This window comes from Homo sapiens, chromosome 12 (assembly GCF_000001405.40).
Source record: "Homo sapiens chromosome 12, GRCh38.p14 Primary Assembly".
Lineage (NCBI taxonomy): Eukaryota > Metazoa > Chordata > Mammalia > Primates > Hominidae > Homo > Homo sapiens.
The window spans coordinates 35,299,290-35,371,378 of NC_000012.12; the positions used below are offsets into that span (position 1 = coordinate 35,299,290).

Consider the following 72,089-nt stretch of genomic DNA (forward strand, 5'->3'; position numbering starts at 1 on the left):
GTATAAAAACTAGACAGAATCATTCTCAGAAACTACTTTCTGATGTGTGCGTTCATTTCACAGAGTATAACCTTTCTTTTGATGGAGGAGTTTGGAGACACTGTGTTTCTAAAGTCTGCAAGTGGATATTTGGACCTCTTTGAGGCCTTCGTTGGAAACGGGATTTCCTCATATAATGTTACACAGAAGAATTCTCAGTAACTTATTTGTGGTGTGTTTATTCAAATCACAGAGGTGAACCTTACTTCAGAAAGAGCAGATTTGAAACCCTCTTTTTGTGGAGTTTCCATGTGGAGATTTCAATCGCTTTGAGACCAAAGGTAGAAAAGGAAACATCTTCGTATAAAAACTAGACAGAATCATTCACAGAAACTACTTTGTGATGTGTGTGTTCAACTCAAGGAGTTTAACCTTTCTTTTGATGGAGCAGTTTGGAAAAACTCTGTCTGTAAACTCTGCAAGCAGATATTTGGACCTCTTTGGGGCCTTCGTTGGAAACGGGATTTCTTCATAGAATGCTAGAAAGAAGAAGTCTCAGTAACTTCTTTCTGCTGTGTTTATTTAACTCATAGAGTTGAACTTTCCTTTAGAAGAGCAGATGTTAAACACCCTTTTTGTGGAATTTGCAGCTGGAGATTTCAAGCGCTTTGTGGCGTACTGTAGAAAAGGAAACATCTTCTTATAAAATCTAGACAGAATCATTCACAGAAACTTCTTTTTGATGTGTGTTCAGCTCACAGAGTTTAACCTTTCTTTTGATGGAGCAGTTTGGAAACACACTGTTTGTAATGTCTGCAAGTGGATATTTGGACCTCTTTGAGGCCTTCGTTGGAAACGGGATTTCTTCATGTAATGTTCGACAGAAGAATTCTCAGTAACTTATTTGTGGTGTGTGTATTCAACTCACAGAGTTGAACCTTCCTTTAGAAAGAGCAGATTTGAAACACCCTATTTGTGCAGTTTCCAGTTGGAGATTTCAATCGCTTTGAGACCAAATGTAGAAAAGGAAACATCTTCGTATAAAAACTAGACAGAATCATTCTCAGAAACTACTTTGTGATGTGTGCGTTCAACTCAAGGAGTTTAAGCTTTCTTTTCATAGAGTAGTTTGGAAACACTCTGTCTGTAAAGTCTGCAAGCAGATATTTGGACCTCTTTGAGGCCTTCGTTGGAAACGGGATTTCTTCATAGAACGCTAGAAAGAAGAATACTGAGTAAGTTCTTTGTGTTGCCTCTATTCAACTCACAGAGGTGAACTGTCCTTTAGACAGAGCAGATGTGAAACCCTCTTTTTGTGATATTTGCAGGTGGAGATTTCAAGCGCTTTTAGGCCAAATGTAGAAAAGGAAATATCTTCGTATAAAAACTAGACAGAATCATTCTCAGAAACTACTTTGTGATGTGTGCGTTCAATTCACAGAGTATAACCTTTCTTTTGATGGAGGAGTTTGGAGACACTGTCTTTGTAAAGTCTGCAAGTGGATATTTGGACCTATTTGAGGCCTTCGTTGGAAACGGGATTTCCTCATATAATGTTACACAGAAGAATTCTCAGTAACTTATTTGTGGTGTGTGTATTCAACTCACAGAGATGAACCTTCCTTCAGAAAGAGCAGATTTGAAACACTCTTTTTGTGGAGTTTCCATGTGGAGATTTCAATCGCTTTGAGACCAAAGGTAGAAAAGGAAACATCTTCGTATAACAACTAGACAGAATCATTCACAGAAACTACTTTGTGATGTGTGTGTTCAACTCAAGGAGTTTAACCTTTCTTTTGATGGAGCAGTTTGGAAACACTCTGTCTGTAAAGTCTGCAAGCAGATATTTGGACCTCTTTGAGGCCTTCGTTGGAAACGGGATTTCTTCATATAATGTTTGATAGGAGAAGTCTCAGTAACTTCTTTGTGCTGTGTGTATTCAACTCATAGAGTTGAACTTTCCTTTAGAAGAGCAGATGTTAAACACCCTTTTTGTGGAATTTGCAGCTGGAGATTTCAAGCGCTTTGAGGCCTACGGTAGAAAAGGAAACATCTTCTTATAAAATCTAGACAGAATCATTCACAGAAACTTCTTTTTGATGTGTGTGTTCAGCTCACAGAGTTTAACCTTTCTTTTGATGGAGCAGTTTGGAAACACTCTGTTTGTAACGTCTGCAAGTGGATATTTGGACCTCTTTGAGGCCTTCGTTGGAAACGGGATTTCTTCAAGTAATGTTCGACAGAAGAATTCTCAGTAACTTATTTGTGGTGTGTGTATTCAACTCACAGAGTTGACCCTTCCTTTAGACAGAGCAGATTTGAAACAGCCTATTTGTGCAGTTTCCAGTTGGAGATTTCAATCGCTTTGAGACCAAATGTAGAAAAGGAAACATCTTCGTATAAAAACTAGACAGAATCATTCTCAGAAACTACTTTGTGATGTGTGCGTTCAACTCAAGGAGTTTAAGCTTTCTTTTCATAGAGTAGTTTGGAAACACTCTGTCTGTAAAGTCTGCAAGCAGATATTTGACCTCTTTGAGGCCTTCGTTGGAAACGGGATTTCTTCATAGAACGCTAGAAAGAAGAATACTGAGTAAGTTCTTTGTGTTGCCTCTATTCAACTCACAGAGGTGAACTGTCCTTTAGACAGAGCAGATGTGAAACCCTCTTTTTGTGATATTTGCAGGTGGAGATTTCAAGCGCTTTTAGGCCAAATGTAGAAAAGGAAATATCTTCGTATAAAAACTAGACAGAATCATTCTCAGAAACTACTTTGTGATGTGTGCGTTCAATTCACAGAGTATAACCTTTCTTTTGATGGAGGAGTTTGGAGACACTGTCTTTGTAAAGTCTGCAAGTGGATATTTGGACCTCTTTGAGGCCTTCGTTGGAAACGGGATTTCCTCATATAATGTTACACAGAAGAATTCTCAGTAACTTATTTGTGGTGTGTGTATTCAACTCACAGAGTTGAACCTTCCTTCAGAAAGAGCAGATTTGAAACACTCTTTTTGTGGAGTTTCCATGTGGAGATTTCAATCGCATTGAGACCAAAGGTAGAAAAGGAAACATCTTCGTATAAAAACTAGACAGAATCATTCACAGAAACTACCTTGTGATGTGTGTGTTCAACTCAAGGAGTTTAACCTTTCTTTTGATGGAGCAGTTTGGAAACACTCTGTCTGTAAAGTCTGCAAGCAGATATTTGGACCTCTTTGAGTCCTTCGTTGGAAACGGGATTTCTTCATATAATGTTTGATAGGAGAAGTCTCAGTAACTTCTTTCTGCTGTGTGTATTCAACTCATAGAGTTGAACTTTCCTTTAGTAGAGCAGATGTTAAACACCCTTTTTGTGGAATTTGCAGCTGGAGATTTCAAGCGCTTTGAGGCCTACTGTAGAAAAGGAAACATCTTCTTACAAAATCTAGACAGAATCATTCACAGAAACTAATTTTTGATGTGTGTGTTCAGCTCACAGAGTTTAACCTTTCTTTTGATGGAGCAGTTTGGAAACACACTGTTTGTAATGTCTGCAAGTGGATATTTGGACCTCTTTGAGGCCTTCGTTGGAAACGGGATTTCTTCATGTAATGTTCGACAGAAGAATTCTCAGTAACTTATTTGTGGTGTGTGTATTCAACTCACAGAGTTGAACCTTCCTTTAGACAGAGCAGATTTGAAACACCCTATTTGTGCAGTTTCCAGTTGGAGATTTCAATCGCTTTCAGACCAAATGTAGAAAAGGAAACATCTTCGTATAAAAACTAGACAGAATCATTCACAGAAACTAATTTGTGATGTGTGTGTTCAACTCAAGGAGTTTAACCTTTCTTTTGATGGAGCAGTTTGGAAGAACTCTGTCTGTAAAGTCTGCAAGCAGATATATGGACCTCTTTGAGGCGTTCGTTGGAAACGGGATTTCTTCATATAATATTTGATAGGAGAAGTCTCAGTAACTTCTTTGTGCTGTGTGCATTCAACTCATAGAGTTGAAATTTCCTTTAGAAGAGCAGATGTTAAACACCCTTTTTGTGGAATTTGCAGCTGGAGATTTCAAGCGCTTTGAGGCCTACTGTAGAAAAGGAAACATCTTCTTATAAAATCTAGACAGAATCATTCACAGAAACTTCTTTTCGATGTGTGTGTTCAGCTCACAGAGTTTAACCTTTCTTTTGATGGAGCAGTTTGGAAACACTCTGTTTGTAATGTCTGCAAGTGGATATTTGGACCTCTTTGAGGCCTTCGTTGGAAACGGGATTTCTTCAAGTAATGTTCGACAGAAGAATTCTCAGTAACATATTTGTGGTGTGTGTATTCAACTCACAGAGTTGAACCTTCCTTTAGACAGAGCAGATTTGAAACACCCTATTTGTGCAGTTTCCAGTTGGAGATTTCAATCGCTTTGAGACCAAATGTAGAAAAGGAAACATACTTCGTATAAAAACTAGACAGAATCATTCTCAGAAACTACTTTGTGATGTGTGCGTTCAACTCAAGGAGTTTAAGCTTTCTTTTCATAGAGTAGTTTGGAAACACTCTGTCTGTAAAGTCTGCAAGCAGATATTTGGACCTCTTTGGGGCCTTCGTTGGAAACGGGATTTCTTCATAGAACGCTAGAAAGAAAGATACTGAGTAAGTTCTTTGTGTTGCCTCTATTCAACTCACAGAGGTGAACTGTCCTTTAGAGAGAGCAGATGTGAAACCCTCTTTTTGTGATATTTGCAGGTGGAGATTTCAAGCGCTTTTAGGCCAAATGTAGAAAAGGAAATATCTTCATATAAAAACTAGACAGAATCATTCACAGAAACTACTTTGTGATGTGTGCGTTCAATTCACAGAGTATAACCTTTCTTTTGATGGAGGAGTTTGGAGACACTGTCTTTGTAAAGTCTGCAAGCAGATATTTGGACCTCTTTCAGGCCATCGTTAGAAACGGGATTTCTTCATATAATGTTTGATAGGAGAATTCTCAGTAACTTATTTGTGGTGTGTGTATTCAACTCACAGAGTTGAACCTTCCTTCAGAAAGAGCAGATTTGAAACACTCTTTTTGTGGAGTTTCCATGTGGAGATTTCAATCGCTTTGAGACCAAAGGTAGAAAAGGAAACATCTTTGTAGAAAAACTAGACAGAATCATTCACAGAAACTACTTTGTGATGTGTGTGTTCAACTCAAGGAGTTTAACCTTTCTTTTGATGGAGCAGTTTGGAAACACTCTGTCTGTAAAGTCTGCAAGTAGATATTTGGACCTCTTTGAGGCCTTCGTTGGAAACGGGATTTCTTCATATAATGTTTGATAGGAGAAATCTCAGTAACTTCTTTGTGCTGTGTGTATTCAACTCATAGAGTTGAAATTTCCTTTAGAAGACCAGATGTTAAACACCCTTTTTGTGGAATTTGCAGCTGGAGATTTCAAGCGCTTTGAGGCCTACGGTAGAAAAGGAAACATCTTCTTATAAAATCTAGACAGAATCATTCACAGAAACTTCTTTTCGATGTGTGTGTTCAGCTCACAGAGTTTAACCTTTCTTTTGATGGAGCAGTTTGGAAACACTCTGTTTGTAATGTCTGCAAGTGGATATTTGGACCTCTTTGAGGCCTTCGTTGGAAACGGGATTTCTTCAAGTAATGTTCGACAGAAGAATTCTCAGTAACTTATTTGTGGTGTGTGTATTCAACTCACAGAGTTGAACCTTCCTTTAGACAGAGCAGATTTGAAACACCCTATTTGTGCAGTTTCCAGTTGGAGATTTCAATCGCTTTGAGACCAAATGTAGAAAAGGAAACATCTTCGTATAAAAACTAGACAGAATCATTCTCAGAAACTACTTTGTGATGTGTGCGTTCAACTCAAGGAGTTTAAGCTTTCTTTTCATAGAGTAGTTTGGAAACACTCTGTCTGTAAAGTCTGCAAGCAGATATTTGGACCTCTTTGGGGCCTTCGTTGGAAACGGGATTTCTTCATAGAACGCTAGAAAGAAGAATACTGAGTAAGTTCTTTGTGTTGCCTCTATTCAACTCACAGAGGTGAACCTGTCCTTTAGACAGAGCAGATGTGAAACCCTCTTTTTGTGATATTTGCAGGTGGAGATTTCAAGCGCTTTTAGGCCAAATGTAGAAAAGGAAATATCTTCGTATAAAAACTAGACAGAATCATTCTCAGAAACTACTTTGTGATGTGTGCGTTCAATTCACATAGTATAACCTTTCTTTTGATGGAAGAGTTTGGAGACACTGTCTTTGTAAAGTCTGCAAGTGGATATTTGGACCTCTTTGAGGCCTTCGTTGGAAACGGGATTTCCTCATATAATGTTACACAGAAGAATTCTCAGTAACTTATTTGTGGTGTGTGTATTCAACTCACAGAGTTGAACCTTCCTTCAGAAAGAGCAGATTTGAAACACTCTTTTTGTGGAGTTTCCATGTGGAGATTTCAATCGCTTTGAGACCAAAGGTAGAAAAGGAAACATCTTCGTATAAAAACTAGACAGAATCATTCACAGAAACTACTTTGTGATGTGTGTGTTCAACTCAAGGAGTTTAACCTTTCTTTTGATGGAGCAGTTTGGAAATACTCTGTCTGTAAAGTCTGCAAGCAGATATTTGGACCTCTTTGAGGCCTTCGTTGGAAACGGGATTTCTTCATATAATGTTTGATAGGAGAAGTCTCAGTAACTTCTTTGTGCTGTGTGTATTCAACGCATAGAGTTGAACTTTCCTTTAGAAGAGCAGATGTTAAACACCCTTTTTGTGGAATTTGCAGCTGGAGATTTCAAGCGCTTTGAGGCCTACGGTAGAAAAGGAAACATCTTCTTATAAAATCTAGACAGAATCATTCACAGAAACTTCTTTTCGATGTGTGTGTTCAGCTCACAGAGTTTAACCTTTCTTTTGATGGAGCAGTTTGGAAACACTCTGTTTGTAAGGTCTGCAAGTGGATATTTGGACCTCTTTGAGGCCTTCGTTGGAAACGGGATTTCTTCAAGTAATGGTCGACAGAAGAATTCTCAGTAACTTATTTGTGGTGTGTGTATTCAACTCACAGAGTTGAACCTTCCTTTAGACAGAGCAGATTTGAAACAGCCTATTTGTGCAGTTTCCAGTTGGAGATTTCAATCGCTTTGAGACCAAATGTAGAAAAGGAAACATCTTCGTATAAAAACTAGACAGAATCATTCTCAGAAACTACTTTGTGATGTGTGCGTTCAACTCAAGGAGTTTAAGCTTTCTTTTCATAGAGTAGTTTGGAAACACTCTGTCTGTAAAGTCTGCAAGCAGATATTTGGACCTCTTTGGGGCCTTCGTTGGAAACGGGATTTCTTCATAGAACGCTAGAAAGAAGAATACTGAGTAAGTTCTTTGTGTTGCCTCTATTCAACTCACAGAGGTGAACTGTCCTTTAGACAGAGCAGATGTGAAACCCTCTTTTTGTGATATTTGCAGGTGGAGATTTCAAGCGCTTTTAGGCCAAATGTAGAAAAGGAAATATCTTCGTATAAAAACTAGACAGAATCATTCTCAGAAACTACTTTGTGATGTGTGCGTTCAATTCACAGAGTATAACCTTTCTTTTGATGGAGGAGTTTGGAGACACTGTCTTTGTAAAGTCTGCAAGTGGATATTTGGACCTCTTTGAGGCCTTCGTTGGAAACGGGATTTCCTCATATAATGTTACACAGAAGAATTCTCAGTAACTTATCTGTGGTGTGTGTATTCAACTCACAGAGATGAACCTTCCTTCAGAAAGAGCAGATTTGAAACACTCTTTTTGTGGAGTTTCCATGTGGAGATTTCAATCGCTTTGAGACCAAAGGTAGAAAAGGAAACATCTTCGTATAACAACTAGACAGAATCATTCACAGAAACTACTTTGTGATGTGTGTGTTCAACTCAAGGAGTTTAACCTTTCTTTTGATGGAGCAGTTTGGAAACACTCTGTCTGTAAAGTCTGCAAGCAGATATTTGGACCTCTTTGAGGCCTTCGTTGGAAACGGGATTTCTTCATATAATGTTTGATAGGAGAAGTCTCAGTAACTTCTTTGTGCTGTGTGTATTCAACTCATAGAGTTGAACTTTCCTTTAGAAGAGCAGATGTTAAACACCCTTTTTGTGGAATTTGCAGCTGGAGATTTCAAGCGCTTTGAGGCCTACGGTAGAAAAGGAAACATCTTCTTATAAAATCTAGACAGAATCATTCACAGAAACTTCTTTTTGATGTGTGTGTTCAGCTCACAGAGTTTAACCTTTCTTTTGATGGAGCAGTTTGGAAACACTCTGTTTGTAATGTCTGCAAGTGGATATTTGGACCTCTTTGAGGCCTTCGTTGGAAACGGGATTTCTTTCAAGTAATGTTCGACAGAAGAATTCTCAGTAACTTCTTTGTGGTGTGTGTATTCAACTCACAGAGTTGAACCTTCCTTTAGACAGAGCAGATTTGAAACAGCCTATTTGTGCAGTTTCCAGTTGGAGATTTCAATCGCTTTGAGACCAAATGTAGAAAAGGAAACATCTTCGTATAAAAACTAGACAGAATCATTCTCAGAAACTACTTTGTGATGTGTGCGTTCAACTCAAGGAGTTTAAGCTTTCTTTTCATAGAGTAGTTTGGAAACACTCTGTCTGTAAAGTCTGCAAGCAGATATTTGGACCTCTTTGGGGCCTTCGTTGGAAACGGGATTTCTTCATAGAACGCTAGAAAGAAGAATACTAAGTTCTTTGTGTTGCCTCTATTCTACTCACAGAGGAGAATTGTCCTTTAGACAGAGCAGATGTGAAACCCTCTTTTTGGGATATTTGCAGGTGGAGATTTCAAGTGCTTTTAGGCCAAATGTAGAAAAGGAAATATCTTCGTATAAAAACTAGACAGAATCATTCTCAGAAACTACTTTGTGATGTGTGCGTTCAATTCACAGAGTATAACCTTTCTTTGATGGAGGAGTTTGGAGACACTGTCTTTGTAAAGTCTGCAAGTGGATATTTGGACCTCTTTGAGGCCTTCGTTGGAAACGGGATTTCCTCATATAATGTTACACAGATGAATTCTCAGTAACTTATTTGTGGTGTGTGTATTCAACTCACAGAGTTGAACCTTCCTTCAGAAAGAGCAGATTTGAAACACTCTTTTTGTGGAGTTTCCATGTGGAGATTTCAATCGCTTTGAGACCAAAGGTAGAAAAGGAAACATCTTCGTATAAAAACTAGACAGAATCATTCACAGAAACTACTTTGTGATGTGTGTGTTCAACTCAAGGAGTTTAACCTTTCTTTTGATGGAGCAGTTTGGATACACTCTGTCTGTAAAGTCTGCAAGCAGATATTTGGACCTCTTTGAGGCCTTCGTTGGAAACGGGATTTCTTCATATAATGTTTGATAGGAGAAGTCTCAGTAACTTCTTTGTGCTGTGTGTATTCAACGCATAGAGTTGAACTTTCCTTTAGAAGAGCAGATGTTAAACACCCTTTTTGTGGAATTTGCAGCTGGAGATTTCAAGCGCTTTGTGGCCTACGGTAGAAAAGGAAATATCTTCTTATAAAATCTAGACAGAATCATTCACAGAAACTTCTTTTTGATGTGTGTGTTCAGCTCACAGAGTTTAACCTTTCTTTTGATGGAGCAGTTTGGAAACACTCTGTTTGTAATGTCTGCAAGTGGATATTTGGACCTCTTTGAGGCCTTCGCTGGAAACGGGATTTCTTCCTGTAATGTTCGACAGAAGAATTCTCAGTAACTTATTTGTGGTGTGTGTATTCAACTCACAGAGTTGAACCTTCCTTTAGACAAAGCAGATTTGAAACACGCTATTTGTGCAGTTTCCAGTTGGAGATTTCAATCGCTTTGAGACCAAATGTAGAAAAGGAAACATCTTCGGTATAAAAACTAGACAGAATCATTCTCAGAAACTACTTTGTGATGTGTGCGTTCAACTCAAGGAGTTTAAGCTTTCTTTTCATAGAGTAGTTTGGAAACACTCTGTCTGTAAAGTCTGCAAGCAGATATTTGGACCTCTTTGGGGCCTTCGTTGGAAACGGGATTTCTTCATAGAACGCTAGAAAGAAGAATACTGAGTAAGTTCTTTGTGTTGCCTCTATTCAACTCACAGAGGTGAACTGTCCTTTAGACAGAGCAGATGTGAAACCCTCTTTTTGTGATATTTGCAGGTGGAGATTTCAAGCGCTTTTAGGCCAAATGTAGAAAAGGAAATATCTTCGTATAAAAACTAGACAGAATCATTCTCAGAAACTAGTTTGTGATGTGTGCGTTCAATTCACAGAGTATAACCTTTCTTTTGATGGAGGAGTTTGGAGACACTGTCTTTATAAAGTCTGCAAGTGGATATTTGGACCTCTTTGAGGCCTTCGTTGGAAACGGGATTTCCTCATATAATGTTACACAGAAGAATTCTCAGTAACTTATTTGTGGTGTGTGTATTCAACTCACAGAGATGAACCTTCCTTCAGAAAGAGCAGATTTGAAACCCTCTTTTTGTGGAGTTTCCATGTGGAGATTTCAATCGCTTTGAGACCAAAGGTAGAAAAGGAAACATCTTCGTATAAAAACTAGACAGAATCATTCACAGAAACTACTTTGTGATGTGTGTGTTCAACTCAAGGTGTTTAACCTTTCTTTTGATGGAGCAGTTTGAAAACACTCTGTCTGTAAAGTCTGCAAGCAGATATTTGGACCTCTTTGAGGCCTTCGTTGGAAACGGGATTTCTTCATATAATGTTTGATAGGAGAAGTCTCAGTAACTTCTTTGTGCTGTGTGTATTCAACTCATAGAGTTGAACTTTCCTTTAGAAGAGCAGATGTTAAACACCCTTTTTGTGGAATTTGCAGCTGGAGATTTCAAGCGCTTTGAGGCCTACGGTAGAAAAGGAAACATCTTCTTATAAAATTCTAGACAGAATCATTCACAGAAACTTCTTTTTGATGTGTGTGTTCAGCTCACAGAGTTTAACCTTTCTTTTGATGGAGCAGTTTGGAAACACTCTGTTTGTAACGTCTGCAAGTGGATATTTGGACCTCTTTGAGGCCTTCGTTGGAAACGGGATTTCTTCAAGTAATGTTCGACAGAAGAATTCTCAGTAACTTATTTGTGGTGTGTGTATTCAACTCACAGAGTTGAACCTTCCTTTAGACAGAGCAGATTTGAAACACCCTATTTGTGCAGTTTCCAGTTGGAGATTTCAATCGCTTTGAGACCAAATGTAGAAAAGGAAACATCTTCGTATAAAAACTAGACAGAATCATTCTCAGAAACTACTTTGTGATGTGTGCGTTCAACTCAAGGAGTTTAAGCTTTCTTTTCATAGAGTAGTTTGGAAACACTCTGTCTGTAAAGTCTGCAAGCAGATATTTGGACCTCATTGGGGCCTTCGTTGGAAACGGGATTTCTTCATAGAACGCTAGAAAGAAGAATACTGAGTAAGTTCTTTGTGTTGCCTCTATTCAACTCACAGAGGTGAACTGTCCTTTAGACAGAGCAGATGTGAAACCCTCTTTTTGTGATATTTGCAGGTGGAGATTTCAAGCGCTTTTAGGCCAAATGTAGAAAAGGAAATATCTTCGTATAAAAACTAGACAGAATCATTCTCAGAAACTACTTTGTGATGTGTGCGTTCAATTCACATAGTATAACCTTTCTTTTGATGGAGGAGTTTGGAGACACTGTCTTTGTAAAGTCTGCAAGTGGATATTTGGACCTCTTTGAGGCCTTCGTTGGAAACGGGATTTCCTCATATAATGTTACACAGAAGAATTCTCAGTAACTTATTTGTGGTGTGTGTATTCAGCTCACAGAGTTGAACCTTCCTTCAGAAAGAGCAGATTTGAAACACTCTTTTTGTGGGGTTTCCATGTGGAGATTTCAATCGCTTTGAGACCAAAGGTAGAAAAGGAAACATCTCCGTATAAAAACTAGACAGAATCATTCACAGAAACTACTTTGTGATGTGTGTGTTCAACTCAAGGAGTTTAACCTTTCTTTTGATGGAGCAGTTTGGAAACACTCTGTCTGTAAAGTCTGCAAGCAGATATTTGGACCTCTTTGAGGCCTTCGTTGGAAACGGGATTTCTTCATATAATGTTTGATAGGAGAAGTCTCAGTAACTTCTTTGTGCTGTGTGTATTCAACGCATAGAGTTGAACTTTCCTTTAGAAGAGCAGATGTTAAACACCCTTTTTGTGGAATTTGCAGCTGGAGATTTCAAGCGCTTTGAGGCCTACGGTAGAAAAGGAAACATCTTCTTATAAAATCTAGACAGAATCATTCACAGAAACTTCTTTTTGATGTGTGTGTTCAGCTCACAGAGTTTAACCTTTCTTTTGATGGAGCAGTTTGGAAACACCCTGTTTGTAATGTCTGCAAGTGGATATTTGGACCTCTTTGAGGCCTTCGTTGGAAACGGGATTTCTTCAAGTAATATTCGACAGAAGAATTCTCAGTAAGTTATTTGTGGTGTGTGTATTCAACTCACAGAGTTGAACCTTCCTTTAGACAGAGCAGATTTGAAACACCCTATTTGTGCAGTTTCCAGTTGGAGATTTCAATCGCTTGGAGGCCAATCATATAAACGGAAATATCTTCGTATAAAAACAAGACAGAATCATTCTCAGAAACTACTTTGTGATGTGTGCGTTCAACTCAAGGAGTTTAAGCTTTCTTTTCATAGAGTAGTTTGGAAACACTCTGTCTGTAAAGTCTGCAAGCAGATATTTGGACCTCTTTGGGGCCTTCGTTGGAAACGGGATTTCTTCATAGAACGCTAGAAAGAAGAATACTGAGTAAGTTCTTTGTGTTGCCTCTATTCAACTCACAGAGGTGAACTGTCCTTTAGACAGAGCAGATGTGAAACCCTCTTTTTGTGATATTTGCAGGTGGAGATTTCAAGCGCTTTTAGGCCAAATGTAGAAAAGGAAATATCTTCGTATAAAAACTAGACAGAATCATTCTCAGAAACTACTTTGTGATGTGTGCGTTCAATTCACAGAGTATAACCTTTCTTTTGATGGAGGAGTTTGGAGACACTGTCTTTGTAAAGTCTGCAAGTGGATATTTGGACCTCTTTGAGGCCTTCGTTGGAAACGGGATTTCCTCATATAATGTTACACAGAAGAATTCTCAGTAACTTATTTGTGGTGTGTGTATTCAACTCACAGAGTTGAACCTTCCTTCAGAAAGAGCAGATTTGAAACACTCTTTTTGTGGAGTTTCCATGTGGAGATTTCAATCGCTTTGAGACCAAAGGTAGAAAAGGAAACATCTTCGTATAAAAACTAGACAGAATCATTCACAGAAACTACTTTGTGATGTGTGTGTTCAACTCAAGGAGTTTAACCTTTCTTTTGATGGAGCAGTTTGGAAAAACTCTGTCTTTAAAGTCTGCAAGCAGATATTTGGACCTCTTTGAGGCCTTCGTTGGAAACGGGATTTCTTCATATAATGTTTGATAGGAGAAGTCTCAGTAACTTCTTTGTGCTGTGTGTATTCAACTCATTGAGTTGAACTTTCCTTTAGAAGAGCAGATGTTAAACACCCTTTTTGTGGAATTTGCAGCTGGAGATTTCAAGCGCTTTGAGGCCTACGGTAGAAAAGGAAACATCTTCTTATAAAATCTAGACAGAATCATTCACAGAAACTTCTTTTTGATGTGTGTGTTCAGCTCACAGAGTTTAACCTTTCTTTTGATGTAGCAGTTTGGAAACACTCTGTTTGTAATGTCTGCAAGTGGATATTTGGACCTCTTTGAGGCCTTCGTTGGAAACGGGATTTCTTCCTGTAATGTTCGACAGAAGAATTCTCAGTAACTTATTTGTGGTGTGTGTATTCAACTCACAGAGTTGAACCTTCCTTTAGACAGAGCAGATTTGAAACACCCTATTTGTGCAGTTTCCAGTTGGAGATTTCAATCGCTTTGAGACCAAATGTAGAAAAGGAAACATCTTCGTATAAAAACTAGACAGAATCATTCTCAGAAACTACTTTGTGATGTGTGCGTTCAACTCAAGGAGTTTAAGCTTTCTTTTCATAGAGTAGTTTGGAAACACTCTGTCTGTAAAGTGTGCAAGCAGATATTTGGACCTCTTTGAGGCCTTCGTTGGAAACGGGATTTCTTCATAGAACGCTAGAAAGAAGAATACTGAGTAAGTTCTTTGTGTTGCCTCTATTCAACTCACAGAGGTGAACTGTCCTTTAGACAGAGCAGATGTGAAACCCTCTTTTTGTGATATTTGCAGGTGGAGATTTCAAGCGCTTTTAGGCCAAATGTAGAAAAGGAAATATCTTCGTATGAAAACTAGACAGAATCATTCTCAGAAACTACTTTGTGATGTGTGCGTTCAATTCACAGAGTATAACCTTTCTTTTGATGGAGGAGTTTGGAGACACTGTCTTTGTAAAGTCTGCAAGTGGATATTTGGACCTCTTTGAGGCCTTCGTTGGAAACGGGATTTCCTCATATAATGTTACACAGAAGAATTCTCAGTAACTTATTTGTGGTGTGTGTATTCAACTCACAGAGTTGAACCTTCCTTCAGAAAGAGCAGATTTGAAACACTCTTTTTGTGGAGTTTCCATGTGGAGATTTCAATCGCTTTGAGACCAAAGGTAGAAAAGGAAACATCTTCGTATAAAAACTAGACAGAATCATTCACAGAAACTACTTTGTGATGTGTGTGTTCAACTCAAGGAGTTTCACCTTTCTTTTGATGGAGCAGTTTGGAAACACTCTGTCTGTAAAGTCTGCAAGCAGATATTTGGACCTCTTTGAGGCCTTCGTTGGAAACGGGATTTCTTCATATAATGTTTGATAGGAGAAGTCTCAGTAACTTCTTTGTGCTGTGTGTATTCAACTCATAGAGTTGAACTTTCCTTTAGAAGAGCAGATGTTAAACACCCTTTTTGTGGAATTTGCAGCTGGAGATTTCAAGCGCTTTGAGGCCTACGGTAGAAAAGGAAACATCTTCTTATAAAATCTAGACAGAATCATTCACAGAAACTGCTTTTTGATGTGTGTGTTCAGCTCACAGAGTTTAACCTTTCTTTTGATGGAGCAGTTTGGAAACACTCTGTTTGTAATGTCTGCAAGTGGATATTTGGACCTCTTTGAGGCCTTCGTTGGAAACGGGATTTCTTCAAGTAATGGTCGACAGAAGAATTCTCAGTAACTTCTTTGTGGTGTGTGTATTCAACTCACAGAGTTGAACCTTCCTTTAGACAGAGCAGATTTGAAACAGCCTATTTGTGCAGTTTCCAGTTGGAGATTTCAATCGCTTTGAGACCAAATGTAGAAAAGGAAACATCTTCGTATAAAAACTAGACAGAATCATTCTCAGAAACTACTTTGTGATGTGTGCGTTCAACTCAAGGAGTTTAAGCTTTCTTTTCATAGAGTAGTTTGGAAACACTCTGTCTGTAAAGTCTGCAAGCAGATATTTGGACCTCTTTGGGGCCTTCGTTGGAAACGGGATTTCTTCATAGAACGCTAGAAAGAAGAATACTGAGTAAGTTCTTTGTGTTGCCTCTATTCAACTCACAGAGGTGAACTGTCCTTTAGACAGAGCAGATGTGAAACCCTCTTTTTGTGATATTTGCAGGTGGAGATTTCAAGCGCTTTTAGGCCAAATGTAGAAAAGGAAATATCTTCGTATAAAAACTAGACAGAATCATTCTCAGAAACTACTTTGTGATGTGTGCGTTCAATTCACAGAGTATAACCTTTCTTTTGATGGAGGAGTTTGGAGACACTGTCTTTGTAAAGTCTGCAAGTGGATATTTGGACCTCTTTGAGGCCTTCGTTGGAAACGGGATTTCCTCATATAATGTTACACAGAAGAATTCTCAGTAACTTATTTGTGGTGTGTGTATTCAACTCACAGAGTTGAACCTTCCTTCAGAAAGAGCAGATTTGAAACACTCTTTTTGTGGAGTTTCCATGTGGAGATTTCAATCGCATTGAGACCAAAGGTAGAAAAGGAAACATCTTCGTATAAAAACTAGACAGAATCATTCACAGAAACTACTTTGTGATGTGTGTGTTCAACTCAAGGAGTTTAACCTTTCTTTTGATGGAGCAGTTTGGAAAAACTCTGTCTGTAAAGTCTGCAAGCAGATATTTGGACCTCTTTGAGGCCTTCGTTGGAAACGGGATTTCTTCATATAATGTTTGATAGGAGAAGTCTCAGTAACTTCTTTGTCCTGTGTGTATTCAACGCATAGAGTTGAACTTTCCTTTAGAAGAGCAGATGTAAAACACCCTTTTTGTGGAATTTGCAGGTGGAGATTTCAAGCGCATTGAGGCCTACAGTAGAAAAGGAAACATCTTCTTACAAAATCTAGACAGAATCATTCACAGAAACTTCTTTTCGATGTGTGTGTTCAGCTCACAGAGTTTAACCTTTCTTTTGATGGAGCAGTTTGGAAACACTCTGTTTGTAATGTCTGCAAGTGGATATTTGGACCTCTTTGAGGCCTTCGTTGGAAACGGGATTTCTTCAAGTAATGGTCGACAGAAGAATTCTCAGTAACTTATTTGTGGTGTGTGTATTCAACTCACAGAGTTGAACCTTCCTTTAGACAGAGCAGATTTGAAACACCCTATTTGTGCAGTTTCCAGTTGGAGATTTCAATCGCTTTGAGACCAAATGTAGAAAAGGAAACATCTTCGTATAAAAACTAGACAGAATCATTCTCAGAAACTACTTTGTGATGTGTGCGTTCAACTCAAGGAGTTTAAGCTTTCTTTTCATAGAGTAGTTTGGAAACACTCTGTCTGTAAAGTCTGCAAGCAGATATTTGGACCTCTTTGGGGCCTTCGTTGGAAACCGGATTTCTTCATAGAACGCTAGAAAGAAGAATACTGAGTAAGTTCTTTGTGTTGCCTCTATTCAACTCACAGAGGTGAACTGTCCTTTAGACAGAGCAGATGTGAAACCCTCTTTTTGTGATATTTGCAGGTGGAGATTTCAAGCACTTTTAGGCCAAATGTAGAAAAGGAAATATCTTCGTATAAAAACTAGACAGAATCATTCTCAGAAACTACTTTGTGATGTGTGCGTTCAATTCACAGAGTATAACCTTTCTTTTGATGGAGGAGTTTGGAGACACTGTCTTTGTAAAGTCTGCAAGTGGATATTTGGACCTCTTTGAGGCCTTCGTTGGAAACGGGATTTCCTCATATAATGTTACACAGAAGAATTCTCAGTAACTTATTTGTGGTGTGTGTATTCAACTCACAGAGTTGAACCTTCCTTCAGAAAGAGCAGATTTGAAACACTCTTTTTGTGGAGTTTCCATGTGGAGATTTCAATCGCATTGAGACCAAAGGTAGAAAAGGAAACATCTTCGTATAAAAACTAGACAGAATCATTCACAGAAACTACTTTGTGATGTGTGTGTTCAACTCAAGGAGTTTAACCTTTCTTTTGATGGAGCAGTTTGGAAACACTCTGTCTGTAAAGTCTGCAAGTAGATATTTGGACCTCTTTGAGGCCTTCGTTGGAAACGGGATTTCTTCATATAATGTTTGATAGGAGAAGTCTCAGTAACTTCTTTGTGCTGTGTGTATTCAACTCATAGAGTTGAACTTTCCTTTAGAAGAGCAGATGTTAAACACCCTGTTTGTGGAATTTGCAGCTGGAGATTTCAAGCGCTTTGAGGCCTACGGTAGAAAAGGAAACATCTTCTTCTAAAATCTAGACAGAATCATTCACAGAAACTTCTTTTTGATGTGTGTGTTCAGCTCACAGAGTTTAACCTTTCTTTTGATGGAGCAGTTTGGAAACACTCTGTTTGTAATGTCTGCAAGTGGATATTTGGACCTCCTTTGAGGCCTTCGTTGGAAACGGGATTTCTTCAAGTAATGTTCGACAGAAGAATTCTCAGTAACTTATTTGTGGTGTGTGTATTCAACTCACAGAGTTGAACCTTCCTTTAGACAGAGCAGATTTGAAACAGCCTATTTGTGCAGTTTCCAGTTGGAGATTTCAAGAGCTTTGAGACCAAATGTAGAAAAGGAAACATCTTCGTATAAAAACTAGACAGAATCATTCTCAGAAACTACTTTGTGATGTGTGCGTTCAACTCAAGGAGTTTAAGCTTTCTTTTCATAGAGTAGTTTGGAAACACTCTGTCTGTAAAGTCTGCAAGCAGATATTTGACCTCTTTGAGGCCTTCGTTGGAAACGGGATTTCTTCATAGAACGCTAGAAAGAAGAATACTGAGTAAGTTCTTTGTGTTGCCTCTATTCAACTCACAGAGGTGAACTGTCCTTTAGACAGAGCAGATGTGAAACCCTCTTTTTGTGATATTTGCAGGTGGAGATTTCAAGCGCTTTTAGGCCAAATGTAGAAAAGGAAATATCTTCGTATAAAAACTAGACAGAATCATTCTCAGAAACTACTTTGTGATGTGTGCGTTCAATTCACAGAGTATAACCTTTCTTTTGATGGAGGAGTTTGGAGACACTGTCTTTGTAAAGTCTGCAAGTGGATATTTGGACCTCTTTGAGGCCTTCGTTGGAAACGGGATTTCCTCATATAATGTTACACAGAAGAATTCTCAGTAACTTATTTGTGGTGTGTGTATTCAACTCACAGAGTTGAACCTTCCTTCAGAAAGAGCAGATTTGAAACACTCTTTTTGTGGAGTTTCCATGTGGAGATTTCAATCGCTTTGAGACCAAAGGTAGAAAAGGAAACATCTTCGTATAAAAACTAGACAGAATCATTCACAGAAACTACTTTGTGATGTGTGTGTTCAACTCAAGGAGTTTAACCTTTCTTTTGATGGAGCAGTTTGGAAACACTCTGTCTGTAAAGTCTGCAAGCAGATATTTGGACCTCTTTGAGGCCTTCGTTGGAAACGGGATTTCTTCATTAATGTTTGATAGGAGAAGTCTCAGTAACTTCTTTGTGCTGTGTGTATTCAACTCATAGAGTTGAACTTTCCTTTAGAAGAGCAGATGTTAAACACCCTTTTTGTGGAATTTGCAGCTGGAGATTTCAAGCGCTTTGAGGCCTACGGTAGAAAAGGAAACATCTTCTTATAAAATCTAGACAGAATCATTCACAGAAACTTCTTTTTGATGTGTGTGTTCAGCTCACAGAGTTTAACCTTTCTTTTGATGGAGCAGTTTGGAAACACTCTGTTTGTAATGTCTGCAAGTGGATATTTGGAACTGTTTGAGGCCTTCGTTGGAAACGGGATTTCTTCAAGTAATGTTCGACAGAAGAATTCTCAGTAACTTCTTTGTGGTGTGTGTATTCAACTCACAGAGTTGAACCTTCCTTTAGACAGAGCAGATTTGAAACAGCCTATTTGTGCAGTTTCCAGTTGGAGATTTCAATCGCTTTGAGACCAAATGTAGAAAAGGAAACATCTTCGTATAAAAACTGGACAGAATCATTCTCAGAAACTACTTTGTGATGTGTGCGTTCAACTCAAGGAGTTTAAGCTTTCTTTTCATAGAGTAGTTTGGAAACACTCTGTCTGTAAAGTCTGCAAGCAGATATTTGGACCTCTTTGGGGCCTTCGTTGGAAACGGGATTTCTTCATAGAACGCTAGAAAGAAGAATACTGAGTACGTTCTTTGTGTTGCCTCTATTCAACTCACAGAGGTGAACTGTCCTTTAGACAGAGCAGATGTGAAACCCTCTTTTTGTGATATTTGCAGGTGGAGATTTCAAGCGCTTTTAGGCCAAATGTAGAAAAGGAAATATCTTCGTATAAAAACTAGACAGAATCATTCTCAGAAACTACTTTGTGATGTGTGCATTCAATTCACAGAGTATAACCTTTCTTTTGATGTAGGAGTTTGGAGACACTGTCTTTGTAAAGTCTGCACGTGGATATTTGGACCTCTTTGAGGCCTTCGTTGGAAACGGGATTTCCTCATATAATGTTACACAGAAGAATTCTCAGTAACTTATTTGTGGTGTGTGTATTCAACTCACAGAGTTGAACCTTCCTTCAGAAAGAGCAGATTTGAAACACTCTTTTTGTGGAGTTTCCATGTGGAGATTTCAATCGCTTTGAGACCAAAGGTAGAAAAGGAAACATCTTCGTATAAAAACTAGACAGAATCATTCACAGAAACTACTTTGTGATGTGTGTGTTCAACTCAAGGAGTTTAACCTTTCTTTTGATGGAGCAGTTTGGAAACACTCTGTCTGTAAAGTCTGCAAGCAGACATTTGGACCTCTTTGAGGCCTTCGTTGGAAACGGGATTTCTTCATATAATGTTTGATAGGAGAAGTCTCAGTAACTTCTTTGTGCTGTGTGTATTCAACTCATAGAGTTGAACTTTCCTTTAGAAGAGCAGATGTTAAACACCCTTTTTGTGGAATTTGCAGCTGGAGACTTCAAGCGCTTTGAGGCCTACGGTAGAAAAGGAAACATCTTCTTATAAAATCTAGACAGAATCATTCACAGAAACTTCTTTTTGATGTGTGTGTTCAGCTCACAGAGTTTAACCTTTCCTTTGATGGAGCAGTTTGGAAACACTCTGTTTGTAATGTCTGCAAGTGGATATTTAGACCTCTTTGAGGCCTTCGTTGGAAACGGTATTTCTTCATGTAATGTTCGACAGAAGAATTCTCAGTAATTTATTTGTGGTGTGTGTATTCAACTCACAGAGTTGAACCTTCCTTTAGACAGAGCAGATTTGAAACACCCTATTTGTGCAGTTTCCAGTTGGAGATTTCAATCGCTTTGAGGCCAATCGTAGAAACGGAAATATCTTCGTATAAAAACAAGACAGAATCATTCTCAGAAACTATTTTGTGATGTGTGCGTTCAACTCAAGGATTTTAAGCTTTCTTTTCATAGAGTAGTTTGGAAACACTATGTGTGTAAAGTCTGCAAGCAGATATTTGGACCTCTTTGAGGCCTTCGTTGGAAACGGGATTTCTTCATATAACGCTAGAAAGAAGAATACTCAGTAACTTCTTTGTGTTGCCTCTATTCAACTCACAGAGGTGAACTGTCCTTTAGACAGAGCAGATGTGAAACCCTCTTTTTGTGATATTTGCAGGTGGAGATTTCAAGCGCTTTTAGGCCAAATGTAGAAAAGGAAACATCTTCGTATAAAAATTAGACAGAATCATTCACAGAAACTACTTTGTGATGTGTGTGTTCAGCTCACAGAGTTTAACCTTTCTTTTGATGGTGCAGTTTGGAAACACTCCGATTGACAAGTCTGCAAGTGGATATTTGGACCTCTTTGAGGCCTTCGTTGGAAACGGGATTTCTTCATACAATGTTAGACAGAAGAAGTCTCAGTAACTTCTTTGTGCTGTGTGTATTCAACTCACAGAACTGAACTTTACTTTAGACAGAGTGGATGTTAAACACACTTTTTGTGGTATTTGCAGCTGGAGATTTCTAGCGCTTTGAGGCCTATGGTAGAAAAGGAAACATCTTCTTATAAAATCTAGACAGAATCATTCACAGAAACTTCTTTTTGATGTGTGTGTTCATCTCACAGAGTTTAACCTTTCTTTTGACGGAGCAGTTTGCAAACACTGTGTTTGCCATCTCGGCAAGTTGATATTTGGACCTCTTTGAGGCCTTCGTTGGAAACGGGATTTCTTCAGGTAATGTTCGGGAGAAGAATTCTCAGTAACTTATTTGTGGTGTGTGTATTCAACACACAGAGCTGAACCTTCCTTTAGACAGAGCAGATTTGAAACAGCCTATTTGTGCAGTTTCCAGTTGGAGATTTCAATCGCTTTGAGACCAAATGTAGAAAAGGAAACATCTTCGTATAAAAACTAGACAGAATCATTCTCAGAAACTACTTTGTGATGTGTGCGTTCAACTCAAGGAGTTTAAGCTTTCTTTTCATAGAGTAGTTTGGAAACACTCTGTCTGTAAAGTCTGCAAGCAGATATTTGACCTCTTTGAGGCCTTCGTTGGAAACGGGATTTCTTCATAGAACGCTAGAAAGAAGAATACTCAGTAAGTTCTTTGTGTTGCCTCTATTCAACTCACAGAGGTGAACTGTCCTTTAGACAGAGCAGATGTGAAACCCTCTTTTTGTGGTATTTGCAGGTGGAGATTTCAAGCGCTTTTAGGCCAAATGTAGAAAAGGAAATATCTTCGTATAAAAACTAGACAGAATCATTCTCAGAAACTACTTTGTGATGTGTGCGTTCAATTCACAGAGTATAACCTTTCTTTTGATGGAGGAGTTTGGAGACACTGTCTTTGTAAAGTCTGCAAGTGGATATTTGGACCTCTTTGAGGCCTTCGTTGGAAACGGGATTTCCTCATATAATGTTACACAGAAGAATTCTCAGTAACTTATTTGTGGTGTGTGTATTCAACTCACAGAGATGAACCTTCCTTCAGAAAGAGCAGATTTGAAACACTCTTTTTGTGGAGTTTCCATGTGGAGATTTCAATCGCTTTGAGACCAAAGGTAGAAAAGGAAACATCTTCGTATAACAACTAGACAGAATCATTCACAGAAACTACTTTGTGATGTGTGTGTTCAACTCAAGGAGTTTAACCTTTCTTTTGATGGAGCAGTTTGGAAACACTCTGTCTGTAAAGTCTGCAAGCAGATATTTGGACCTCTTTGAGGCCTTCGTTGGAAACGGGATTTCTTCATATAATGTTTGATAGGAGAAGTCTCAGTAACTTCTTTGTGCTGTGTGTATTCAACTCATAGGGTTGAACTTTCCTTTAGAAGAGCAGATGTTAAACACCCTTTTTGTGGAATTTGCAGCTGGAGATTTCAAGCGCTTTGAGGCCTACGGTAGAAAAGGAAACATCTTCTTATAAAATCTAGACAGAATCATTCACAGAAACTTCTTTTTGATGTGTGTGTTCAGCTCACAGAGTTTAACCTTTCTTTTGATGGAGCAGTTTGGAAACACTCTGTTTGTAATGTCTGCAAGTGGATATTTGGACCTCTTTGAGGCCTTCGTTGGAAACGGGATTTCTTCAAGTAATGTTCGGGAGAAGAATTCTCAGTAACTTATTTGTGGTGTGTGTATTCAACTCACAGAGTTGAACCTTCCTTTAGACAGAGCAAATTTGAAACACCCTATTTGTGCAGTTTCCAGTTGGAGATTTCAATCGCTTTGAGACCAAATGTAGAAAAGGAAACATCTTCGTATAAAAACTAGACAGAATCATTCTCAGAAACTCTTTGTGATGTGTGCGTTCAACTCAAGGAGTTTAAGCTTTCTTTTCATAGAGTAGTTTGGAAACACTCTGTCTGTAAAGTGTGCAAGCAGATATTTGGACCTCTTTGGGGCCTTCGTTGGAAACGGGATTTCTTCATAGAACGCTAGAAAGAAGAATACTGAGTACGTTCTTTGTGTTGCCTCTATTCAACTCACAGAGGTGAACTGTCCTTTAGACAGAGCAGATGTGAAACCCTCTTTTTGTGATATTTGCAGGTGGAGATTTCAAGCGCTTTTAGGCCAAATGTAGAAAAGGAAATATCTTCGTATAAAAACTAGACAGAATCATTCTCAGAAACTACTTTGTGATGTGTGCGTTCAATTCACAGAGTATAACCTTTCTTTTGATGGAGGAGTTTGGAGACACTGTCTTTGTAAAGTCTGCAAGTGGATATTTGGACCTCTTTGAGGCCTTCGTTGGAAACGGGATTTCCTCATATAATGTTACACAGAAGAATTCTCAGTAACTTATTTGTGGTGTGTGTATTCAACTCACAGAGTTGAACCTTCCTTCAGAAAGAGCAGATTTGAAACACTCTTTTTGTGGAGTTTCCATGTGGAGATTTCAATCGCTTTGAGACCAAAGGTAGAAAAGGAAACATCTTCGTATAAAAACTAGACAGAATCATTCACAGAAACTACTTTGTGATGTGTGTGTTCAACTCAAGGAGTTTAACCTTTCTTTTGATGGAGCAGTTTGGAAACATTCTGTCTGTAAAGTCTGCAAGCAGATATTTGGACCTCTTTGAGGCCTTCGTTGGAAACGGGATTTCTTCATATAATGTTTGATAGGAGAAGTCTCAGTAACTTCTTTGTGCTGTGTGTATTCAACTCATAGAGTTGAACTTTCCTTTAGAAGAGCAGATGTTAAACACCCTTTTTGTGGAATTTGCAGCTGGAGATTTCAAGCGCTTTGAGGCCTACGGTAGAAAAGGAAACATCTTCTTATAAAATCTAGACAGAATCATTCACAGAAACTTCTTTTTGATGTGTGTGTTCAGCTCACAGAGTTTAACCTTTCTTTTGATGGAGCAGTTGGGAAACACACTGTTTGTAATGTCTGCAAGTGGATATTTGGACCTCTTTGAGGCCTTCGTTGGAAACGGGATTTCTTCCTGTAATGTTCGACAGAAGAATTCTCAGTAACTTATTTGTGGTGTGTGTATTCAACTCACAGAGTTGAACCTTCCTTTAGACAGAGCAGATTTGAAACACCCTATTTGTGCAGTTTCCAGTTGGAGATTTCAATCGCTTTGAGACCAAATGTAGAAAAGGAAACATCTTCGTATAAAAACTAGACAGAATCATTCTCAGAAACTACTTTGTGATGTGTGCGTTCAACTCAAGGAGTTTAAGCTTTCTTTTCATAGAGTAGTTTGGAAACACTCTGTCTGTAAAGTCTGCAAGCAGATATTTGGACCTCTTTGAGGCCTTCGTTGGAAACGGGATTTCTTCATATAACGCTAGAAAGAAGAATACTGAGTAAGTTCTTTGTGTTGCCTCTATTCAACTCACAGAGGTGAACTGTCCTTTAGACAGAGCAGATGTGAAACCCTCTTTTTGTGATATTTGCAGGTGGAGATTTCAAGCACTTTTAGGCCAAATGTAGAAAAGGAAACATCTTCGTATAAAAACTAGACAGAATCATTCTCAGAAACTACTTTGTGATGTGTGCGTTCAACTCAAGGAGTTTAAGCTTTCTTTTCATAGAGTAGTTTGGAAACACTCTGTCTGTAAAGTCTGCAAGCAGATATTTGGACCTCATTGGGGTCTTCGTTGGAAACCGGATTTCTTCATAGAACGCTAGAAAGAAGAATACTGAGTAAGTTCTTTGTGTTGCCTCTATTCAACTCACAGAGGTGAACTGTCCTTTAGACAGAGCAGATGTGAAACCCTCTTTTTGTGATATTTGCAGTTGGAGATTTCAAGCGCTTTTAGGCCAAATGTAGAAAAGGAAATATCTTCGTATAAAAACTAGACAGAATCATTCTCAGAAACTACTTTGTGATGTGTGCGTTCAATTCACATAGTATAACCTTTCTTTTGATGGAGGAGTTTGGAGACACTGTCTTTGTAAAGTCTGCAAGTGGATATTTGGACCTCTTTGAGGCCTTCGTTGGAAACGGGATTTCCTCATATAATGTTACACAGAAGAATTCTCAGTAACTTATTTGTGGTGTGTGTATTCAACTCACAGAGTTGAACCTTCCTTCAGAAAGAGCAGATTTGAAACACTCTTTTTGTGGAGTTTCCATGTGGAGACTTCAATCGCTTTGAGACCAAAGGTAGAAAAGGAAACATCTTCGTATAAAAACTAGACAGAATCATTCACAGAAACTACTTTGTGATGTGTGTGTTCAACTCAAGGAGTTTAACCTTTCTTTTGATGGAGCAGTTTGGAAACACTCTGTCTGTAAAGTCTGCAAGCAGATATTTGGACCTCTTTGAGGCCTTCGTTGGAAACGGGATTTCTTCATATACTGTTTGATAGGAGAAGTCTCAGTAACTTCTTTGTGCTGTGTGTATTCAACTCATAGAGTTGAACTTTCCTTTAGAAGAGCAGATGTTAAACACCCTTTTTGTGGAATTTGCAGCTGGAGATTTCAAGCGCTTTGAGGCCTACGGTAGAAAAGGAAACATCTTCTTATAAAATCTAGACAGAATCATTCACAGAAACTTCTTTTCGATGTGTGTGTTCAGCTCACAGAGTTTAACCTTTCTTTTGATGGAGCAGTTTGGAAACACTCTGTTTGTAATGTCTGCAAGTGGATATTTGGACCTCTTTGAGGCCTTCGTTGGAAACGGGATTTCTTCAAGTAATGTTCGACAGAAGAATTCTCAGTAACTTATTTGTGGTGTGTGTATTCAACTCACAGAGTTGAACCTTCCTTTAGACAGAGCAGATTTGAAACACCCTATTTGTGCAGTTTCCAGTTGGAGATTTCAATCGCTTTGAGACCAAATGTAGAAAAGGAAACATCTTCGTATAAAAACTAGACAGAATCATTCTCAGAAACTACTTTGTGATGTGTGCGTTCAACTCAAGGAGTTTAACCTTTCTTTTCATAGAGTAGTTTGGAAACACTCTGTCTGTAAAGTCTGCAAGCAGATATTTGGACCTCTTTGAGGCCTTCGTTGGAAACGGGATTTCTTCATAGAACGCTATAAAGAAGAATACTGAGTAAGTTCTTTGTGTTGCCTCTATTCAACTCACAGAGGTGAACTGTCCTTTAGACAGAGCAGATGTGAAACCCTCTTTTTGTGATATTTGCAGGTGGAGATTTCAAGTGCTTTTAGGCCAAATGTAGAAAAGGAAATATCTTCGTATAAAAACTAGACAGAATCATTCTCAGAAACTACTTTGTGATGTGTGCGTTCAATTCACAGAGTATAACCTTTCTTTTGATGGAGGAGTTTGGAGACACTGTCTTTGTAAAGTCTGCAAGTGGATATTTGGACCTCTTTAAGGCCTTCGTTGGAAACGGGATTTCCTCATATAATGTTACACAGAAGAATTCTCAGTAACTTATTTGTGGTGTGTGTATTCAACTCACAGAGTTGAACCTTCCTTCAGAAAGAGCAGATTTGAAACACTCTTTTTGTGGAGTTTCCATGTGGAGATTTCAATCGCTTTGAGACCAAAGGTAGAAAAGGAAACATCTTCGTATAAAAACTAGACAGAATCATTCACAGAAACTACTTTGTGATGTGTGTGTTCAACTCAAGGAGTTTCACCTTTCTTTTGATGGAGCAGTTTGGAAACACTCTGTCTGTAAAGTCTGCAAGCAGATATTTGGACCTCTTTGAGGCCTTCGTTGGAAACGGGATTTCTTCATATAATGTTTGATAGGAGAAGTCTCAGTAACTTCTTCTGCTGTGTGTGTTCAACTCTATGAGTTGAACTTTCCTTTAGAAAAGCAGATGTTAAACACCCTTTTTGTGGAATTTGCAGCTGGAGATTTCAAGCGCTTTGAGGCCTACTGTAGAAAAGGAAACATCTTCTTATAAAATCTAGACAGAATCATTCACAGAAACTTCTTTTCGATGTGTGTGTTCAGCTCACAGAGTTTAACCTTTCTTTTGATGGAGCAGTTTGGAAACACTCTGTATGTAATGTCTGCAAGTGGATATTTGGACCTCTTTGAGGCCTTCGTTGGAAACGGGATTTCTTCAAGTAATGTTCGACAGAAGAATTCTCAGTAACTTCTTTGTGGTGTGTGTATTCAACTCACAGAGTTGAACCTTCCTTTAGACAGAGCAGATTTGAAACACCCTATTTGTGCAGTTTCCAGTTGGAGATTTCAATCGCTTTGAGACCAAATGTAGAAAAGGAAACATCTTCGTATAAAAACTAGACAGAATCATTCTCCGAAACTACTTTGTGATGTGTGCGTTCAACTCAAGGAGTTTAAGCTTTCTTTTCATAGAGTAGTTTGGAAACACTCTGTCTGTAAAGTCTGCAAGCAGATATTTGGACCTCTTTGGGGCCTTCGTTGGAAACGGGATTTCTTCATAGAACGCTAGAAAGAAGAATACTGAGTAAGTTCTTTGTGTTGCCTCTATTCAACTCACAGAGGTGAAATGTCCTTTAGGCAGAGCAGATGTGAAACCCTCTTTTTGTGATATTTGCAGGTGGAGATTTCAAGCGATTTTAGGCCAAATGTAGAAAAGGAAATATCTTCGTATAAAAACTAGACAGAATCATTCTCAGAAACTACTTTGTGACGTGTGTGTTCAATTCACAGAGTATAACCTTTCTTTTGATGGAGGAGTTTGGAGACACTGTCTTTGTAAAGTCTGCAAGTGGATATTTGGACCTCTTTGAGGCCTTCGTTGGAAACGGGATTTCCTCATATAATGTTACACAGAAGAATTCTCAGTAACTTATTTGTGGTGTGTGTATTCAACTCACAGAGATGAACCTTCCTTCAGAAAGAGCAGATTTGAAACACTCTTTTTGTGGAGTTTCCATGTGGAGATTTCAATCGCATTGAGACCAAAGGTAGAAAAGGAAACATCTTCGTATAAAAACTAGACAGAATCATTCACAGAAACTACTTTGTGATGTGTGTGTTCAACTCAAGGAGTTTAACCTTTCTTTTGATGGAGCAGTTTGGAAACACTCTGTCTGTAAAGTCTGCAAGCAGATATTTGGACCTCTTTGAGGCCTTCGTTGGAAACGGGATTTCTTAATATAATGTTTGATAGGAGAAGTCTCAGTAACTTCTTTGTGCTGTGTGTATTCAACTCATAGAGTTGAACTTTCCTTTAGAAGAGCAGATGTTAAACACCCTTTTTGTGGAATTTGCAGCTGGAGATTTCAAGCGCTTTGAGGCCTACGGTAGAAAAGGAAACATCTTCTTATAAAATCTAGACAGAATCATTCACAGAAACTTCTTTTTGATGTGTGTGTTCAGCTCACAGAGTTTAACCTTTCTTTTGATGGAGCAGTTGGGAAACACACTGTTTGTAATGTCTGCAAGTGGATATTTGGACCTCTTTGAGGCCTTCGTTGGAAACGGGATTTCTTCCTGTAATGTTCGACAGAAGAATTCTCAGTAACTTATTTGTGGTGTGTGTATTCAACTCACAGAGCTGAACCTTCCTTTAGACAGAGCAGATTTGAAACAGCCTATTTGTGCAGTTTCCAGTTGGAGATTTCAATCGCTTTGAGACCAAATGTAGAAAAGGAAAACATCTTCGTATAAAAACTAGACAGAATCATTCTCAGAAACTACTTTGTGATGTGTGCGTTCATCTCAAGGAGTTTAAGCTTTCTTTTCATAGAGTAGTTTGGAAACACTCTGTCTGTAAAGTCTGCAAGCAGATATTTGACCTCTTTGAGGCCTTCGTTGGAAACGGGATTTCTTCATAGAACGCTAGAAAGAAGAATACTGAGTAAGTTCTTTGTGTTGCCTCTATTCAACTCACAGAGGTGAACTGTCCTTTAGACAGAGCAGATTGTGAAACCCTCTTTTTATGATATTTGCAGGTGGAGATTTCAAGCGCTTTTAGGCCAAATGTAGAAAAGGAAATATCTTCGTATAAAAACTAGACAGAATCATTCTCAGAAACTACTTTGTGATGTGTGCGTTCAATTCACAGAGTATAACCTTTCTTTTGATGGAGGAGTTTGGAGACACTGTCTTTGTAAAGTCTGCAAGTGGATATTTGGACCTCTTTGAGGCCTTCGTTGGAAACGGGATTTCCTCATATAATGTTACACAGAAGAATTCTCAGTAACTTATTTGTGGTGTGTGTATTCAACTCACAGAGTTGAACCTTCCTTCAGAAAGAGCAGATTTGAAACACTCTTTTTGTGGAGTTTCCATGTGGAGATTTCAATCGCTTTGAGACCAAAGGTAGAAAAGGAAACATCTTCGTATAAAAACTAGACAGAATCATTCACAGAAACTACTTTGTGATGTGTGTGTTCAACTCAAGGAGTTTAACCTTTCTTTTGATGGAGCAGTTTGGAAACACTCTGTCTGTAAAGTCTGCAAGCAGATATTTGGACCTCTTTGAGGCCTTCGTTGGAAACGGGATTTCTTCATATAATGTTTGATAGGAGAAGTCTCAGTAACTTCTTTGTGCTGTGTGTATTCAACTCATAGAGTTGAACTTTCCTTTAGAAGAGCAGATGTTAAACACCCTTTTTGTGGAATTTGCAGCTGGAGATTTCAAGCGCTTTGAGGCCTACGGTAGAAAAGGAAACATCTTCTTATAAAATCTAGACAGAATCATTCACAGAAACTTCTTTTTGATGTGTGTGTTCAGCTCACAGAGTTTAACCTTTCTTTTGATGGAGCAGTTGGGAAACACACTGTTTGTAATGTCTGCAAGTGGATATTTGGACCTCTTTGAGGCCTTCGTTGGAAACGGGATTTCTTCCTGTAATGTTCGACAGAAGAATTCTCAGTAACTTATTTGTGGTGTGTGTATTCAACTCACAGAGCTGAACCTTCCTTTAGACAGAGCAGATTTGAAACAGCCTATTTGTGCAGTTTCCAGTTGGAGATTTCAATCGCTTTGAGACCAAATGTAGAAAAGGAAACATCTTCGTATAAAAACTAGACAGAATCATTCTCAGAAACTACTTTGTGATGTGTGCGTTCAACTCAAGGAGTTTAAGCTTTCTTTTCATAGAGTAGTTTGGAAACACTCTGTCTGTAAAGTCTGCAAGCAGATATTTGACCTCTTTGAGGCCTTCGTTGGAAACGGGATTTCTTCACAGAACGCTAGAAAGAAGAATACTGAGTAAGTTCTTTGTGTTGCCTCTATTCAACTCACAGAGGTGAACTGTCCTTTAGACAGAGCAGATGTGAAACCCTCTTTTTGTGATATTTGCAGGTGGAGATTTCAAGCGCTTTTAGGCCAAATGTAGAAAAGGAAATATCTTCGTATAAAAACTAGACAGAATCATTCTCAGAAACTACTTTGTGATGTGTGCGTTCAATTCACAGAGTATAACCTTTCTTTTGATGGAGGAGTTTGGAGACACTGTCTTTGTAAAGTCTGCAAGTGGATATTTGGACCTCTTTGAGGCCTTCGTTGGAAACGGGATTTCCTCATATAATGTTACACAGAAGAATTCTCAGTAACTTATTTGTGGTGTGTGTATTCAACTCACAGAGCATGAACCTTCCTTCAGAAAGAGCAGATTTGAAACACTCTTTTTGTGGAGTCTCCATGTGGAGATTTCAATCGCTTTGAGACCAAAGGTAGAAAAGGAAACATCTTCGTATAACAACTAGACAGAATCATTCACAGAAACTACTTTGTGATGTGTGTGTTCAACTCAAGGAGTTTAACCTTTCTTTTGATGGAGCAGTTTGGAAACACTCTGTCTGTAAAGTCTGCAAGCAGATATTTGGACCTCTTTGAGGCCTTCGTTGGAAACGGGATTTCTTCATATAATGTTTGATAGGAGAAGTCTCAGTAACTTCTTTGTGCTGTGTGTATTCAACTCATAGAGTTGAACTTTCCTTTAGAAGAGCAGATGTTAAACACCCTTTTTGTGGAATTTGCAGCTGGAGATTTCAAGCGCTTTGAGGCCTACGGTAGAAAAGGAAACATCTTCTTATAAAATCTAGACAGAATCATTCACAGAAACTTCTTTTTGATGTGTGTGTTCAGCTCACAGAGTTTAACCTTTCTTTTGATGGAGCAGTTTGGAAACACTCTGTTTATAATGTCTGCAAGTGGATATTTGGACCTCTTTGAGGCCTTCGTTGGAAACGGGATTTCTTCAAGTAATGTTCGACAGAAGAATTCTCAGTAACTTATTTGTGGTGTGTGTATTCAACTCACAGAGTTGAACCTTCCTTTAGACAGAGCAGATTTGAAACACCCTATTTGTGCAGTTTCCAGTTGGAGATTTCAATCGCTTTGAGACCAAATGTAGAAAAGGAAACATCTTCGTATAAAAACTAGACAGAATCATTCTCAGAAACTACTTTGTGATGTGTGCGTTCAACTCAAGGAGTTTAAGCTTTCTTTTCATAGAGTAGTTTGGAAACACTCTGTCTGTAAAGTCTGCAAGCAGATATTTGGACCTCTTTGAGGCCTTCGTTGGAAACGGGATTTCTTCATATAACGCTAGAAAGAAGAATACTGAGTAAGTTCTTTGTGTTGCCTCTATTCAACTCACAGAGGTGAACTGTCCTTTAGACAGAGCAGATGTGAAACCCTCTTTTTGTGATATTTGCAGGTGGAGATTTCAAGCACTTTTAGGCCAAATGTAGAAAAGGAAATATCTTCGTATAAAAACCAGACAGAATCATTCTCAGAAACTACTTTGTGATGTGTGCGTTCAATTCACAGAGTATAACCTTTCATTTTATGGAGGAGCTTGGAGACACTGTCTTTGTAAAGTCTGCAAGTGGATATTTGGACCTCTTTGAGGCCTTCGTTGGAAACGGGATTTCCTCATATAATGTTACACAGAAGAATTCTCAGTAACTTAATTGTGGTGTGTGTATTCAACTCACAGAGTTGAACCTTCCTTCAGAAAGAGCAGATTTGAAACACTCTTTTTGTGGAGTTTCCATGTGGAGATTTCAATCGCATTGAGACCAAAGGTAGAAAAGGAAACATCTTCGTATAAAAACTAGACAGAATCATTCACAGAAACTACTTTGTGATGTGTGTGTTCAACTCAGGGAGTTTAACCTTTCTTTTGATGGAGCAGTTTGGAAACACTCTGTCTGTAAAGTCTGCAAGCAGATATTTGGACCTCTTTGAGGCCTTCGTTGCAAACGGGATTTCTTCATATAATGTTTGATAGGAGAAGTCTCAGTAACTTCTTTGTGCTGTGTGTATTCAACTCATAGAGTTGAACTTTCCTTTAGAAGAGCAGATGTTAAACACCCTTTTTGTGGAATTTGCAGCTGGAGATTTCAAGCGCTTTGAGGCCTACGGTAGAAAAGGAAACATCTTCTTATAAAATCTAGACAGAATCATTCACAGAAACTTCTTTTTGATGTGTGTGTTCAGCTCACAGAGTTTAACCTTTCTTTTGATGGAGCAGTTGGGAAACACACTGTTTGTAATGTCTGCAAGTGGATATTTGGACCTCTTTGAGGCCTTCGTTGGAAACGGGATTTCTTCCTGTAATGTTCGACAGAAGAATTCTCAGTAACTTATTTGTGGTGTGTGTATTCAACTCACAGAGTTGAACCTTCCTTTAGACAGAGCAGATTTGAAACACCCTATTTGTGCAGTTTCCAGTTGGAGATTTCAATCGCTTTGAGACCAAATGTAGAAAAGGAAACATCTTCGTATAAAAACTAGACAGAATCATTCTCAGAAACTACTTTGTGATGTGTGCGTTCAACTCAAGGAGTTTAAGCTTTCTTTTCATAGAGTAGTTTGGAAACACTCTGTCTGTAAAGTCTGCAAGCAGATATTTGGTCCTCTTTGAGTCCTTCGTTGGAAACGGGATTTCTTCATAGAACGCTAGAAAGAAGAATACTGAGTAAGTTCTTTGTGTTGCCTCTATTCAACTCACAGAGGTGAACTGTCCTTTAGACAGAGCAGATGTGAAACCCTCTTTTTGTGATATTTGCACGTGGAGATTTCAAGCGCTTTTAGGCCAAATGTAGAAAAGGAAATATCTTCGTATAAAAACTAGACAGAATCATTCTCAGAAACTACTTTGTGATGTGTGCGTTCAATTCACAGAGTATAACCTTTCTTTTGATGGAGGAGTTTGGAGACACTGTCTCTGTAAAGTCTGCAAGTGGATATTTGGACCTCTTTGAGGCCTTCGTTGGAAACGGGATTTCCTCATATAATGTTACACAGAAGAATTCTCAGTAACTTATTTGTGTTGTGTGTATTCAACTCACAGAGTTGAACCTTCCTTCAGAAAGAGCAGATTTGAATCACTCTTTTTGTGGAGTTTCCATGTGGAGATTTCAATCGCTTTGAGACCAAAGGTAGAAAAGGAAACATCTTCGTATAAAAACTGGACAGAATCATTTACAGAAACTACTTTGTGATGTGTGTGTTCAACTCAAGGAGTTTAACCTTTCTTTTGATGGAGCAGTTTGGAAACACTCTGTCTGTAAAGTCTGCAAGTAGATATTTGGACCTCTTTGAGGCCTTCGTTGGAAACGGGATTTCTTCATATAATGTTTGATAGGAGAAGTCTCAGTAACTTCTTTGTGCTGTGTGTATTCAACTCATAGAGTTGAACTTTCCTTTAGAAGAGCAGATGTTAAACACCCTTTTTGTGGAATTTGCAGCTGGAGATTTCAAGCGCTTTGAGGCCTACGGTAGAAAAGGACACATCTTATAAAATCTAGACAGAATCATTCACAGAATCTTCTTTTTGATGTGTGTGTTCAGCTCACAGAGTTTAACCTTTCTTTTGATGGAGCAGTTTGGAAACACTCTGTTTGTAATGTCTGCAAGTGGATATTTGGAGCTCTTTGAGGCCTTCGTTGGAAACGGGATTTCTTCAAGTAATTTTCGACAGAAGAATTCTCAGTAACTTATTTGTGGTGTGTGTATTCAACTCACAGAGTTGAACCTTCCTTTAGACAGAGCAGATTTGAAACACCCTATTTGTGCAGTTTCCAGTTGGAGATTTCAATCGCTTTGAGACCAAATGTAGAAAAGGAAATATCTTCGTATAAAAACTAGACAGAATCATTCTCAGAAACTACTTTGTGATGTGTGCGTTCAACTCAAGGAGTTTAAGCTTTCTTTTCATAGAGTAGTTTGGAAACACTCTGTCTGTAAAGTCTGCAAGCAGATATTTGGACCTCTTTGAGGCCTTCGTTGGAAACGGGATTTCTTCAAGTAATGTTCGACAGAAGAATTCTCAGTAACTTATTTGTGGTGTGTGTATTCAACTCACAGAGTTGAACCTTCTTTAGACAGAGCAGATTTGATACACCCTATTTGTGCAGTTTCCAGTTGCAGATTTCAATCGCTTTGAGACCAAATGTGGAAAAGGAAACATCTTCGTATAAAAACTAGACAGAATCATTCTCAGAAACTATTTTGTGATGTGTGCGTTCAACTCAAGGAGTTTAAGCTTTCTTTTCGTAGAGTAGTTTGGAAACACTCTGTCTGTAAACTCTGCAAGCAGATATTTGGACCTCTTTGAGGCCTTCGTTGGAAACGGGATTTCTTCATATAACACTAGAAAGAAGAATACTGAGTAAGTTCTTTGTGTTGCCTCAATTCAACTCACAGAGGTGAACTGTCCTTCAGACAGAACAGATGTGAAACCCTATTTTTGTGATATTTGCAGGTGGAGATTTCAAGCACTTTTAGGCCAAATGTAGAAAAGGAAATATCTTCGCATAAAAACCACACAGAATCATTCTCAGAAACTACTTTGTGATGTGTGCGTTCAAATCACAGAGTATAACCTTTCTTTTGATGGAGGAGTTTGGAGACACTGTCTTTGTAAAGACTGCAAGTGGATATTTGGACGTCTTTGAGGCCTTCGTTGGAAACGGGATTTCCTCATATAATGTTACACAGAAGAATTCTCAGTAACTTATTTGTGGTGTGTGTATTCAACTCACAGAGTTGAACCTTCCTTCAGAAAGAGCAGATTTGAAACACCCTATGTGTGCAGTTTCTAGTTGGAGATTTCAATGGCTTTGAGACCAAAGGTAGAAAAGGAAACATCATCGTATAAAAACTAGACAGAATCATTCTCAGAAACTATTTTGTGATGTGTGCGTTCAACTCAAGGAGTTTAAGCTTTCTTTTCATAGAGTAGTTTGGAAACACTCTGTCTGTAAAGTCTGCAAGCAGATATTTGGACCTCTTTGAGGCCTTCGTTGGAAACGGGATTTCTTCATATAACGCTAGAAAGAAGAATACTGAGTAAGTTCTTTGTGTTGCCTCTATTCAACTCACAGAGGTGAACTGTCCTTTAGACAGAGCAGATGTGAAACCCTCTTTTTGTGATATTTGCAGGTGGAGATTTCAAGCACTTTTAGGCCAAATGTAGAAAATGAAATATCTTCGTATGAAAACCAGACGGAATCATTCTCAGAAACTACTTTGTGATGTGTGCGTTCAATTCACAGAGTATAACCTTTCTTTTGATGGAGGAGTTTGGAGACACTGTCTTTGTAAAGTCTGCAAGTGGATATTTGGACCTCTTTGAGGCCTTCGTTGGAAACGGGATTTCCTCATATAATGTTACACAGAAGAATTCTCAGTAACTTATTTGTGGTGTGTGTATTCAACTCACAGAGTTGAACCTTCCTTCAGAAAGAGCAGATTTGAAACACTCTTTTTGTGGAGTTTCCATGTGGAGATTTCAATCGCTTTGAGACCAAAGGTAGAAAAGGAAACATCTTCTTATAAAAACTAGACAGAATCATTCACAGAAACTACTTTGTGATGTGTGTGTTCAACTCAAGGAGTTTAACCTTTCTTTTGATGGAGCAGTTTGGAAAAACTCTGTCTGTAAAGTCTGCAAGCAGATATTTGGACCTCTTTGAGGCCTTCGTTGGAAACGGGATTTCTTCATATAATGTTTGATAGGAGAAGTCTCAGTAACTTCTTTGTGCTGTGTGTATTCAACTCATAGAGTTGAACTTTCCTTTAGAAGAGCAGATGTTAAACACCCTTTTTGTGGAATTTGCAGCTGGAGATTTCAAGCGCTTTGAGGCCTACGGTAGAAAAGGAAACATCTTCTTATAAAATCTAGACAGAATCATTCACAGAAACTTCTTTTTGATGTGTGTGTTCAGCTCACAGAGTTTAACCTTTCTTTTGATGGAGCAGTTTGGAAACACACTGTTTGTAATGTCTGCAAGTGGATATTTGGACCTCTTTGAGGCCTTCGTTGGAAACGGGATTTCTTCCTGTAATGTTCGACAGAAGAATTCTCAGTAACTTATTTGTGGTGTGTGTATTCAACTCACAGAGCTGACCCTTCCTTTAGACAGAGCAGATTTGAAACAGCCTATTTGTGCAGTTTCCAGTTGGAGATTTCAAGAGCTTTGAGACCAAATGTAGAAAAGGAAACATCTTCGTATAAAAACTAGACAGAATCATTCTCAGAAACTACTCTGTGATGTGTGCGTTCAACTCAAGGAGTTTAATCTTTCTTTTCATAGAGTAGTTTGGAAACACTCTGTCTGTAAAGTCTGCAAGCAGATATTTGGACCTCTTTGGGGACTTCGTTGGAAACGGGATTTCTTCATAGAACGCTAGAAAGAAGAATACTGAGTAAGTTCTTTGTGTTGCCTCTACTCAACTCACAGAGGTGAACTGTCCTTTAGACAGAGCAGATGTGAAACCCTCTTTTTGTGATATTTGCAGGTGGAGATTTCAAGCGCTTTTAGGCCAAATGTAGAAAAGGAAATATCTTCGTATAAAAACTAGACAGAATCATTCTCAGAAACTACTTTGTGATGTGTGCGTTCAATTCACAGAGTATAACCTTTCTTTTGATGGAGGAGTTTGGAGACACTGTCTTTGTAAAGTCTGCAAGTGGATATTTGGACCTCTTTGAGGCCTTCGTTGGAAACGGGATTTCCTCATATAATGTTACACAGAAGAATTCTCAGTAACTTATTTGTGGTGTGTGTATTCAACTCACAGAGTTGAACCTTCCTTCAGAAAGAGCAGATTTGAAACACTCTTTTTGTGGAGTTTCCATGTGGAGATTTCAATCGCTTTGAGACCAAAGGTAGAAAAGGAAACATCTTCGTATAGAAACTAGACAGAATCATTCACAGAAACTACTTTGTGATGTGTGTGTTCAACTCAAGGAGTTTAACCTTTCTTTTGATGGAGCAGTTTGGAAAAACTCTGTCTGTAAAGTCTGCAAGCAGATATTTGGACCTCTTTGAGGCCTTCGTTGGAAACGGGATTTCTTCATAGAATGCTAGAAAGAAGAATACTGAGTAAGTTCTTTGTGTTGCCTCTATTCAACTCACAGAGGTGAACTGTCCTTTAGACAGAGCAGATGTGAAACCCTCTTTTTGTGATATTTGCAGGTGGAGATTTCAAGCACTTTTAGGCCAAATGTAGAAAAGGAAATATCTTCGTATAAAAACTAGACAGAATCATTCTCAGAAACTACTTTGTGATGTGTGCGTTCAATTCACAGAGTATAACCTTTCTTTTGATGGAGGAGTTTGGAGACACTGTCTTTGTAAAGTCTGCAAGTGGATATTTGGACCTCTTTGAGGCCTTCGTTGGAAACGGGATTTCCTCATATAATGTTACACAGAAGAATTCTCAGTAACTTATTTGTGGTGTGTGTATTCAACTCACAGAGTTGAACCTTCCTTCAGAAAGAGCAGATTTGAAACACTCTTTTTGTGGAGTTTCCATGTGGAGATTTCAATCGCTTAGAGACCAAAGGTAGAAAAGGAAACATCTTCGTATAAAAACTAGACAGAATCATTCACAGAAACTACTTTGTGATGTGTGTGTTCAACTCAAGGAGGTTAACCTTTCTTTTGATAGAGCAGTTTGGAAACACTCTGTCTGTAAAGTCGGCAAGCAGATATTTGGACCTCTTTGAGGCCTTCGTTGGAAACGGGATTTCTTCATATAATGTTTGATAGGAGAAGTCTCAGTAACTTCTTTGTGCTGTGTGTATTCAACTCATAGAGTTGAACTTTTCTTTAGAAGAGCAGATGTTAAACACCCTTTTTGTGGAATTTGCAGCTGGAGATTTCAAGCGCTTTGAGGCCTACGGTAGAAAAGGAAACATCTTCTTATAAAATCTAGACAGAATCATTCACAGAAACTTCTTTTTGATGTGTGTGTTCAGCTCACAGAGTTTAAACTTTCTTTTGATTGAGCAGTTTGGAAACACTCTGTTTGTAATGTCTGCAAGTGGATATTTGGACCTCTTTGAGGCCTTCGTTGGAAACGGGATTTCTTCATGTAATGTTCGACACAAGAATTCTCAGTAACTTATTTGTGGTGTGTGTATTCAACTCACAGAGTTGAACCTTCCTTTAGACAGAGCAGATTTGAAACACCCTATTTGTGCAGTTTCCAGTTGGAGATTTCAATCGCTTTGAGACCAAATGTAGAAAAGGAAACATCTTCGTATAAAAACTAGACAGAATCATTCTCAGAAACTACTTTGTGATGTGTGCGTTTAACTCAAGGAGTTTAAGCTTTCTTTTCATAGAGTAGTTTGGAAACACTCTGTCTGTAAAGTCTGCAAGCAGATATTTGGACCTCTTTGAGGCCTTCGTTGGAAACGGGATTTCTTCATAGAACGCTAGAAAGAAGAATACTGAGTAAGTTCTTTGTGTTGCCTCTATTCAACTCACAGAGGTGAACTGTCCTTTAGACAGAGCAGATGTGAAACCCTCTTTTTGTGATATTTGCAGGTGGAGATTTCAAGCGCTTTTAGGCCAAATGTAGAAAAGGAAATATCTTCGTATAAAAACTAGACAGAATCATTCTCAGAAACTACTTTGTGATGTGTGCGTTCAATTCACAGAGTAGAACCTTTCTTTTGATGGAGGAGTTTGGAGACACTGTCTTTGTAAAGTCTGCAAGTGGATATTTGGACCTCTTTGAGGCCTTCGTTGGAAACGGGATTTCCTCATATAATGTTACACAGAAGAATTCTCAGTAACTTATTTGTGGTGTGTGTATTCAACTCACAGAGTTGAACCTTCCTTCAGAAAGAGCAGATTTGAAACACTCTTTTTTGTGGAGTTTCCATGTGGAGATTTCAATCGCTTTGAGACCAAAGGTAGAAAAGGAAACATCTTCGTATAAAAACTAGACAGAATCATTCACAGAAACTACTTTGTGATGTGTGTGTTCAACTCAAGGAGGTTAACCTTTCTTTTGATGGAGCAGTTTGGAAACACTCTGTCTGTAAAGTCTGCAAGCAGATATTTGGACCTCTTTGAGGCCTTCGTTGGAAACGGGATTTCTTCATATAATGTTTGATAGGAGAAGTCTCAGTAACTTCTTTGTGCTGTGTGTATTCAACTCATAGAGTTGAACTTTCCTTTAGAAGAGCAGATGTTAAACACCCTTTTTGTGGAATTTGCAGCTGGAGATTTCAAGCGCTTTGAGGCCTACGGTAGAAAAGGAAACATCTTCTTATAAAATCTAGACAGAATCATTCACAGAAACTTCTTTTCGATATGTGTGTTCAGCTCACAGAGTTTAACCTTTCTTTTGATGGAGCAGTTTGGAAACACTCTGTAATGCCTGCAAGTGGATATTTGGACCTCTTTGAGGCCTTCGTTGGAAACGGGATTTCTTCATGTAATGTTCGACAGAAGAATTCTCAGTAACTTATTTGTGGTGTGTGTATTCAACTCACAGAGTTGAACGTTCCTTTAGACAGAGCAGATTTGAAACAACCTATTTGTGCAGTTTGCACTTGGAGATTTCAATCGCTTTGAGACCAAATGTAGAAAAGGAAACATCTTCGTATAAAAACTAGACACAATCATTCTCAGAAACTACTTTGTGATGTGTGCGTTTAACTCAAGGAGTTTAAGCTTTCTTTTCATAGAGTAGTTTGGAAACACTCTGTCTGTAAAGTCTGCAAGCAGATATTTGGACCTCTTTGAGGCCTTCGTTGGAAACGGGATTTCTTCATAGAACGCTAGAAAGAAGAATACTGAGTAAGTTCTTTGTGTTGCCTCTATTCAACTCACAGAGGTGAACTGTCCTTTAGACAGAGCAGATGTGAAACCCTCTTTTTGTGATATTTGCAGGTGGAGATTTCAAGCGCTTTTAGGCCAAATGTAGAAAAGGAAATATCTTCGTATAAAAACTAGACAGAATCATTCTCAGAAACTACTTTGTGATGTGTGTGTTCAATTCACAGAGTAGAACCTTTCTTTTGATGGAGGAGTTTGGAGACACTGTCTTTGTAAAGTCTGCAAGTGGATATTTGGACCTCTTTGAGGCCTTCGTTGGAAACGGGATTTCCTCATATAATGTTACACAGAAGAATTCTCAGTAACTTATTTGTGGTGTGTGTATTCAACTCACAGAGTTGAACCTTCCTTCAGAAAGAGCAGATTTGAAACACTCTTTTTTGTGGAGTTTCCATGTGGAGATTTCAATCGCTTTGAGACCAAAGGTAGAAAAGGAAACATCTTCGTATAAAAACTAGACAGAATCATTCACAGAAACTACTTTGTGATGTGTGTGTTCAACTCAAGGAGGTTAACCTTTCTTTTGATGGAGCAGTTTGGAAACACTCTGTCTGTAAAGTCTGCAAGCAGATATTTGGACCTCTTTGAGGCCTTCGTTGGAAACGGGATTTCTTCATATAATGTTTGATAGGAGAAGTCTCAGTAACTTCTTTGTGCTGTGTGTATTCAACTCATAGAGTTGAACTTTCCTTTAGAAGAGCAGATGTTAAACACCCTTTTTGTGGAATTTGCAGCTGGAGATTTCAAGCGCTTTGAGGCCTACGGTAGAAAAGGAAACATCTTCTTATAAAATCTAGACAGAATCATTAACAGAAACTTCTTTTTGATGTGTGTGTTCAGCTCACAGAGTTTAACCTTTCTTTTGATGGAGCAGTTTGGAAACACTCTGTTTGTAATGTCTGCAAGTGGATATTTGGACCTCTTTGAGGCCTTCGTTGGAAACGGGATTTCTTCAAGTAATGTTCGACAGAAGAATTCTCAGTAACTTATTTGTGGTGTGTGTATTCAACTCACAGAGCTGAACCTTCCTTTAGACAGAGCAGATTTGAAACAGCCTATTTGTGCAGTTTCCAGTTGGAGATTTCAATCGCTTTGAGACCAAATGTAGAAAAGGAAACATCTTCGTATAAAAACTAGACAGAATCATTCTCAGAAACTACTTTGTGATGTGTGCGTTCATCTCAAGGAGTTTAAGCTTTCTTTTCATAGAGTAGTTTGGAAACACTCTGTCTGTAAAGTCTGCAAGCAGATATTTGACCTCTTTGAGGCCTTCGTTGGAAACGGGATTTCTTCATAGAACGCTAGAAAGAAGAATACTGAGTAAGTTCTTTGTGTTGCCTCTATTCAACTCACAGAGGTGAACTGTCCTTTAGACAGAGCAGATGTGAAACCCTCTTTTTGTGATATTTGCAGGTGGAGATTTCAAGCGCTTTTAGGCCAAATGTAGAAAAGGAAATATCTTCGTATAAAAACTAGACAGAATCATTCTCAGAAACTACTTTGTGATGTGTGCGTTCAATTCACAGAGTATAACCTTTCTTTTGATGGAGGAGTTTGGAGACACTGTCTTTGTAAAGTCTGCAAGTGGATATTTGGACCTCTTTGAGGCCTTCGTTGGAAACGGGATTTCCTCATATAATGTTACACAGAAGAATTCTCAGTAACTTATTTGTGGTGTGTGTATTCAACTCACAGAGTTGAACCTTCCTTCAGAAAGAGCAGATTTGAAACACTCTTTTTGTGGAGTTTCCATGTGGAGATTTCAATCGCTTTGAGACCAAAGGCAGAAAAGGAAACATCTTCGTATAAAAACTAGACAGAATCATTCACAGAAACTACTTTGTGATGTGTGTGTTCAACTCAAGGAGTTTAACCTTTCTTTTGATGGAGCAGTTTGGAAACACTCTGTCTGTAAAGTCGGCAAGCAGATATTTGGACCTCTTTGAGGCCTTCGTTGGAAACGGGATTTCTTCATATAATGTTTGATAGGAGAAGTCTCAGTAACTTCTTTGTGCTGTGTGTATTCAACTCGTAGAGTTGAACTTTCCTTTAGAAGGGCAGATGTTAAACACCATTTTTGTGGAATTTGCAGCTGGAGATTTCAAGCGCTTTGAGGCCTACGGTAGAAAAGGAAACATCTTCTTATAAAATCTAGACAGAATCATTCACAGAAACTTCTTTTTGATGTGTGTGTTCAGCTCACAGAGTTTAACCTTTCTTTTGATGGAGCAGTTGGGAAACACACTGTTTGTAATGTCCGCAAGTGGATATTTGGACCTCTTTGAGGCCTTCGTTGGAAACGGGAATTCTTCCTGTAATGTTCGACAGAAGAATTCTCAGTAACTTATTTGTGGTGTGTGTATTCAACTCACAGAGCTGAACCTTCCTTTAGACAGAGCAGATTTGAAACAGCCTATTTGTGCAGTTTCCAGTTGGAGATTTCAATCGCTTTGAGACCAAATGTAGAAAAGGAAACATCTTCGTATAAAAACTAGACAGAATCATTCTCAGAAACTACTTTGTGATGTGTGCGTTCAACTCAAGGAGTTTAAGCTTTCTTTTCATAGAGTAGTTTGGAAACACTCTGTCTGTAAAGTCTGCAAGCAGATATTTGACCTCTTTGAGGCCTTCGTTGGAAACGGGATTTCTTCATAGAACGCTAGAAAGAAGAATACTGAGTAAGTTCTTTGTGTTGCCTCTATTCAACTCACAGAGGTGAACTGTCCTTTAGACAGAGCAGATGTGAAACCCTCTTTTTGTGATATTTGCAGGTGGAGATTTCAAGCGCTTTTAGGCCAAATGTAGAAAAGGAAATATCTTCGTATAAAAACTAGACAGAATCATTCTCAGAAACTACTTTGTGATGTGTGCGTTCAATTCACAGAGTATAACCTTTCTTTTGATGGAAGAGTTTGGAGACACTGTCTTTGTAAAGTCTGCAAGTGGATATTTGGACCTCTTTGAGGCCTTCGTTGGAAACGGGATTTCCTCATATAATGTTACACAGAAGAATTCTCAGTAACTTATTTGTGGTGTCTGTATTCAACTCACAGAGTTGAACCTTCCTTCAGAAAGAGCAGATTTGAAACACTCTTTTGGTGGAGTTTCCATGTGGAGATTTCAATCGCTTTGAGACCAAAGGTAGAAAAGGAAACATCTTCGTATAAAAACTAGACAGAATCATTCACAGAAACTACTTTGTGATGTGTGTGTTCAACTCAAGGAGTTTAACCTTTCTTTTGATGGAGCAGTTTGGAAACACTCTGTCTGTAAAGTCTGCAAGCAGATATTTGGACCTCTTTGAGGCCTTCGTTGGAAACGGGATTTCTTCATATAATGTTTGATAGGAGAAGTCTCAGTAACTTCTTTGTGCTGTGTGTATTCAACTCATAGAGTTGAACTTTCCTTTAGAAGAGCAGATGTTAAACACCCTTTTTGTGGAATTTGCAGCTGGAGATTTCAAGCGCTTTGAGGCCTACGGTAGAAAAGGAAACATCTTCTTATAAAATCTAGACAGAATCATTCACAGAAACTTCTTTTCGATGTGTGTGTTCAGGTCACAGAGTTTAACCTTTCTTTTGATGGAGCAGTTTGGAAACACTCTGTTTGTAATGTCTGCAAGTGGATATTTGGACCTCTTTGAGGCCTTCGTTGGAAACGGGATTTCTTCAAGTAATGTTCGACAGAAGAATTCTCAGTAACTTATTTGTGGTGTGTGTATTCAACTCACAGAGTTGAACCTTCCTTTAGACAGAGCAGATTTGAAACACCCTATTTGTGCAGTTTCCAGTTGGAGATTTCAATCGCTTTGAGACCAAATGTAGAAAAGGAAACATCTTCGTATAAAAACTAGACAGAATCATTCTCAGAAACTACTTTGTGATGTGTGCGTTCAACTCAAGGAGTTTAAGCTTTCTTTTCATAGAGTAGTTTGGAAACACTCTGTCTGTAAAGTCTGCAAGCAGATATTTGGACCTCTTTGGGGCCTTCGTTGGAAACGGGATTTCTTCATAGAACGCTAGAAAGAAGAATACTGAGTAAGTTCTTTGTGTTGCCTCTATTCAACTCACAGAGGTGAACTGTCCTTTAGACAGAGCAGATGTGAAACCCTCTTTTTGTGATATTTGCAGGTGGAGATTTCAAGCGCTTTTAGGCCAAATGTAGAAAAGGAAATATCTTCGTATAAAAACAAGACAGAATCATTCTCAGAAACTACTTTGTGATGTGTGCGTTCAATTCACAGAGTATAACCTTTCTTTTGATGGAGGAGTTTGGAGACACTGTCTTTGTAAAGTCTGCAAGTGGATATTTGGACCTCTTTGAGGCCTTCGTTGGAAACGGGATTTCCTCATATAATGTTACCCAGAAGAATTCTCAGTAACTTATTTGTGGTGTGTGTATTCAACTCACAGAGTTGAACCTTCCTTCAGAAAGAGCAGATTTGAAACACTCTTTTTGTGGAGTTTCCATGTGGAGATTTCAATCGCTTTGAGACCAAAGGTAGAAAAGGAAACATCTTCGTATAAAAACTAGACAGAATCATTCACAGAAACTACTTTGTGATGTGTGTGTTCAACTCAAGGAGTTTAACCTTTCTTTTGATGGAGCTGTTTGGAAAAACTCTGTCTGTAAATTCTGCAAGCAGATATTTGGACCTCTTTGGGGCCTTCGTTGGAAACGGGATTTCTTCATATAATGTTTGATAGGAGAAGTCTCAGTAACTTCTTTCTGCTGTGTTTATTCAACGCATAGAGTTGAACTTTCCTTTAGAAGAGCAGATGTTAAACACCATTTTTGTAGAATTTGCAGCTGGAGATTTCAAGCGCTTTGAGGCCTACAGTAGAAAAGGAAACATCTTCTTATAAAATCTAGACAGAATCATTCACAGAAACTTCTTTTCGATGTGTGTGTTCAGCTCACAGAGTTTAACCTTTCTTTTGATGGAGCAGTTTTGAAACACTCTGTTTGTAATGTCTGCAAGTGGATATTTTGACCTCTTTGAGGCCTTCTTTGGAAACGGGATTTCTTCAAGTAATGTTCGACAGAAGAATTCTCAGTAACTTATTTGTGTTGTGTGTATTCAACTCACAGAGTTGAACCTTCCTTTAGACAGAGCAGATTTGAAACACCCTATTTGTGCAGTTTCCAGTTGGAGATTTCAATCGCTTTGAGACCAAATGTAGAAAAGGAAACATCTTCGTATAAAAACTAGACAGAATCATTCACAGAAACTACTTTGTGATGTGTGTGTTCAACTCAAGGAGTTTAACCTTTCTTTTGATGGAGCAGTTTGGAAACACTCTGTCTGTAAAGTCTGCAAGCAGATATTTGGACCTCTTTGGGGCATTCGTTGGAAACGGGATTTCTTCATAGAATGCTAGAAAGAAGAATACTGAGTAAGTTCTTTGTGTTGCCTCTATTCAACTCACAGAGGTGAACTGTCCTTTAGACACAGCAGATGTGAAACCCTCTTTTTGTGATATTTGCAGGTGGAGATTTCAAGCGCTTTTAGGCCAAATGTAGAAAAGGAAATATCCTCGTATAAAAACTAGACAGAATCATTCTCAGAAACTACTTTGTGATGTGTGCGTTCAATTCACAGAGTATAACCTTTCTTTTGATGGAGGAGTTTGGAGACACTGTTTTTGTAAAGTCTGCAAGTGGATATTTGGACCTCTTTGAGGCCTTCGTTGGAAACGGGATTTCCTCATATAATGTTACACGAGAAGAATTCTCAGTAACTTATTTGTGGTGTGTGTATTCAACTCACAGAGTTGAAACTTCCTTCAGAAAGAGCAGATTTGAAACACTCTTTTTGTGGAGTTTCCATGTGGAGATTTCAATCGCTTTGAGACCAAAGGTAGAAAAGGAAACATTCTTCGTATAAAAACTAGACAGAATCGTTCACTGAAACTACTTTGTGATGTGTGTGTTCAACTCACAGAGTTTAACATTTCTTTTGATGGAGCAGTTTGCAAACACTCTGTTTGTCACTTCTGCAAGTGGATATTTGGACCTCTTTGAGGCCTTCGTTGGAAACGGGATTTCGTCCTATAATGTTTGATAGGAGAAGACTCAGTAACTTCTTTGTGCTGTGTGTATTCAACTCACAGAGCTGAACTTTTCTTTAGACAGAGCAGATGTTAAACACAATTTTGTGGAATTTGGAGCTGGAGATTTCTAGCGGTTTGAGGACTATGGTAGAAAAGGAACATCTTCTTATAAAATCTAGACAGAATCATTCACAGAAACTTCTTTTTGATGTGTGTGTTCATCTCACAGAGTTTAACCTTTCTTTTGACGGAGCAGTTTGCAAACACTGTGTTTGCCATGTCGGCAAGTGGATATTTGGACCTCTTTGAGGCCTTCGTTGGAAACGGGATTTCTTCATGTAATGTTCGAGAGAAGAATTCTCAGTAACTTATTTCTGGTGTGTGTATTCAACTCACAGAGTTGAACCTTCCTTTAGACAGAGCAGATTTGAATCACCCTATTTGTGCAGTTTCCAGTTGGAGATTTCAATCGCTTTGAGGCCAATCATAGAAACGGAAATATCTTCGTATAAAAACAAGACAGATAATCATTCTCAGAAACTACTTTGTGATGTGTGCGTTCAATTCACAGAGTATAACCTTTCTTTTGATGGAGGAGTTTGGAGACACTGTCTTTGTAAAGTCTGCAAGTGGATATTTGGACCTCTTTGAGGCCTTCGTTGGAAACGGGATTTCCTCATATAATGTTACACAGAAGAATTCTCAGCAACTTATTTGTGGTGTGTGTATTCAACTCACAGAGTTGAACCTTCCTTCAGAAAGAGCAGATTTGAAACACTCATTTTGTGGAGTTTCCATGTGGAGATATCCATCGCTTTGAGACCAAAGGTAGAAAAGGAAACATCTTCGTATAAAAACTAGACAGAATCATTCACAGAAACTACTTTGTGATGTGTGTGTTCAGCTCACAGAGTTTAACCTTTCTTTTGATATGGCAGTTTGGAAACACTCTGTTTTTCACGTCTGCAAGTGGATATTTGGACTGCTTTGGGGCCTTCTTTGGAAACGGGATTTCTTCATATAATGTTTGATAGGAGAAGTCTCAGTAACTTCTTTGTGCTGTGTGTATTCAACTCATAGAGTTAAATTTTCCTTTAGAAGAGCAGATGTTAAACACCCTTTCTGTGGAATTTGCAGCTGGAGATTTCAAGCGCTTTGAGGCCTACGGTAGAAAAGGAAACATCTTCTTCTAAAATCTAGACAGAATCATTCACAGAAACTTCTTTTTGATGTGTGTGTTCAGCTCACAGGGTTTAACCTTTCTTTTGATGGAGCAGTTTGGAAACACTCTGTTTGTAATGTCTGCAAGTGGATATTTGGACCTCTTTGAGGCCTTCGTTGGAAACGGGATTTCTTCATGTAATGTTCGACAGAAGAATTCTCAGTAACTTACCTGTAGTGTGTGTATTCAACTCACAGAGTTGAACCTTCCTTTAGACAGAGCAGATTTGAAACACCCTATTTGTGCAGCTTCCAGTTGGAGATTTCAATCGCTTTGAGGCCAATCATAGAAACGGAAATATCTTCGTATAAAAACAAGACAGAATCATTCTCAGAAACTACTTTGCGATCTGTGCGTTCAACTCAAGGAGTTTAAGCTTTCTTTTCATAGAGTAGTTTGGAAACACTCTGTCTGTAAAGTCTGCAAGCAGATATTTGGACCTCTTTGAGGCCTTCGTTGGAAAAGAGATTTCTTCATAGAACGCTAGAAAGAATAATACTGAGTAAGTTCTTTCTGTTGCCTCTATACAACTCACAGAGGTGAACTGTCCTTTAGACAGAGCAGATGTGAAACCCTCTTTTTGTGATATTTGCAGGTGGAGATTTCAAGCGCTTTTAGGCCAAATGTAGAAAACGAAATATCTTCGTATAAAAACTAGACAGAATCATTCTCAGAAACTACTTTGTGATGTGTGCGTTCAATTCACAGAGTATAACCTTTCTTTTGATGGAGGAGTTTGGAGACACTGTCTTTGTAAAGTCTGCAAGTGGATATTTGGACCTCTTTGACGCCTTCGTTGGAAACGGGATTTCCTCATATAATGTTACACAGAAGAATTCTCAGTAACTTATTTGTGGTGTGTGTATTCAACTCACAGAGTTGAACCTTCCTTCAGAAAGAGCAGATTTGAAACACTCTTTTTGTGGAGTTTCCATGTGGAGATTTCAATCGCTTTGAGACCAAAGGTAGAAAAGGAAACATCTTCGTATAAAAACTAGACAGAATCATTCACAGAAACTACTTTGTGATGTGTGTGTTCAACTCAAGGAGTTTAACCTTTCTTTTGATGGAGCAGTTTGGAAACACTCTCTGTAAAGTCTGCAAGCAGATATTTGGACCTCTTTGAGGCCTTCGTTGGAAACGGGATTTCTTCATATAATGTTTGATAGGAGAAGTCTCAGTAACTTCTTTGTGCTGTGTGTATTCAACTCATGGAGTTGAACTTTCCTTTAGAAGAGCAGATGTTAAACACCCTTTTTGTGGAATTTGCAGCTGGAGATTTCAAGCGCTTTGAGGCCTACGGTAGAAAAGGAAACATCTTCTTCTAAAGTCTAGACAGAATCATTCACAGAAACTTCTTTTTGATGTGTGTGTTCAGCTCACAGAGTTTAACCTTTCTTTTGATGGAGCAGTCTGGAAACACTCTGTTTGTAATGTCTGCAAGTGGATATTTGGACCTCTTTGAGGCCTTCGTTGGAAACGGGATTTCTTCAAGTAATGTTCGACAGAAGAATTCTCAGTAACTTATTTGTGGTGTGTGTATTCAACTCACAGAGTTGAACCTTCCTTTAGACAGAGCAGATTTGAAACACCCTATTTGTGCAGTTTCCAGTTGGAGATTTCAATCGCTTTGAGACCAAATGTAGAAAAGGAAACATCTTCGTATAAAAACCAGACAGAATCATTCTCAGAAACTACTTTGTGATGTGTGCATTTAACTCAAGGAGTTTAAGCTTTCTTTTCATAGAGTAGTTTGGAAACACTCTGTCTGTAAAGTCTGCAAGCAGATATTTGGACCTCTTTGGGGCCTTCGTTGGAAACGGGATTTCTTCATAGAACGCTAGAAAGAAGAATACTGAGTAAGTTCTTTGTGTTGCCTCTATTCAACTCACAGAGGTGAACTGTCCTTTAGACAGAGCAGATGTGAAACCCTCTTTTTGTGATATTTGCAGGTGGAGATTTCAAGCGATTTTAGGCCAAATGTAGAAAAGGAAATATCTTCGTATAAAAACTAGACAGAATCATTCTCAGAAACTACTTTGTGATGTGTGCGTTCAATTCACAGAGTATAACCTTTCTTTTGATGGAGGAGTTTGGAGACACTGTCTTTGTAAAGTCTGCAAGTGGATATTTGGACCTCTTTGAGGCCTTCGTTGGAAACGGGATTTCCTCATATAATGTTACACAGAAGAATTCTCAGTAACTTATTTGTGGTGTGTGTATTCAACTCACAGAGTTGAACCTTCCTTCAGAAAGAGCAGATTTGAAACACTCTTTTTGTGGAGTTTCCATGTGGAGATTTCAATCGCATTGAGACCAAAGGTAGAAAAGGAAACATCTTCGTATAAAAACTAGACAGAATCATTCTCAGAAACTACTTTGTGATGTGTGCGTTCAATTCACAGAGTATAACCTTTCTTTTGATGGAGGAGTTTGGAGACACTGTCTTTGTAAAGTCTGCATGCAGATATTTGGACCTCTTTGAGGCCATCGTTGGAAACGGGATTTCTTCATATAATGTTTGATAGGAGAAGTCTCAGTAACTTTTTGTGCTGTGTGTATTCAACTCATAGAGGTGAACTTTCCTTTAGAAGAGCAGATGTTAAACACCCTTTTTGTGGAATTTGCAGCTGGAGATTTCAAGCGCTTTGAGGCCTACGGTAGAAAAGGAAACATCTTCTTATAAAATCTAGACAGAATCATTCACAGAAACTTCTTTTTGATGTGTGTGTTCAGCTCACAGAGTTTAACCTTTCTTTTGATGGAGCAGTTTGGAAACACTCTGTTTGTAATGTCTGCAAGTGGATATTTGGACCTCTTTGAGGCCTTCGTTGGAAACGGGATTTCTTCAAGTAATGTTCGACAGAAGAATTCTCAGTAACTTATTTGTGGTGTGTGTATTCAACTCACAGAGTTGAACCTTCCTTTACACAGAGCAGATTTGAAACACCCTATTTGTGCAGTTTCCAGTTGGAGATTTCAATCGCTTTGAGACCAAATGTAGAAAAGGAAACATCTTCGTATAAAAACTAGACAGAATCATTCTCAGAAACTACTTTGTGATGTGTGCGTTCAACTCAAGGAGTTTAAGCTTTCTTTTCATAGAGTAGTTTGGAAACACTCTGTCTGTAAAGTCTGCAAGCAGATATTTGGACCTCATTGGGGCCTTCGTTGGAAACGGGATTTCTTCATAGAACGCTAGAAAGAAGAATACTGAGTAAGTTCTTTGTGTTGCCTCTATTCAACTCACAGAGGTGAACTGTCCTTTAGACAGAGCAGATGTGAAACCCTCTTTTTGTGATATTTGCAGGTGGAGATTTCAAGCGCTTTTAGGCCAAATGTAGAAAAGGAAATATCTTCGTATAAAAACTAGACAGAATCATTCTCAGAAACTACTTTGTGATGTGTGCGTTCAATTCACAGAGAATAACCTTTCTTTTGATGGAGGAGTTTGGAGATACTGTCTTTGTAAAGTCTGCAAGTGGATATTTGGACCTCTTTGAGGCCTTCGTTGGAAACGGGATTTCCTCATATAATGTTACACAGAAGAATTCTCACTAACTTATTTGTGGTGTGTGTATTCCACTCACAGAGATGAACCTTCCTTCAGAAAGAGCAGATTTGAAACACTCTTTTTGTGGAGTTTCCATGTGGAGATTTCAATCGCTTTGAGACCAAAGGTAGAAAAGGAAACATCTTCGTATAACAACTAGACAGAATCATTCACAGAAACTACTTTGTGATGTGTGTGTTCAACTCAAGGAGTTTAACCTTTCTTTTGATGGAGCAGTTTGGAAACACTCTGTCTGTAAAGTCTGCAAGCAGATATTTGGACCTCTTTGAGGCCTTCGTTGGAAACGGGATTTCTTCATATAATGTTTGATAGGAGAAGTCTCAGTAACTTCTTTGTGCTGTGTGTATTCAACTCACAGAGTTGAACTTTCCTTTAGAAGAGCAGATGTTAAACACCCTTTTTGTGGAATTTGCAGCTGGAGATTTCAAGCGCTTTGAGGCCTACGGTAGAAAAGGAAACATCTTCTTATAAAATCTAGACAGAATCATTCACAGAAACTTCTTTTTGATGTGTGTGTTCAGCTCACAGAGTTTAACCTTTCTTTTGATGGAGCAGTTGGGAAACACACTGTTTGTAATGTCTGCAAGTGGATATTTGGACCTCTTTGAGGCCTTCGTTGGAAACGGGATTTCTTCCTGTAATGTTCGACAGAAGAATTCTCAGTAACTTATTTGTGGTGTGTGTATTCAACTCACAGAGCTGAACCTTCCTTTAGACAGAGCAGATTTGAAACAGCCTATTTCTGCAGTTTCCAGTTGGAGATTTCAATCGCTTTGAGACCAAATGTAGAATAGGAAACATCTTCGTATAAAAACTAGACAGAATCATTCTCAGAAACTACTTTGTGATGTGTGCGTTCAACTCAAGGAGTTTAAGCTTTCTTTTCATAGAGTAGTTTGGAAACACTCTGTCTGTAAAGTCTGCAAGCAGATATTTGACCTCTTTGAGGCCTTCGTTGGAAACGGGATTTCTTCATAGAACGCTAGAAAGAAGAATACTGAGTAAGTTCTTTGTGTTGCCTCTATTCAACTCACAGAGGTGAACTGTCCTTTAGACAGAGCAGATGTGAAACCCTCTTTTTGTGATATTTGCAGGTGGAGATTTCAAGCGCTTTTAGGCCAAATGTAGAAAAGGAAATATCTTCGTATAAAAACTAGACAGAATCATTCTCAGAAACTACTTTGTGATGTGTGCGTTCAATTCACAGAGTATAACCTTTCTTTTGATGGAGGAGTTTGGAGACACTGTCTTTGTAAAGTCTGCAAGTAGATATTTGGACCTCTTTGAGGCCTTCGTTGGAAACGGGATTTCCTCATATAATGTTACACAGAAGAATTCTCAGTAACTTATTCGTGGTGTCTGTATTCAACTCACAGAGTTGAACCTTCCTTCAGAAAGAGCAGATTTGAAACACTCTTTTGGTGGAGTTTCCATGTGGAGATTTCAATCGCTTTGAGACCAAAGGTAGAAAAGGAAACATCTTCGTATAACAACTAGACAGAATCATTCACAGAAACTACTTTGTGATGTGTGTGTTCAACTCAAGGAGTTTAACCTTTCTTTTGATGGAGCAGTTTGGAAAAACTCTGTCTTTAAAGTCTGCAAGCAGATATTTGGACCTCTTTGAGGCCTTCGTTGGAAACGGGATTTCTTCATATAATGTTTGATAGGAGAAGTCTCAGTAACTTCTTTGTGCTGTGTGTATTCAACTCATAGAGTTGAACTTTCCTTTAGAAGAGCAGATGTTAAACACCCTTTTTGTGGAATTTGCAGCTGGAGATTTCAAGCGCTTTGAGTCCTACGGTAGAAAAGGAAACATCTTCTTATAAAACCTAGACAGAATCATTCACAGAAACTTGTTTTTGATGTGTGTGTTCAGCTCACAGAGTTTAACCTTTCTTTTGATGGAGCAGTTTGGAAACACTCTGTTTGTAATATCTGCAAGTGAATATTTGGACCTCTTTGAGGCCTTCGTTGGAAACGGGATTTCTTCAAGTAATGTTCGACAGAAGAATTCTCAGTAACTTATTTGTGGTGTGTGTATTCAACTCACAGAGTTGAACCTTCCTTTAGACAGAGCAGATTTGAAACACCGTATTTGTGCAGTTTCCAGTTGGAGATTTCAATCGCTTTGAGACCAAATGTAGAAAAGGAAACATCTTCGTATAAAAACTGGACAGAATCATTCTCAGAAACTACTTTGTGATGTGTGCGTTCAACTCAAGGAGTTTAAGCTTTCTTTTCATAGAGTAGTTTGGAAACACTCTGTCTGTAAAGTCTGCAAGCAGATATTTGGACCTCTTTGGGGCCTTCGTTGGAAACGGGATTTCTTCATAGAACACTAGAAAGAAGAATACTGAGTTCTTTGCGTTGCCTCTATTCAACTCACAGAGGTGAACTGTCCTTTAGACAGAGCAGATGTGAAACCCTCTTTTTGTGATATTTGCAGGTGGAGATTTCAAGCGCTTTTAGGCCAAATGTAGAAAAGGAAATATCTTCGTATAAAAACTAGACAGAATCATTCTCAGAAACTACTTTGTGATGTGTGCGTTCAATTCACAGAGTATAACCTTTCTTTTGATGGAGGAGTTTGGAGACACTGTGTTTGTAAAGTCTGCAAGTGGATATTTGGACCTCTTTGAGGCCTTCGTTGGAAACGGGATTTCCTCATATAATGTTACACAGAAGAATTCTCAGTAACTTATTTGTGGTGTGTGTATTCAACTCACAGAGTTGAACCTTCCTTCAGAAAGAGCAGATTTGAAACACTCTTTTTGTGGAGTTTCCATGTGGAGATTTCAATCGCTTTGAGACCAAAGGTAGAAAAGGAAACATCTTCGTATAAAAACTAGACAGAATCATTCACAGAAACTACTTTGTGATGTGTGTGTTCAACTCAAGGAGTTTAACCTTTCTTTTGATGGAGCAGTTTGGAAACACTCTGTCTGTAAAGTCTGCAAGCAGATATTTGGACCTCTTTGAGGCCTTCGTTGGAAACGGGATTTCTTCATATAATGTTTGATAGGAGAAGTCTCAGTAACTTCTTTGTGCTGTGTGTATTCAACTCACAGAGTTGAACTTTCCTTTAGAAGAGCAGATGTTAAACACCCTTTTTGTGGAATTTGCAGCTGGAGATTTCAAGCGCTTTGAGGCCTACGGTAGAAAAGGAAACATCTTCTTATAAAATCTAGACAGAATCATTCACAGAAACTTCTTTTTGATGTGTGTGTTCAGCTCACAGAGTTTAACCTTTCTTTTGATGGAGCAGTTTGGAAACACTCTGTTTGTAATGTCTGCAAGTGGATATTTGGACCTCTTTGAGGCCTTCTTTGGAAACGAGATTTCTTCCTGTAATGTTCGACAGAAGAATTCTCAGTAACTTATTTGTGGTGTGTGTATTCAACTCAAAGAGTTGAACCTTCCTTTAGACAGAGCAGATTTGAAACACCCTATTTGTGCAGTTTCCAGTTGGAGATTTCAATCGCTTTGAGACCAAATGTAGAAAAGGAAACATCTTCGTATAAAAACTAGACAGAATCATTCTCAGAAACTACTTTGTGATCTGTGCGTTCAACTCAAGGAGTTTAAGCTTTCTTTTCATAGAGTAGTTTGGAAACACTCTGTCTGTAAAGTCTGCAAGCAGATATTTGGACCTCATTGGGGCCTTCGTTGGAAACGTAATTTCTTCATAGAACGCTAGAAAGAAGAATACTGAGTACGTTCTTTGTGTTGCCTCTATTCAACTCACAGAGGTGAACTGTCCTTTAGACAGAGCAGATGTGAAACCCTCTTTTTGTGATATTTGCAGGTGGAGATTTCAAGCGCTTTTAGGCCAAATGTAGAAAAGGAAATATCTTCGTATAAAAACTAGACAGAATCATTCTCAGAAACTACTTTGTGATGTGTGCGTTCAATTCACAGAGTATAACCTTTCTTTTGATGGAGGAGTTTGGAGACACTGTCTTTGTAAAGTCTGCAAGTGGATATTTGGACCTCTTTGAGGCCTTCGTTGGAAACGGGATTTCCTCATATAATGTTACACAGAAGAATTCTCAGTAACTTATTTGTGGTGTGTGTATTCAACTCACAGAGATGAACCTTCCTTCAGAAAGAGCAGATTTGAAACACTCTTTTTGTGGAGTTTCCATGTGGAGATTTCAATCGCTTTGAGACCAAAGGTAGAAAAGGAAACATCTTCTTATAACAACTAGACAGAATCATTCACAGAAACTACTTTGTGATGTGTGTGTTCAACTCAAGGAGTTTAACCTTTCTTTTGATGGAGCAGTTTGGAAACACTCTGTCTGTAAAGTCTGCAAGTAGATATTTGGACCTCTTTGAGGCCTTCGTTGGAAACGGGATTTCTTCATATAATGTTTGATAGGAGAAGTCTCAGTAACTTCTTTGTGCTGTGTGTATTCAACTCATAGAGTTGAACTTTCCTTTAGAAGAGCAGATGTTAAACACCCTTTTTGTGTAATTTGCAGCTGGAGATTTCAAGCGCTTTGAGGCCTACGGTAGAAAAGGAAACATCTTCTTATAAAATCTAGACAGAATCATTCACAGAAACTTCTTTTTGATGTGTGTGTTCAGCTCACAGAGTTTAACCTTTCTTTTGATGGAGCAGTTGGGAAACACACTGTTTGTAATGTCTGCAAGAGGATATTTGGACCTCTTTGAGGCCTTCGTTGGAAACGGGATTTCTTCCTGTAATGTTCGACAGAAGAATTCTCAGTAACTTATTTGTGGTGTGTGTATTCAACTCACAGAGTTGAACCTTCCTTTAGACAGAGCAGATTTGAAACACCCTATTTGTGCAGTTTCCAGTTGGAGATTTCAATCGCTTTGAGACGAAATGTAGAAAAGGAAACATCTTCGTATAAAAACTAGACAGAATCATTCTCAGAAACTACTTTGTGATGTGTGCGTTCAACTCAAGGAGTTTAAGCTTTCTTTTCATAGAGTAGTTTGGAAACACTCTGTAAAGTCTGCAAGCAGATATTTGGACCTCTTTGAGGCCTTCGTTGGAAACGGGATTTCTTCATAGAACGCTAGAAAGAAGAATACTGAGTAAGTACTTTGTGTTGCCTCTATTCAACTCACAGAGGTGAACTGTCCTTTAGACAGAGCAGATGTGAAACCCTCTTTTTCTGATATTTGCAGGTGGAGATTTCAAGCGCTTTTAGGCCAAATGTAGAAAAGGAAATATCTTCGTATAAAAACTAGACACAATCATTCTCAGAAACTACTTTGTGATGTGTGCGTTCAATTCACAGAGTATAACCTTTCTTTTGATGGAGGAGTTTGGAGACACTGTCTTTGTAAAGTCTGCAAGTGGATATTTGGACCTCTTTGAGGCCTTCGTTGGAAACGGGATTTCCTCATATAATGTTACACAGAAGAATTCTCAGTAACTTATTTGTGGTGTGTGTATTCAACTCACAGAGTTGAACCTTCCTTCAGAAAGAGCAGATTTGAAACACTCTTTTTGTGGAGTTTCCATGTGGAGATTTCAATCGCTTTGAGACCAAAGGTAGAAAAGGAAACATCTTCGTATAAAAACTAGACAGAATCATTCACAGAAACTACTTTGTGATGTGTGTGTTCAACTCAAGGAGTTTAACCTTTCTTTTGATGGAGCAGTTTGGAAATACTCTGTCTGTAAAGTCTGCAAGCAGATATTTGGACCTCTTTGAGGCCTTCGTTGGAAACGGGATTTCTTCATATAATGTTTGATAGGAGAAGTCTCAGTAACTTCTTTGTGCTGTGTGTATTCAACTCATAGAGTTGAACTTTCCTTTAGAAGAGCAGATGTTAAACACCCTTTTTGTGGAATTTGCAGCTGGAGATTTCAAGCGCTTTGAGGCCTACGGTAGAAAAGGAAACATCTTCTTATAAAATCTAGACAGAATCATTCACAGAAACTTCTTTTTGATGTGTGTGTTCAGCTCACAGAGTTTAACCTTTCTTTTGATGGAGCAGTTTGGAAACACTCTGTTTGTAATGTCTGCAAGTGGATATTTGGACCTCTTTGAGGCCTTCGTTGGAAACGGGATTTCTTCATGTAATGTTCGACAGAAGAATTCTCAGTAACTTATTTGTGGTGTGTGTATTCAACTCACAGAGTTGAACCTTCCTTTAGACAGAGCAGATTTGAAACACCCTATTTGTGCAGTTTCCAGTTGGAGATTTCAATCGCTTTGAGACCAAATGTAGAAAAGGAAACATCTTCGTATAAAAACTAGACAGAATCATTCTCAGAAACTACTTTGTGATGTGTGCGTTCAACTCAAGGAGTTTAAGCTTTCTTTTCATAGAGTAGTTTGGAAACACTCTGTCTGTAAAGTCTGCAAGCAGATATTTGGACCTCTTTGAGGCCTTCGTTGGAAACGGGATTTCTTCATAGAACGGTAGAAAGAAGAATACTGAGTAAGTTCTTTGTGTTGCCTCTATTCAACTCACAGAGGTGAACTGTCCTTTAGACAGAGCAGATGTGAAACCCTCTTTTTGTGATATTTGCACGTGGAGATTTCAAGCGCTTTTAGGCCAAATGTAGAAAAGGAAATATCTTCGTATAAAAACTAGACAGAATCATTCTCAGAAACTACTTTGTGATGTGTGCGTTCAATTCACAGAGTATAACCTTTCTTTTGATGGAGGAGTTTGGAGACACTGTCTTTGTAAAGTCTGCAAGTGGATATTTGGACCTCTTTGAGGCCTTCGTTGGAAACGGGATTTCCTCATATAATGTTACACAGAAGAATTCTCAGTAACTTATTTGTGGTGTGTGTATTCAACTCACAGATTTGAACCTTCCTTCAGAAAGAGCAGATTTGAAACACTCTTTTTGTGGAGTTTCCATGTGGAGATTTCAATCACTTTGAGACCAAAGGTAGAAAAGGAAACATCTTCGTATAAAAACTAGACAGAATCATTCACAGAAACTACTTTGTGATGTGTGTGTTCAACTCAAGGAGTTTAACCTTTCTTTTGATGGAGCAGTTTGGAAAAACTCTGTCTGTAAAGTCTGCAAGCAGATATTTGGACCTCTTTGAGGCCTTCGTTGGAAACGGGATTTCTTCATAGAATGCTAGAAAGAAGAATACTGAGTAAGTTCTTTGTGTTGCCTCTATTCAACTCACAGAGGTGAACTGTCCTTTAGACAGAGCAGATGTGAAACCCTCTTTTTGTGATATTTGCAGGTGGAGATTTCAAGCGCTTTGAGGCCAAATGTAGAAAAGGAAATATCTTCGTATAAAAACTAGACAGAATCATTCTCAGAAACTACTTTGTGATGTGTGCGTTCAATTCACAGAGTATAACCTTTCTTTTGATGGAGGAGTTTGGAGACACTGTCTTTGTAAAGTCTGCAAGTGGATATTTGGACCTCTTTGAGGCCTTCGTTGGAAACGGGATTTCCTCATATAATGTTACACAGAAGAATTCTCAGTAACTTATTTGTGGTGTGTGTATTCAACTCACAGAGTTGAACCTTCCTTCAGAAAGAGCAGATTAGAAACACTCTTTTTGTGGAGTTTCCATGTGGAGATTTCAATCGCTTTGAGACCAAAGTTAGAAAAGGAAACATCTTCGTATAAAAACTAGACAGAATCATTCACAGAAACTACTTTGTGATGTGTGTGTTCAACTCAAGGAGTTTAACCTTTCTTTTGATGGAGCAGTTTGGAAACACTCTGTCTGTAAAGTCTGCAAGCAGATATTTGGACCTCTTTGAGGCCTTCGTTGGAAACGGGATTTCTTCATATAATGTTTGATAGGAGAAGTCTCAGTAACTTCTTTGTGCTGTGTGTATTCAACTCATAGAGTTGAACTTTCCTTTAGAAGAGCAGATGTTAAACACCCTTTTTGTGGAATTTGCAGCTGGAGATTTCAAGCGCTTTGAGGCCTACGGTAGAAAAGGAAACATCTTCTTATAAAATCTAGACAGAATCATTCACAGAAACTTCTTTTTGATGTGTGTGTTCAGCTCACAGAGTTTAACCTTTCTTTTGATGGAGCAGTTTGGAAACACTCTGTTTGTAATGTCTGCAAGTGGATATTTGGACCTCTTTGGGGCCTTCGTTGGAAACGGGATTTCTTCAAGTAATGTTCGACAGAAGAATTCTCAGTAACTTATTTGTGGTGTGTGTATTCAACTCACAGAGTTGAACCTTCCTTTAGACAGAGCAGATTTGAAACACCCTATTTGTGCAGTTTCCAGTTGGAGATTTCAATCGCTTTGAGACCAAATGTAGAAAAGGAAACATCTTCGTATAAAAACTAGACAGAATCATTCTCAGAAACTACTTTGTGATGTGTGCGTTCAACTCAAGGAGTTTAAGCTTTCTTTTCATAGAGTAGTTTGGAAACACTCTGTCTGTAAAGTCTGCAAGCAGATATTTGGACCTCTTTGGGGCCTTCGTTGGAAACGGGATTTCTTCATAGAACGCTAGAAAGAAGAATACTGAGTAAGTTCTTTGTGTTGCCTCTATTCAACTCACAGAGGTGAACTGTCCTTTAGACAGAGCAGATGTGAAACCCTCTTTTTGTGATATTTGCAGGTGGAGATTTCAAGCGCTTTTAGGCCAAATGTAGAAAAGGAAATATCTTCGTATAAAAACTAGACAGAATCATTCTCAGAAACTACTTTGTGATGTGTGCGTTCAATTCACAGAGTATAACCTTTCTTTTGATGGAGGAGTTTGGAGACACTGTCTTTGTAAAGTCTGCAAGTGGATATTTGGACCTCTTTGAGGCCTTCGTTGGAAACGGGATTTCCTCATATAATGTTACACAAAAGAATTCTCAGTAACTTATTTGTGGTGTGTGTATTCAACTCACAGAGATGAACCTTCCTTCAGAAAGAGCAGATTTGAAACACTCTTTTTGTGGAGTTTCCATGTGGAGATTTCAATCGCTTTGAGACCAAAGGTAGAAAAGGAAACATCTTCGTATAACAACTAGACAGAATCATTCTCAGAAACTACTTTGTGATGTGTGCGTTCAATTCACAGAGTATAACCTTTCTTTTGATGGAGGAGTTTGGAGACACTGTCTTTGTAAAGTCTGCAAGCAGATATTTGGACCTCTTTGAGGCCATCGTTGGAAACGGGGATTTCCTCATATAATGTTTCACAGAAGAAGTCTCAGTAACTTCTTTGTGCTGTGTGTATTCAACTCATAGAGTTGAACTTTCCTTTAGAAGAGCAGATGTTAAACACCCTTTTTGTGGAATTTGCAGCTGGAGATTTCAAGCGCTTTGAGGCCTACGGTAGAAAAGGAAACATCTTCTTATAAAATCTAGACAGAATCACTCACAGAAACTTCTTTTCGATGTGTGTGTTCAGCTCACAGAGTTTAACCTTTCTTTTGATTGAGCAGTTTGGAAACACTCTGTTTGTAATGTCTGCAAGTGGATATTTGGACCTCTTTGAGGCCTTCGTTGGAAACGGGATTTCTTCAAGTAATGTTCGACAGAAGAATTCTCTGTAACTTATTTGTGGTGTGTGTATTCAACTCACAGAGTTGAACCTTCCTTTAGACAGAGCAGATTTGAAACACCCTATTTGTGCAGTTTCCAGTTGGAGATTTCAATCGCTTTGAGACCAAATGTAGAAAAGGAAACATCTTCGTATAAAAACTAGACAGAATCATTCTCAGAAACTACTTTGTGATGTGTGCGTTCAACTCAAGGAGTTTAAGCTTTCTTTTCATAGAGTAGTTTGGAAACACTCTGTCTGTAAAGTCTGCAAGCAGATATTTAGACCTCTTTGGGGCCTTCGTTGGAAACGGGATTTCTTCATAGAACGCTAGAAAGAAGAATACTCAGTAAGTTCTTTGTGTTGCCTCTATTCAACTCACAGAGGTGAACTGTCCTTTAGACAGAGCAGATGTGAAACCCTCTTTTTGTGATATTTGCAGGTGGAGATTTCAAGCGCTTTTAGGCCAAATGTAGAAAAGGAAATATCTTCGTATAAAAACTAGACAGAATCATTCTCAGAAACTACTTTGTGATGTGTGCGTTCAATTCACAGAGTATAACCTTTCTTTTGATGGAGGAGTTTGGAGACACTGTCTTTGTAAAGTCTGCAAGTGGATATTTGGACCTCTTTGAGGCCTTCGTTGGAAACGGGATTTCCTCAAATAATGTTACACAGAAGAATTCTCAGTAACTTATTTGTGGTGTGTGTATTCAACTCACAGAGTTGAACCTTCCTTCAGAAAGAGCACATTTGAAACACTCTTTTTGTGGAGTTTCCATGTGGAGATTTCAATCGCTTTGAGACCAAAGGTAGAAAAGGAAACATCTTCGTATAAAAACTAGACAGAATCATTCACAGAAACTACTTTGTGTTGTGTGTGTTCAGCTCACAGAGTTTAACCTTTCTTTTGATGGTGCAGTTTGGAAACACTCTGTTTGACAAGTCTGCAAGTGGATATTTGGACCTCTTTGAGGCCTTCGTTGGAAACGGGATTTCTTCATATCATGTTAGACAGAAGAAGTCTCAGTAACTTCTTTGTGCTGTGTGTATTCAACTCACAGAGCTGAACTTTACTTTACACCGAGCAGATGTTAAACACACTTTTTGTGGAATTTGCAGCTGGAGATTTCTAGCGCTTTGAGGCCTATGGTAGAAAAGGAAACATCTTCTTATAAAATCTAGACAGAATCATTCACAGAAACTTCTTTTTGATGTGTGTGTTCAGCTCACAGAGTTTAACCTTTCTTTTGATGGAGCAGTTTGGAAACACTCTGTTTGTAATGTCTGCAAGTGTATATTTGGACCTCTTTGAGGCCTTCGTTGGAAACGGGATTTCTTCAAGTAATGTTCGACAGAAAAATTCTCAGTAACTTATTTGTGGTGTGTGTATTCAACTCACAGAGTTGAACCTTCCTTTAGACAGAGCAGATTTGAAACACCCTATTTGTGCAGTTTCCAGTTGGAGATTTCAATCGCTTTGAGACCGAATGTAGAAAAGGAAACATCTTCGTATAAAAACTAGACAGAATCATTCTCAGAAACTACTTTGTGATGTGTGCGTTCAACTCAAGGAGTTTAAGCTTTCTTTTCATAGAGTAGTTTGGAAACACTCTGTCTGTAAAGTCTGCAAGCAGATATTTGGACCTCATTGGGGCCTTCGTTGGAAACGGGATTTCTTCATAGAACGCTAGAAAGAAGAATACTGAGTAAGTTCTTTGTGTTGCCTCTATTCACCTCACAGAGGAGAACTGTCCTTTAGACAGAGCAGATGTGAAACCCTCTTTTTGTGATATTTGCACGTGGAGATTTCAAGCGCTTTTAGGCCAAATGTAGAAAAGGAAATATCTTCGTATAAAAACTAGACAGAATCATTCTCAGAAACTACTTTGTGATGTGTGCGTTCAATTCACAGAGTATAACCTTTCTTTTGATGGAGGAGTTTGGAGACACTGTCTTTGTAACGTCTGCAAGTGGATATTTGGACCTCTTTGAGGCCTTCGTTGGAAACGGGATTTCCTCATATAATGTTACACAGAAGAATTCTCAGTAACTTATTTGTGGTGTGTGTATTCAACTCACAGAGTTGAACCTTCCTTCAGAAAGAGCAGATTTGAAACACTCTTTTTGTGGAGTTTCCATGTGGAGATTTCAATCGCTTTGAGACCAAAGGTAGAAAAGGAAACATCTTCGTATAAAAACTAGACAGAATCATTCACAGAAACTACTTTGTGATGTGTGTGTTCAACTCAAGGAGTTTAACCTTTCTTTTGATGGAGCAGTTTGGAAAAACTCTGTCTGTAAAGTCTGCAAGCAGATATTTGGACCTCTTTGAGGCCTTCGTTGGAAACGGGATTTCTTCATATAATGTTTGATAGGAGAAGTCTCAGTAACTTCTTTGTGCTGTGTGTATTCAACTCATGGAGTTGAACTTTCCTTTAGAAGAGCAGATGTTAAACACCCTTTTTGTGGAATTTGCAGCTGGAGATTTCAAGCGCTTTGAGGCCTACGGTAGAAAAGGAAACATCTTCTTAGAAAATCTAGACAGAATCATTCACAGAAACTTCTTTTTGATGTGTGTGTTCAGCTCACAGAGTTTAACCTTTCTTTTGATGGAGCAGTTTGGAAACACTCTGTTTGTAATGTCTGCAAGTGGATATTTGGACCTCTTTGAGGCCTTCGCTGGAAACGGGATTTCTTCCTGTAATGTTCGACAGAAGAATTCTCAGTAACTTATTTGTGGTGTGTGTATTCAACTCACAGAGTTGAACCTTCCTTTAGACAGAGCAGATTTGAAACACCCTATTTGTGCAGTTTCCAGTTGGAGATTTCAATCGCTTTGAGACCAAATGTAGAAAAGGAAACATCTTCGTATAAAAACTAGACAGAATCATTCTCAGAAACTACTTTGTGATGTGTGCGTTCAACTCAAGGAGTTTAAGCTTTCTTTTCATAGAGTAGTTTGGAAACACTCTGTCTGTAAAGTCTGCAAGCAGATATTTGGACCTCTTTAGGGCCTTCGTTGGAAACGGGATTTCTTCATAGAACGCTAGAAAGAAGAATACTGAGTAAGTTCTTTGTGTTGCCTCTATTCAACTCACAGAGGTGAACTGTCCTTTAGACAGAGCAGATGTGAAACCCTCTTTTTGTGATATTTGCAGGTGGAGATTTCAAGCGCTTTTAGGCCAAATGTAGAAAAGGAAATATCTTCGTATAAAAACTAGACAGAATCATTCTCAGAAACTACTTTGTGATGTGTGCGTTGAATTCACAGAGCATAACCTTTCTTTTGATGGAGGAGTTTGGAGACACTGTCTTTGTAAAGTCTGCAAGTGGATATTTGGACCTCTTTGAGGCCTTCGTTGGAAACGGGATTTCCTCATATAATGTTACACAGAAGAATTCTCAGTAACTTATTTGTGGTGTGTGTATTCAACTCACAGAGATGAACCTTCCTTTAGACAGAGCAGATTTGAAACACCCTATTTGTGCAGTTTCCAGTTGGAGATTTCAATCGCTTTGAGACCAAATGTAGAAAAGGAAACATCTTCGTATAAAAACTAGACAGAATCATTCTCAGAAACTACTTTGTGATGTGTGCGTTCAACTCAAGGAGTTTAAGCTTTCTTTTCATAGAGTAGTTTGGAAACACTCTGTCTGTAAAGTCTGCAAGCAGATATTTGGACCTCTTTGGGGCCTTCGTTGGAAACGGCGTTTCTTCATAGAACCCTAGAAAGAAGAATACTGAGTAAGTTCTTTGTGTTGCCTCTATTCAACTCACAGAGGTGAACTGTCCTTTAGACAGAGCAGATGTGAAACCCTCTTTTTGTGATATTTGCAGGTGGAGATTTCAAGCGCTTTTAGGCCAAATGTAGAAAAGGAAATATCTTCGTATAAAAACTAGACAGAATCATTCTCAGAAACTACTTTGTGATGTGTGCGTTCAATTCACAGAGTATAACCTTTCTTTTGATGGAGGAGTTTGGAGACACTGTCTTTGTAAAGTCTGCAAGTGGATATTTGGACCTCTTTGAGGCCTTCGTTGGAAACGGGATTTCCTCATATAATGTTACACAGAAGAATTCTCAGTAACTTATTTGTGGTGTGTGTATTCAACTCACAGAGATGAACCTTCCTTCAGAAAGAGCAGATTTCAAACACTCTTTTTGTGGAGTTTCCATGTGGAGATTTCAATCGCTTTGAGACCAAAGGTAGAAAAGGAAACATCTTCGTATAACAACTAGACAGAATCATTCACAGAAACTACTTTGTGATGTGTGTGTTCAACTCAAGGAGTTTAACCTTTCTTTTGATGGAGCAGTTTGGAAACACTCTGTCTGTAAAGTCTGCAAGCAGATATTTGGACCTCTTTGAGGCCTTCGTTGGAAACGGGATTTCTTCATATAATGTTTGATAGGAGAAGTCTCAGTAACTTCTTTGTGCTGTGTGTATTCAACTCATAGAGTTGAACTTTCCTTTAGAAGAGCAGATGTTAAACACCCTTTTTGTGGAATTTGCAGCTGGAGATTTCAAGCGCTTTGAGGCCTACGGTAGAAAAGGAAACATCTTCTTATAAAATCTAGACAGAATCATTCACAGAAACTTCTTTTTGATGTGTGTGTTCAGCTCACAGAGTTTAACCTTTCTTTTGATGGAGCAGGTTGGAAACAATCTGTTTGTAATGTCTGCAAGTGGATATTTGGACCTCTTTGAGGCCTTCGTTGGAAACGGGATTTCTTCAAGTAATGTTCGACAGAAGAATTCTCAGTAACTTATTTGTGGTGTGTGTATTCAACTCACAGAGTTGAACCTTCCTTTAGACAGAGCAGATTTGAAACAGCCTATTTGTGCAGTTTCCAGTTGGAGATTTCAATCGCTTTGAGACCAAACGTAGAAAAGGAAACATCTTCGTATAAAAACTAGACAGAATCATTCTCAGAAACTACTTTGTGATGTGTGCGTTCAACTCAAGGAGTTTAAGCTTTCTTTTCATAGAGTAGTTTGGAAACACTCTGTCTGTAAAGTCTGCAAGCAGATATTTGGACCTCTTTGGGGCCTTCGTTGGAAACGGGATTTCTTCGTAGAACGCTAGAAAGAAGAATACTGAGTAAGTTCTTTGTGTTGCCTCTATTCAACTCACAGAGGTGAACTGTCCTTTAAACAGAGCAGATGTGAAACCCTCTTTTTGTGATATTTGCAGGTGGAGATTTCAAGCGCTTTTAGGCCAAATGTAGAAAAGGAAATATCTTCGTATAAAAACTAGACAGAATCATTCTCAGAAACTACTTTGTGATGTGTGCGTTCAATTCACAGAGTATAACCTTTCTTTTGATGGAGGAGTTTGGAGACACTGTCTTTGTAAAGTCTGCAAGTGGAGATTTGGACCTCTTTGAGGCCTTCGTTGGAAACGGGATTTCCTCATATAATGTTACACAGAAGAATTCTCAGTAACTTATTTGTGGTGTGTGTATTCAACTCACAGAGTTGAACCTTCCTTCAGAAAGAGCAGATTTGAAACACTCTTTTTGTGGAGTTTCCATGTGGAGATTTCAATCGCATTGAGACCAAAGGTAGAAAAGGAAACATCTTCGTATAAAAACTAGACAGAATCATTCACAGAAACTACTTTGTGATGTGTGTGTTCAACTCAAGGAGTTTAACCTTTCTTTTGATGGAGCAGTTTGGAAACACTCTGTCTGTAAAGTCTGCAAGCAGATATTTGGACCTCTTTGAGGCCTTCGTTGGAAACGGGATTTCTTCATATAATGTTTGATAGGAGAAGTCTCAGTAACTTCTTTGTGCTGTGTGTATTCAACTCATAGAGTTGAACTTTCCTTTAGAAGAGCAGATGTAAAACACCCTTTTTGTGGAATTTGCAGCTGGAGATTTCAAGCGCTTTGAGGCCTACGGTAGAAAAGGAAACATCTTCTTATAAAATCTAGACAGAATCATTCACAGAAACTTCTTTTTGATGTGTGTGTTCAGCTCACAGAGTTTAACCTTTCTTTTGATGGAGCAGTTTGGAAACACTCTGTTTGTAATGTCTGCAAGTGGATATTTGGACCTTTTTGAGGCCTTCATTGGAAACGGGATTTCTTCAAGTAATGGTCGACAGAAGAATTCTCAGTAACTTATTTGTGGTGTGTGTATTCAACTCACAGAGTTGAACCTTCCTTTAGACAGAGCAGATTTGAAACACCCTATTTGTGCAGTTTCCAGTTGGAGATTTCAATCGCTTTGAGACCAAATGTAGAAAAGGAAACATCTTCGTATAAAAACTAGACAGAATCATTCTCAGAAACTACTTTGTGATGTGTGCGTTCAACTCAAGGAGTTTAAGCTTTCTTTTCATAGAGTAGTTTGGAAACACTCTGTCTGTAAAGTCTGCAAGCAGATATTTGGACCTCTTTGGGGCCTTCGTTGGAAACGGGATTTCTTCATAGAACGCTAGAAAGAAGAATACTGAGTAAGTTCTTTGTGTTGCCTCTATTCAACTCACAGAGGTGAACTGTCCTTTAGACAGAGCAGATGTGAAACCCTCTTTTTGTGATATTTGCAGGTGGAGATTTCAAGCGCTTTTAGGCCAAATGTAGAAAAGGAAATATCTTCGTATAAAAACTAGACAGAATCATTCTCAGAAACTACTTTGTGATGTGTGCGTTCAATTCACAGAGTATAACCTTTCTTTTGATGGAGGAGTTTGGAGACACTGTCTTTGTAAAGTCTGCATGTGGATATTTGGACCTCTTAGAGGCCTTCGTTGGAAACGGGATTTCCTCATATAATGTTACACAGAAGAATTCTCAGTAACTTATTTGTGGTGTGTGTATTCAACTCACAGAGTTGAACCTTCCTTCAGAAAGAGCAGATTTGAAACACTCTTTTTGTGGAGTTTCCATGTGGAGATTTCAATCGCTTTGAGACCAAAGGTAGAAAAGGAAACATCTTCGTAAAAAACTAGACAGAATCATTCACAGAAACTACTTTGTGATGTGTGTGTTCAACTCAAGGAGTTTAACCTTTCTTTTGATGGAGCAGTTTGGAAAAACTCTGTCTGTAAAGTCTGCAAGCAGATATTTGGACCTCTTTGAGGCCTTCGTTGGAAACGGGATTTCTTCATATAATGTTTGATAGGAGAAGTCTCAGTAACTTCTTTGTGCTGTGTGTATTCAACGCATAGAGTTGAACTTTCCTTTAGAAGAGCAGATGTTAAACACCCTTTTTGTGGAATTTGCAGCTGGAGATTTCAAGCGCTTTGAGGCCTACGGTAGAAAAGGAAACATCTTCTTATAAAATCTAGACAGAATCATTCACAGAAACTTCTTTTTGATGTGTGTGTTCAGCTCACAGAGTTTAACCTTTCTTTTGATGGAGCAGTTTGGAAACACCCTGTTTGTAATGTCTGCAAGTGGATATTTGGACCTCTTTGAGGCCTTCGTTGGAAACGGGATTTCTTCAAGTAATATTCGACAGAAGAATTCTCAGTAACTTATTTGTGGTGTGTGTATTCAACTCACAGAGTTGAACCTTCCTTTAGACAGAGCAGATTTGAAACACCCTATTTGTGCAGTTTCCAGTTGGAGATTTCAATCGCTTTGAGACCAAATGTAGAAAAGGAAACATCTTCGTATAAAAACTAGACAGAATCATTCTCAGAAACTACTTTGTGATGTGTGCGTTCAACTCAAGGAGTTTAAGCTTTCTTTTCATAGAGTAGTTTGGAAACACTCTGTCTGTAAAGTCTGCAAGCAGATATTTGGACCTCTTTGGGGCCTTCGTTGGAAACGGGATTTCTTCATAGAACGCTAGAAAGAAGAATACTGAGTAAGTTCTTTGTGTTGCCTCTATTCAACTCACAGAGGTGAACTGTCCTTTAGACAGAGCAGATGTGAAACCCTCTTTTTGTGATATTTGCAGGTGGAGATTTCAAGCGCTTTTAGGCCAAATGTAGAAAAGGAAATATCTTCGTATAAAAACTAGGCAGAATCATTCTCAGAAACTACTTTGTGATGTGTGCGTTCAATTCACAGAGTATAACCTTTCTTTTGATGGAGGAGTTTGGAGACACTGTCTTTGTAAAGTCTGCAAGTGGATATTTGGACCTCTTTGAGGCCTTCGTTGGAAACGGGATTTCCTCATATAATGTTACACAGAAGAATTCTCAGTAACTTATTTGTGGTGTGTGTATTCAACTCACAGAGTTGAACCTTCCTTCAGAAAGAGCAGATTTGAAACACTCTTTTTGTGGAGTTTCCATGTGGAGATTTCAATCGCTTTGAGACCAAAGGTAGAAAAGGAAACATCTTCGTATAAAAACTAGACAGAATCATTCACAGAAACTACTTTGTGATGTGTGTGTTCAACTCAAGGAGTTTAACCTTTCTTTTGATGGAGCAGTTTGGAAATACTCTGTCTGTAAAGTCTGCAAGCAGATATTTGGACCTCTTTGAGGCCTTCGTTGGAAACGGGATTTCTTCATATAATGTTTGATAGGAGAAGTCTCAGTAACTTCTTTGTGCTGTGTGTATTCAACTCATAGAGTTGAACTTTCCTTTAGAAGACCAGATGTTAAACACCCTTTTTGTGGAATTTGCAGCTGGAAATTTCAAGCGCTTTGAGGCCTACGGTAGAAAAGGAAACATCTTCTTATAAAATCTAGACAGAATCATTCACAGAAACTTCTTTTTGATGTGTGTGTTCAGCTCACAGAGTTTAACCTTTCTTTTGATGGAGCAGTTTGGAAACACTCTGTTTGTAATATCTGCAAGTGGATATTTGGACCTCTTTGAGGCCTTCGTTGGAAACGGGATTTCTTCAAGTAATGTTCGACAGAAGAATTCTCAGTAACTTATTTGTGGTGTGTGTATTCAACTCACAGAGTTGAACCTTCCTTTAGACAGAGCAGATTTGAAACACCCTATTTGTGCAGTTTCCAGTTGGAAATTTCAATCGCTTTGAGACCAAATGTAGAAAAGGAAACATCTTCGTATAAAAACTAGACAGAATCATTCTCAGAAACTACTTTGTGATGTGTGCGTTCAACTCAAGGAGTTTAAGCTTTCTTTTCATAGAGTAGTTTGGAAACACTCTGTCTGTAAAGTCTGCAAGCAGATATTTGGACCTCTTTGGGGCCTTCGTTGGAAACGGGATTTCTTCATAGAACGCTAGAAAGAAGAATACTGAGTAAGTTCTTTGTGTTGCCTCTATTCAACTCACAGAGGTGAACTGTCCTTTAGACAGAGCAGATGTGAAACCCTCTTTTTGTGATATTTGCAGGTGGAGATTTCAAGCGCTTTTAGGCCAAATGTAGAAAAGGAAATATCTTCGTATAAAAACTAGACAGAATCATTCTCAGAAACTACTTTGTGATGTGTGCGTTCAATTCACAGAGTATAACCTTTCTTTTGATGGAGGAGTTTGGAGACACTGTCTTTGTAAAGTCTGCAAGTGGATATTTGGACCTCTTTGAGGCCTTCGTTGGAAACGGGATTTCCTCATATAATGTTACACAGAAGAATTCTCAGTAACTTATTTGTGGTGTGTGTATTCAACTCACAGAGTTGAACCTTCCTTCAGAAAGAGCAGATTTGAAACACTCTTTTTGTTGGGTTTCCATGTGGAGATTTCAATCGCTTTGAGACCAAAGGTAGAAAAGGAAACATCTTCGTATAAAAACTAGACAGAATCATTCACAGAAACTACTTTGTGATGTGTGTGTTCAACTCAAGGAGTTTAACCTTTCTTTTGATGGAGCAGTTTGGAAACACTCTGTCTGTAAAGTCTGCAAGCAGATATTTGGACCTCTTTGAGGCCTTCGTTGGACACGGGATTTCTTCATATAATGTTTGATAGGAGAAGTCTCAGTAACTTCTTTGTGCTGTGTGTATTCAACTCATAGAGTTGAACTTTCCTTTAGAAGAGCAGATGTTAAACACCCTTTTTGTGGAATTTGCAGTTGGAGATTTCAAGCGCTTTGAGGACTACAGTAGAAAAGGAAACATCTTCTTATAAAATCTGGACAGAATCATTCACAGAAACTTCTTTTTGATGTGTGTGTTCAGCTCACAGAGTTTAACCTTTCTTTTGATGGAGCAGTTTGGAAACACTCTGTTTGTAATGCCTGCAAGTGGATATTTGGACCTCTTTGACGCCTTCGTTGGAAACGGGAATTCTTCATGTAATGTTCGACAGAAGAATTCTCAGTAACTTATTTGTGGTGTGTGTATTCAACTCACAGAGTTGAACCTTCCTTTAGACAGAGCAGATTTGAAACACCCTATTTGTGCAGTTTCCAGTTGGAGATTTCAATCGCTTTGAGGCCAATCATAGAAACGGAAATAACCTTGTATAAAAACAAGACAGAATCATTCTCAGAAACAACTTTGTGATGTGTGCTTTCAACTCAAGGAGTTTAAGCTTTCTTTTCATAGAGTAGTTTGGAAACACTCTGTCTGTAAAGTCGGCAAGCAGATATTTGGACCTCTTTGAGGCCTTCGTTGGAAACGGGATTTCTTCATATAACGCTAGAAAGAAGAATACTGAGTAAGTTCTTTGTGTTGCCTCTATTCAACTCACAGAGGTGAACTGTCCTTTAGACAGAGCAGATGTGAAACCCTCTTTTTGTGATATTTGCAGGTGGAGATTTCAAGCGCTTTTAGGCCAAATGTAGAAAAGGAAATATCTTCGTATAAAAACTAGACAGAATCATTCTCAGAAACTACTTTGTGATGTGTGCGTTCAATTCACAGAGTATAACCTTTCTTTTGATGGACGAGTTTGGAGACACTGTCTTTGTAAAGTCTGCAAGTGGATATTTGGACCTCTTTGAGGCCTTCGTTGGAAACGGGATTTCCTCATATAATGTTACACAGAAGAATTCTCAGTAACTTATTTGTGGTGTGTGTATTCAACTCACACAGTTGAACCTTCCTTCAGAAAGAGCAGATTTGAAACACTCTTTTTGTGGAGTTTCCATGTGGAGATTTCAATCGCTTTGAGACCAAAGGTAGAAAAGGAAACATCTTCGTATAAAAACTAGACAGAATCATTCACAGAAACTACTTTGTGATGTGTGTGTTCAACTCAAGGAGTTTAACCTTTCTTTTGATGGAGCAGTTTGGAAACACTCTGTCTGTAAAGTCTGCAAGCAGATATTTGGACCTCTTTGAGGCCTTCGTTGGAAACGGGATTTCTTCATATAATGTTTGATAGGAGAAGTCTCAGTAACTTCTTTGTGCTGTGTGTATTCAACTCATAGAGTTGAACTTTCCTTTAGAAGAGCAGATGTTAAACTCCCTTTTTGTGGAATTTGCAGCTGGAGATTTCAAGCGCTTTGAGGCCTACGGTAGAAAAGGAAACATCTTCTTATAAAATCTAGACAGAATCATTCACAGAAACTTCTTTTCGATGTGTGTGTTCAGCTCACAGAGTTTAACCTTTCTTTTGA

The 72,089-nt window shown here is 38.6% G+C and overlaps 1 annotated feature.

The window, feature by feature from the left end:
• Nucleotides 1-72,089: part of a centromere (Linear centromere model derived predominantly from reads generated in PMID: 17803354. This region does not represent an actual centromere sequence, as long-range ordering of repeats and unmapped WGS contigs is not provided by the model. For details of model production, see http://arxiv.org/abs/1307.0035.) that runs on past both edges of the window.